Source organism: Triticum urartu, chromosome 7 (genome assembly GCF_003073215.2).
Source record: "Triticum urartu cultivar G1812 chromosome 7, Tu2.1, whole genome shotgun sequence".
Lineage (NCBI taxonomy): Eukaryota > Viridiplantae > Streptophyta > Magnoliopsida > Poales > Poaceae > Triticum > Triticum urartu.
In genome coordinates, this window is record NC_053028.1 from 127,009,310 (window position 1) to 127,081,398 (window position 72,089).

The window sequence follows — 72,089 nt, forward strand, 5'->3', positions numbered from 1 at the left end:
GGACCAGAGCGGAGGGGCGGGTTGACATAAGCGGCAAGAGCAGGAGGCGGCGGCGGCGGCGCTGGAAGAGGGCCGGTTGGGAGTAGGGACGCGGAGGGAAGCTTGGATGGCCTCGTCGAGCTGGAGTTGGAAGGCGAAGTCGTGGTCGGAGGCGAGGGCGACTTGCTGGCGGAGGCGTCGGGGGGCGAGGTCGCCGTCGCCGGCCATGATCGGAGCCGGCGGTCGGGCGGTGCCACAGCCCACAAAGACGAGGGTTTTGAGTGTGACCCCAAATATCGGGATGGAATGGGATGTTTTGTGCGTTTATGGGCACATTTTGGCCCATCTCGTCTGGGCTTTCCAATCATCCATCTCTCGGGCTTTCCTTTGTGACTTTAACCCTTATTATGGTCCAAATGAGTCACCAGTACGCATAAAGATTTCTACTTACTTGTCAAAAAGAAAAAGGAAAACCTAATACGCATAAAAATAATCCTACTTACTTGTCAAAAAAATCCTACTTGGTTCTGATTTAATGGTCGCCTTGTATTTTGGAACAAAATTTCATCAAAGATTTGATCAGGAAAGGTAAGTTATATATCATAAAATTATGTTGTTTGATTCGTATTCGAAAGAAGTTTTTAATGGAGCCATTCTTGTAGTCGTCACTGGGTGATCTATGAATTTAGATGTAATTTTTATTATTTCTGGTGTTCATTGTACTGTCATGATTGAAAATGAATAGATTGGAAGTTTTTCTCGCAAAAAAAAGTTATGTGGCATATATCTTTTATTTTGCCAGTCAAATTTATGATCAAAATTTAACATAAAATACGAGAGGGGCTAATAAACCCTAGTGGAGAAAGTATTTGCGAAGCGCAAATACGAAAGCATCTCGTACCCTGGGCTTTAATGGGTCCAGCCCACCAAGCCCGAGACAACGGCGTCCGACTGAAATGGAACCGGAGGCAACGCGGTTGACCTTGGAGGGGAGTCACAAATCGAGCCAGAGCTGGAGACGCCGAGGTCGACCGTGATGTCGCCATCCATAGAAAGACAAAAATGAGATGAAGACCGAGTTGACATGGCTGGATTGTGTCATCGTTGTCTGATGCCCGAAGGGAACACGCAGAAGATGACAATGTGGCGAATCGAAGAATGCGGGCGACCAGTGGGGGCTTCGGTTGGCTGCCTTATGGCGGCGTCTGGCCAACTGTTTGGCATGTCCAGCAGGGTTCTCGTGTGTCTGTTGGTTGGACACAATAAAATCAAAGTCACTTGCTTGGGGAGAAGTGTCACGATGACAGTCTATGGGCAACCCTGACGGTGTTTCTTTCTTCAATGATGTGTGTGGGTCTTGTGGGTAGCCAGACCAGCTAGTAATGCCATCGTTGGGCATGTTATGATGGTTTTCGCCCAATTTTGTGTAATTAGCTGGGCAATTCTTTTTTTCTTAGCTTTAGCCTTTTTAGAAAGGAGAAAAATCTTCAGCCTCTACATCACAATGATACATGCATACATACGTATTATTAAACGAAGTCTCCAACAAATATGAGGTATGGTACAAAATCACAAAAAGAGATACAAAAAAGATGAACAAGGTCACAACCGGCACAAATAAGACTAGATGCCTATACACATATCCTATCGTTGGACCGTCATCCAAATCGATTGTAGGTATCCCACGCTATCATCTATTAACGGTTGCTTCCATAAGCCATCTAGAATCGGTTGTAGGTATCCCACACTATCATCTATCAATGGCGCAAGCAACATGATGCAAAACAAGGCATAATATGCGGGATGTAAAATGCAATGCATATGCGCGTGCTTCGGAAGGGAAAGATTAAAACAGGCCTCAACTTGGCAAACCAAGAGCGCCGCTGGAAAGATGAGTTGATTTCGGTCGAAGTCGATATAAAGATCACCGGAATCGGATGCACGGTTTGCAAATGGCAAGCAAAACAACAATGGCACAATTCTGCGATTAACAACACGATGTCATCTAGAATGCAACAAGAAATTAAGCTACTGCACTCTAACATAGCGACAAAGCACATGGTAGTTATCCACTCAAGATGCTTGACAAAAGATGAACACTGAGCTACGGCTAATTCACACAATAGCAGGTTCAAACAAACATGCCAAAAATGCAAAAGATATCAGGTTCACAGACTTAGCAGAAAATAACAACATGCCAGGAATTAATATCAGGAAGCAATGTTGGGAGTAAGATAACAACATGCTACAGGAACATATCATGGCAAAGCAAGGCATGACATGAAACTACTCAAAGCATATAACAAAAGTCCCTTACTGACCATAAGCCAAAAGGGATCAGAAAATATGATGGCACCCATGTAAACATAGCAAGTTTCGTTAACAAATTCAGACTTAGCAGAAAACTGGACATGGCAAAAAACAGAGTTACGTAGGCATGTTTGCGAGCTCGATGCACTCACCACAAGGCATTGCATGACAAACTAAGCATGCACCCAGCAAGAAGACATGATCAAGAAGCTAACCATGACAAGAACCATCTCATAGCATGCAAGGATCAACTACAACAACCTTGGAAAAATTGAATAACATGTAAACAATCTGTCAGGAACATTTTATAGCAAAAGTAGAGCAAGATTGAGTCATGCTAGGGTACTCCATAATTGCAAACAAAGACATGGATGGATAGAACATAACAATATCTCAAAATATCCTTACTGAACATGCTCAAACGAGGCATGGATCACTCTGTAGCAACATGAATACATGGCATAAAAATAACATCAGGGAAATGACTTAGAAGGATTCTAAGTCCCTGAAATCAGCAACATCACGAGAGCTACTTTGCATGCTTGTGCTAGTTACCACAATAATCAAAAAATACATAGCATACACCCCTGTAAAGATGGCATGGCATAGCCCAAAACACATGTAGGGCTCAAATTCATAGGAGGCACACATTAAACATGGCAAAAATGACAAATGTCCATAATCTGTTAAGAAACAGAAACTAACATTTTTATAGCACTCTTGCAACAGCATTTTAGGTATCAAGATGGACTCAAACAAGCACGGTGCAATGGAATGAAATGAAGAGCACATCCAAGCGAACAATTTGATATATTACACGCCCAAAACGGAGCTACGGATGCAAAGTTATGATGCGATGAACATGCCGAAAAATATCAGGGACTTGGGAAGAAAACGGGGTCAACCCTAGAATTTTGGATCTGGATCTGGGGACACGGTTCCCGAGGTTGGCTGGGGTCTCGCCGGAGCCGAAGGAGTTGACCGGAGTTGTCGCGGACGGCGGCCGGAGTCGAGGGAAGAGGTCGCCGGAGCCGGCTCGCCGGAGAGGAGGCAGAGGACGGCGGGGCGGAGGAGCAGGCCGGCGGCAGCCGGGCGGCGCGGCGTCCGGAGAGGATCCAGCGAAGAGGCGGCGAGCGCCGGTGACTCGGGCGGCGGAGGGTGCTAGGCGCAAGGCGACGGGGTCCCGCGCGGGGCGGCGGCGCCCGATCCGGGCCGGGAGGACCTGCCGCGGGCCCTGCGGGCTTCGGCGGCGGCGGCGGCGAAGTGGGGCGCGGCCCGGGTGACGTGTCGAGCGGCGGTTGGCTGGCGCGGGCGCGGTGGACGTGTCCGGCAGCGCGGGGTGCAAGAAGGCTAGGGTTTGGACCCGAATTTTCGGAGGGGGAGGCCTATTTATACATAGAAGGAGCTAGGAGACTCCAAATGGAGTGCGGTTTTCGGCCACGCGATCGTGATCGAACAACCAAGAGGATGGAGGGGGTTTAGGTGGGTTTTTGGCCACTTTGGAGGGGTGTTGGGCTGCAACACACACGAGGCCTTTACGGTTCCTCGGTTAACCGTTGGAGTATCAAACGGACTCCAAATGGCACGAAACTTGACAGGCGGTCTACTGGTAGTATACCAAGGCCACTTGGCAAGTCTCGGTCCAATCCGAAAACGTTTAACACTCGCACACGAAAAGAGGCAAAAGGGGACACCAGAGGACGTAGGAGTGCTGGAATGCAAAACGGACAACGGGAAAAATGCTCGGATGCATGAGACGAGCACGTATGCAAATGCGATGCACATGATGACATGATATGAGATGCATGACATGGACAAAATGCAAAACGAAGACAAAACCCAACCACAAGGGAATATCATAACTTAGTGCCAAAAATGGCAAGAGTTGGAATACAAATATGGCAAGTTACATACGGGGCGTTACACGAATCCACTGACACAAACTGTTCATGCGTGAAATGTGAGTTGTTTACGTCATGAAGGGTTGACTGGGAGAACCGCAAGTTTTTCGGGGTCGAGCTATTCATCCGAGTCACTATGGGCGAATTTGTCCAATTGACATGTTTGAAGGAATCAACGTTGGACTTACTGGATCCTTAGCAATTCATGTGAGAACTGATCACTTGTGGGGATCCTTAAAGAGTCCATTTTATGAAATATCTGCTTAGGAAGCAAAAAAAAAGACAGGTGGTTTATCTATCATCAAATAGAGATGAATATTATATGATAGCAGTAGCAAATTCTTTGTCCTTGAATCAAGGTATTCAGGAAGAACAAGTTGTTCGAGCTAGATACCTTCAAGAATTCTTGGTTATTGCATGGGAACTGATTCATGCTAGAAGTATTTTTCTTTCCAATATTTTTCTATTGGGGGTTCTCTCATTCCTTTTACTGAGCACAATGACGCGGATCAAGCTTTAAAATATGTTTAAGACATTTAAAAAAGGAAAATTCTTACTTTTCAAGAAATGATCATGACATTCTTTAAAAAATATGCAATGCAAAAAATGTTTGTGTAAGTAAAAAAGATGTTTATACCATTCAAAAAATCTATGTGACATTTGAAAAATCTATTCACACATTTAAAAAATATGTCCATAACTTATTTTTAAAAAGATGTTAATATAATGTAAAAAATGTTCACATATTATAAAGAATATGTTTCATACCATTCAAAAAAAGTTCAATGTGTATTTGAAAATGATTACCATTTATTTAGAAAAATTAATACTTTTATTTGAAAAATGTCCATCGTGTATTTAAAATATTAAATGCGTTTCAGAAAAATGTTATATGTGTATACGACAAAATGAAAATGTGTAACGAAAATTGTACACATGTATTTGGAAAGCAAAAAAAGAAAAAGGAAAAAAGAAAACTTGTGAAAAAAATTGGTAAGAAATCAGTAGAAATAAAAGAATAAAAAACCATACGAAAAGTTATAAAACCGGCCCGAACCGGTTACAGAACCTTTCTATAGTCGCTTTGATGTGCCGGCCTACTAAGCCGAGGGCGGGCATTTCCTATTTGGCGCTGCAGGCGCCGGTTATAGCCTGTTTCCGCAAACCGGCGCCTGCAGCGGCGCTAGCTGGGCTCGGCCCAACTATCATTCTTTTCCCTGTTTTTTGAAACTCAAAAAAGGAAGGAAAACTGTGCACAGCCAGCAATCGAGCCAGCAATCTCTCAGTCAATAGCCAACTCCTCAAACCACTACGACATCACCCTGACTCGTGAATACAATCATCCTTTCCATCTTTTTATACACACAGGAAATGCCCTTTATGTTTCTGTGTTTTTTCCTTTCTTTTTTTGTTTCCTATTTTCTTTTTTATTAAATGCATGAAATGTTTACAAATAGTTGATATCTCTTTTCTAATTTGTGAACTTTTTTTTTGAATTCGTGAACTTTTTTTCATAATCGATGAACTTATTTTTAAATTCATGAACTGTTTTTCATAATCGATGAACTTTTTTCAAATTCAATGAACATTTTTCAAATTTGATGAACTTATTTTTAAATTCGTGAACTTTTTTTCATAATCGATGAACTTTTTTTCATAATCAACGAACTTTTTTCATGTTTTCAAATTCGCACCAAATTCGATGAACTTTTTTCACAATCAATGATTTTTTTAAAAAAATCGATGAACTTTCTCTCGAATCTGATGAACTTTTTTTATTGCTTGAACTTATTTTCAATTTGGATTAATTTTTTTAAAATTCAATGAACTTTTATTCAAATTTGTGAACTTGTTTCGAAATTTCATGATTTTTTTAAATTTGTACGAATCTTTTAATTTTTTTGAATTGTTTTAAAAATTCGCGGTTTCAAAAAGTGTCTTGAATTTGTTTGCAAAGTTTACGTTTCTTTTCATATAATTTATATAAGGTATATATAATAGTACTCTTAATGCTGTACTAGAAGAAGGTCAAATATTGCACTTCCTGATACTGTTTGTCAGGGGGAGCTCGGTCTAGTGGTTATTGCTGTGTCCTGCTTTTGCTAGCGAGAGGAGTTCCGCGCGGATTAGGAGCTCCCCGAGGGAACCCCTCAAAAAAAAAGGAACTCCCCGAGGGCGCACCAATCGCCGCCGGAGGCGAGACGTTTGCTTCCCTCTTGCTGCGGCGAGATATAGCCCTAATGCAAAAAAACCGCCTTCTGATTTCAACTCCTTCCCTGGTGTCATCCCATGTGCTTAATCCGTAACAAAATTCCATATGCCCCCCTAGTGATGTCAAAATCTATTATTTTTACATCTACATCATCTTATTGGAGATGGTCTTAATCCGTAAAAATATGGCCGTATGCGCATTATCACTACTAAATAAATGAGCTAGTGGTTGATCTTTCAACGAAAAAAAATGTCATATTACAAACTCAAACATTAAGCTTTCCGATCAGGAACAGAAATATGGCCAACACACTCTCCTAGTGCTTTTCCTGTACACGTTCTCATTCACCTCCTCTCGCAACACCCCAACACGGTATAGAAATCAACAAAGTTACTTTCGCCTGCGGATGTGGAGTTTCTACACCCGGGCTCAAATGCTCCTAGGTGGACAGTAAATTCGAAAAAATAGAAAACAAATCCAAAAGATTCTGAATCTTTTGTGTGGAAAAATTTAAGGAATATTTGGAGTGTATGCAAAAATTCATCACGAAATCACATTGATGGAAGGTGTGGTAAAAAATAAAATCGATGCTCTGAAAATTTTACTTTCAAACGCATTTTGGAGCTCTGATTTTGTTTTTTTCCATGACTTCCACCAATGGGATTTCGTGATAAAATTTGGCATGCACAGCAAAAATTTCCTAATGTAAGCCACAAAAAATCAGTTTTTTATTTATTTTACTGTTCACACAGGGAGCATTTGAGCTCGGATGAGCTACTTTCGCTTGCAGTGGCACTTCATCGAGCACCAAGCAAATCAATCGACGACATCTTATTCTTTTTTCTTTTTTGCGAAACGACATCTTATTCTTACCCGAGGAGGAGGCAGGGGAGAAGGCCCGGTCAGGTAGGCCACATAGAGTTTGCCAGGTACTTCTTCCGTCTTTGTTTCTCAAATAAATGTGTCTAGCATTTTCATTTGAATGACAAACTTTTTCAGACAGAGGGAGTACAAATTCTGAGTCCGAAATGCTGAGACTTGACTTCTCGTCATCAAATACCCAAAATACCCTGGCATGCAAATATCTCCCGCTGGGTGCAACCCGTGGCGCACGTTGGTTACCATTCCAGACGCCATGGTGTCCTGTCGCTGCGCCGTCCTGCCCCACCCTGCCGGAGTGGTCCCTCGTCGCCGGCAACACCTACCCGCACAGGCGTTCTGCGGGGCGGAGAGGAGGAGGCGGCGGCGGCTCGTGAGCTTCGAGGCGCCGCCTCGGTGCCACAAGATGTATGTTCCCGGTAATTCTGCACTACTTTGCCTTCATCTTCAATTCTTGAGCCCCCTGTTCCCCGAGGGAAAAGCAATTGGATTGATCCGCTCGGCCATTATATTTCTGTAGCAGCTAAAGCAGAGTAGCCAAGTGCAGTTGTGAAAGAGCCAAACTTCAACAATTACCAAGCAAATTTCTGTTCTTCCGTGTGCTAAAACCACGAAAATCTTATGGTTCGACATATGCAAATCGGTTTCAAATCTCAGTCAGGAGTTCGAAGCATGCTCAAATTAATTCATTCACTGTAACACTAACAATACTACTGTAAATAGCTTTTGCGAAATGATGTGGACTGAGCCAGTGACATGTTTCAGGCTTTGGAGAGGGCTCCCCAGAGAAAAAGGCGGCGATTAGTCTGCTGAACTTCTTCAATTACCTGGCCGTCAGGATTGTGCTGGCACAGCTTGAGGTTACCTACCTTCTAGTTCCTCGCATAATCTCCATTGAGAGTCTTAGATTTAGTAAAAGCAACACAATACTTCAGTAGTATAGTAAGTAGTACTTTTTTGTTTGCAACTTGATTTGGACTGAGACAACACTACCGTATTTGTTATACTCGATGCACAAATTATTACAGCACCACTGAGAGTAGGATTTTCGCAGACCATTGAGAGAAATAGACATACCCTAATAATACTGTTGGGTACCTGATTCTTTATTTATTTTATGTTTGAGGGACGTTTTGGTGCCATCTAATAGCTGTGCTTTTTTATCTTCCTGTGAACAATTTTACCGTCAGAGTTACAACCGAGAAGCCTATGTTGAGCTCAAGGAGTTCACCAGCCGCAACTCCGTGAACGACGCTGATAGTTTCTGCAAAAACCTGATCCGCGAGTCGCCAAGACACAAGGCATTAGGTAACTTTTCTTACCCCTTTTCCAGATTTAGGATGATATACGGGGTAACCTTTGCCTATCCGAGTACATGCTTATCGCTGAAGAATTGAGTGTCGTAGCAGGTTTATGATGCCTGTTTTGTTGATCAGAACTTAATCTAAGACAAGCATCAGTTCTGAACTAACTCATGCACTGCAGTGTGTGCGATATGCGGGAAGCGTCTTGCCTCGTTAGAGGGACGCGTTGCGTGTTTATATGGCAGGGGCGCACCTGCCTGAATAACAGCGCATATATGAAGTTGTTGGGATTACAAACTTGGAGAAGAAGGGATAAAGGAAGGAGAGTTCGGTTACAGAGGATATGTGAGGATATGTCAACCGAAACTACTTAAACATCTATCCCTATATCTATCTCTACAATGCGTGTTTAACACCCTTCCTTAATCACAACTTCATCAAGTTGAGATTATGCTTGAAGTCTTAAAAACTCCGTGTGGGCAAAGCCTTGGTAAACCCGTCAGCAACTTGATCTCTAGAGTGCACAAACCGAATGTCAAGTTGCTTGTTAGCAACCCTTTCTCTGACAAAGTGGAAATCTATCTCTATGTGTTTTGTCCTTGCATGAAACACGTGATTAGCAGATAGATAGGTAGCACCAAGATTATCACACCACAAACATGGGGCCTTGGTGTTTTTCACACCAAGTTCTTTAAGAATAGATTGAACCCATATAATTTCTGCTGTTGCATTTGCCAATGCTTTGTATTCTGCCTTTGTACTTGATCTAGACACAGTTGTCTGTTTTCTTGCACTCCATAATATTAGGTTAGGACCAAAAAATACTGCAAAGCCACCAATGGAGCGTCTATCATCCAGACTGCCTGCCCAATCAGAATCAGAGAAGGCACTAACCAAGGTAGATGGTGACTTGCTGAAATTAAGACCAATGCTCAAAGTATTTTTGACATATCGAACTATACGTTTAGCAGCAGTCCAATGAACAGTGGTGGGTGCATGAAGAAACTGACATACTTTGTTGACAGCAAAAGAAATATCAGGCCTTGTCAAAGTTAAGTACTGCAATGCACCGACTAGGCTCCTGTATTTAGTGTTGTCCTCTTTGCTTAGAGGTGTACCTTCTATAAGAGACAGTTTTTCAGAACTTGACAAAGGAGTGGGTGAGGGTTTACAACCTTGCAAGTCAGCCTTTTTTACCAAATCAGTGGCATATTTTTCCTGGAAGAGATGAAGTCCATCATCATGTTTCTTCACTTCAATCCCTAGGAAATAATGAAGATTTCCAAGATCCTTAAGAGCAAAATCTGTGCTCAAGTCCTTCAATAATGCAGTTATTACTTCATCAGATGAACTTGTAACAATAATGTCATCAACATAAATGAGAACAAATATGGATGTGTTCAATTTATTGTAAATGAACAGTGAAGTATCAAACTTGGAAGGAACAAAACCGAGTGTCTGCATTTTATGACAAAGGCGTGAATACCATGCCCTTGGTGCTTGCTTTAACCCATACAGTGCTTTGTCAAGTTTGCATACAAATGAGGGTGCTTGTTCATTTTCAAACCCAGGAGGTTGTTTCATGTATACTTCCTCTTCCAGAACACGATGCAAAAATGCGTTCTGTACGTCTAGCTACCTGAGACTCCAACCCCTAGACACGGCAATGGACAAAACAAGACGTATGGTTGCAGCTTTAACAACAGGACTAAAGGTGTCCTCATAATCTATTCCATACTGTTGCTTAAAACCCTTGGCAACAAGTCTTGCCTTGTATCGATCAATGGTTCCATCAGATTTCCTTTTTATTCTGAAGACCCATTTGCAATCAATAAGATTCTTACCTTGCTGTGGAGGGACTAGATGCCATGTGTTATTTTTCTCAAGTGCCAAATATTCTTCCTTCATTGCCTTTTTCCACTTTTCATCACCGAGTGCTTCCTCAAGCGTACTTGGCTCACCTGGTTCACCTGTGGAACAAACTAGGCCATATTTTGTTATATGTTTATAATCAACAGGCTTGATCACACCTTGTTGCAGCCGAGTTTGTTGTTGTGATGGTGCAGCCAGATCTGTGGCCACAGAAGATCCTGAGTCGGGAACAGGAGTTCTGGGCGCTGCAAGTTCCGAGGCAGATTCGCCTCGTGCTCGCCCCGGATCCTCTGTGACTTCGCCCCGTGACCCAGATGTTGTAGGCGCCACAGAAGATCCCGGCCTCCCGACCGGCTCGTCAGGAGCACATGATTGCGCAGGCCCGCGTGAATCAGCACTGGATTCAGCGCCCGTCAGCCGCGTCTCGACGTGCCGCTTGTAGCAGCGCAATTCGTCCGGAAAACGCCTGCCGCTTCGACCACCCGGGCGCTGCCAGGTGTCGAGCGCTGAGTGGAGAGGAGCGGGTGCGGGGTCGCCTCCAGTTGCGGACGGGCGCGTGGCACGCGCGGTGTCGCTGCCGGTCGCACGAGCGGGCGGACCCGCTGTCGGTTCTGACGCGTCAGCCCGCGCAGATTGCCTGCGCTGCTGCTCCTGCAGCGATCCCGAGGCGGATCCAGCGCACTCCGAGGCAGATTTGCTCCCCTCCTCGTGACACATGAAATATGGCACTTGTGGATTGATTTGTGCATCATTTTCTTCTCTGTTTTCACTTCCGTTTTCTCCTGCATCATCACAAAGCTCATGTGCATGGTTAGGAGGGTTAGTCATCATTGGATCATCACAATTATTTTCTCCCCCGTGATCAAGGCCGGATAGATGAGGTGGCAAAAGAAGTATTTCTTGACAGAGTCTAGCGCCGGCATTAGGATGAAGATCAGCAAAAGGAAATTTGGTTTCATCAAAGACCACATCTCTAGAGATATAGACACGGCCGGTGGAGATGTCAAGGCACTTGACACCTTTATGAAGTGGACTATAGCCAAGAAAAGCACATTGCTTTGAGCGGAACATGAGCTTACGATTATTGTAGGGACGAAGATTGGGCCAACACGCCAAACACACGAAGTGACTTGTAGTCAGGTTTGACATGAAGAAGCCTCTCTACTGGAGTCTCATTATTGATAACACGACTAGGAAGCATGTTGATGATGTGGACAGCCGTGAGGAAAGCCTCATCCCAAAACTTGAGGGGCATGGAGGCGCCGGCTAAGAGGGCTAGTCCTACCTCAACAATGTGTCGGTGTTTACGTTCTGTAGAGCCGTTTTGTTGGTGAGCGTGAGGGCATGATACATGGTGAGAAACATCAAGATTTTGGAAGAAAGAGTTCAACTTTTCGTACTCTCCCCCCCCAGTCTGATTGAACAGCAATAATCTTGCTGTCAAACTTGCGCTCAACGAGAGCTTGAAAGTTTTTAAAGACTTGAAAGACGTCGGATCGTTTCTTAAGAAGATAGATCCAGGAATATTTGCTGTAGTCATCTATAAAGCTCACATAGTAAGTGTGTCGACCAACAAAGCTAGGGGCAGGACCCCAAACATCAGAAAAAATTAATTGCAATGGTTTTGTAGACACACTAGTTGATAGAGGATAGGGTAACTGATGACTCTTAGCACGTTGACATGAATCACAAACTGTTTCAATATTGTGCTCACCAACAAACGGGAGCTTATTTTTCCTAAGCAATCTTTCAACTAAAGAAAAAGAGGCATGGCCTAATCGATCGTGCCATCGGGTTGACGAAAGCTTGGCAACACCGTAGGCTCGTTTATTGAATCTTCGACACTCCGGAAGCAATGGGTAGAGCCCTCGAACGCATCTACCTCGATAAAGCACTTTCTTCGTTGCCTGATCCTTGATCAAAAAGAAAAAAGGATGAAACTTGAGAAAGACATGATTATCAATGGCAATTCTATGAATGGAGAGAAGATTCATACTAGCACTAGGGACATGCAAAAAAAATTAGATGAAGGTTGCGATGGGGAGTTTTAATAACTGTATGACCAACGTGACGAATCCTCATACCTGCACCATTGGCAGTGTGGATCTGGTCCTTGCTGCGGTATTTCTCCCGCGTGGTCACCTTCTCGAGCTCGCTGGTGATGTGTTCAGTGGCCCCACTGTCAACGTACCAATTGGTGTCGACGCCGTAGGAGCCGTCCGCAGCTGCAGCAACTTTGTCCTCGTCTTGGGAGTCGTAGTCATCTTCATCGTAGCGGTACCAGCAGTCTTTGGCCGTGTGCCCAAGCTTGCCACATATCTGACAGCGAGGGGCATCCGGACAAGACCTGGTGGAGCTGCCGCCACGACGAGGTTTGGAGTTGGGGGAGCGGCCGCCGCGGGAGTTGGAGGAGCCACCACCGTTGATGGTGCCTCCAGGCCGCTCTTTGGTGCGGGGAGAGCCACGACCGCGACCATGACCGCGAGATGCGGCGTTGGCCGAGGACTTGAAGCCGCCGGAGGAGCCATGAAATTGGGCCATGCGCTGATCGAAGTTGCTCAGCATGGCATAGAGCTCATCGAGGGTGACAGGCGTGACGTGGGCGTCGAGGGCGGAGACGAGCGGCTGGTAGTCGGCGTCCAGCCCATGGAGGATGTACGAGATCAACTCGTCGTCCTGGATGGGTTTTCCGGCGGCGGCGAGCTCATCAGTGAGGCCGCGGAGGGAGGCGAAGTAGGAGGCAACGGACTGGTTGCCCTTCTGCGCGTTGATGAGCGCAGTTCGGATGTTGTTGACGCGGCTGAGGGATTGGGATGAGAACATGCCCGCCAGAGCCAACCAAAGTTCACGCGTCGTGGTAATCGCGGTGACCGCGACCAGGACCTCCCTGGACAGTGTACTCGGCAAATAGCCGAGCACCTGTTGGTCCTCCCTGACCCAAAGTGGGTGGAGAGGGTTGGGCTCAGAAGTCTCCTTGCCGTCTTTGTCCTTGGTGACGTGAAGTCTGGCCGGTTCCGGCGAGGTGCCGTCGACGTAGCCGAAGACACCGGCGCCCCGCAGGTGGGGTGTGACCTGCGTGCGCCAGAGCACGTAATTCGTGTGGTTGAGCTTCTCGGTGACCTGGCCGTTGAGGCTAGGTTGGGAGGCGCCGGATGAAGACATGGCTATGGCATTAGATGGAATCGGGATAGCTAGATGGAGAGAGGAAGGGCTCTGATTACCATGTGCGATATGCGGGAAGCGTCTTGCCTTGTTTTTTTTTGAGAAGGGGGGATTCCCTGGCCTCTGCATCAGAAAGATGCATACGGCCATGTCTTGCCTCGTTAGAGGGACGCGTTGCGTGTTTATATGGCAGGGGCGCACCTCCCTGAATATCAGCGCATACATGAAGTTGTTGGAATTACAAACTTGGAGAAGAAGGGATAAAGGAAGGAGAGTTCGGTTACAGAGGATATGTCAACCGAAACTACTTAAACATCTATCCCTATATCTATCTCTACAATGCGTGTTTAACACAGTGGTGAAGTGTTGGTGCTCTTTTAGTTTTCATTTGATTGTCGGCTTACCATTTCTCATGATGAACATTAGTCTTGGACAAATTTACTGACACCTCATTACCTTTGTTTCACCATGGTGACAGCTATGAGGATTTTGGAGGTAAGCACCTAGAAAAATTTAGAAATGGCAATCTTCTGAACTTTGGTCTGGCCCAGGGTTTGCTCATGCATCTGCGACCGCAGGTTCGATCGGCTTATATGAAGAATGATTTCGAGTGGGACAACCTGAAGAAGCTATCGTTCAAGGTTGGTTGTTTTCCACGCCGAAGTATTATCATCACCATCAAGAAGAGACCATTCATTGTTGTTTATTTCTTGCCTTCCATTGCGCATGGGCAGATGGTTGATGAGGCCAATATAAAGCTCATGAGGGATTATGTCCTGGAGACCAGCCACATAGAAGACGACGAGTGAAGATATCCCATGTACCCTCGGCACGTCTGCCGTGCAGGCCTCGATCGATCGACAGCTCTGCACACGCACAGGATTTGATTATGTTCTTTTATTACCAAGTGCGGTTCAAACTCCGTGTATTTGGGACTGGAAATTATCAGATAACGTGACGATGCGCGCTAAAGGATTATACCACGCTGAAACTGAATCCACGGCATCCTGAATCAAGTGCTATTCCCAGTGTTTCACAATGTTCTTCCTTTTTCACTAAGGAGGTTGGAACCCCCGGCCTCTATATCAATTGATGCACACAATCATCTTTATTAAAGTTGATGCAACGCAGCAAGGCCAATGTCATCACAAGTGGATCAAGTACTATGCCCCCTGTTTCACAATGTAATTCATTTTAGTCTTGTCCAAGGCAAACTATATTAAAATTGGTCAACTTTATAGAAAATTAATATCCATGTCTACAATACAAAAAATAAACACTATGAAAACATGTCCAATGAAGCTCCCGCAAAACAAAAACATGTTCAATGAAGAATTTAAATGATAGTACGTATCAATTGGATGTGCACATGATGGTATTTTTCCTATAAACTTGATCAAAATTTGAATATCTTTTGACTTGACACAAAATGGAGTACCTTATATTGCGAATTTCCGTGCGCAATCAAAATTGGACCGGGTTCCACTATCAAGCACGGCTGGAACAACGCAAAAGTAATGGGATCCCAGGTTTTAAACTGTTGCCTAACGGTAACATCATGATAACTAGAAGTTCAACAAGGCTAGAGAAAGTAAATCAGCGAACTTCTCGTTACGACGGCACAAAAGGACCAGGAATCCTGTGGTTGTATAAGAATGATCCTCCTCGTAAGACTAGCAAGCTCGCGTGCACCTTCTAGATAACCAACTTGTTTGTCCCTTTGATTATTTCGGCCGAGGAGATGATGTACGGACGACTACGAGCTAGCCAATCCCATGTCCCAAGTCTCATGACGAACTGCCATCTGACGTGGCTTTGTTGTTCATGGTCCTTGCTGCCCGTGGACTCTGGCCGGATAAGGTATTCTGTGTGCGTGGAATGAACAGTCAACAAAACCGAAAAGAGGAATCTCAGATACGAGAGAGGGAAAGGTGAAAGCAACGCTCACGGCCGATCGATATTTCTTCGATAAAATGGCAGTAGATCGATGTCATAGGCTATACAGCTCGTGTAAGGTCATGGCACCCGCTTGATTGGCACAGAAGAGAAGCATCAAGGCAGAGAAGAGGTCAAGCACGTGCGGTAATTACAAGTCAAAGGATCACCTCGGTTAATTATTACAATTACTCTGCCTTGATCTGCAAGGACCAACAAGAAAGTGGAATCTGGCTTGATCTAGACTCCACAGGATTGCTCTCCAAGCACCCCGCAGACAAGTTGGCTGGCCAGATCGATCGCTCCGGTTGGTCAGTGCATCATCCGATGTGGACGCAATTGGTTGCATATGGAACCAGCTAACGTTTCCTCGCACAACTTTTCTCTGTGTCGCCATTAAAGAACTGCTACATCACCATTTCAAAAAAAAAGAACTGCTACATCACATCCGAGTCTAGGTTACAATGGCAACATTGACCCGTTCTGTACTGCACTCTGCTTTTGTGGTCTGGTCGGATCGGACGGCTCCGGGACGCCCAATAACGACCGAATCTGTCTCACGCTCACTGCACTTTCGCGGAATCCAACGTCAAATGTTGAGCATGCCGCGAGTTAGGTTTCTGGATATTGTATGTTGTGCCAAAAAGATTACTTATGTGAGTGCATCTCCAACTCCTTGCACCAAAACTGATAAAATTCACCCATTGTATTCCTTGCATCAAAACGGAAGGAGTATATACTAGTAGACATTTGTGGACACATGAGGACATGTCCATGGACATCAAATTGAGAGGCGGCCATCCACCTATTGTATCAAATGACCGTCTCTTTTCGGGGGAAAAAACAAACAAACCAAATGTTCACGGTGTAGCCCTACTTTGAATCTTGATCAATACTCCCTCCGTCCGGGTTTATTTGACCCGCTTGAAAATCACAGGCCATTAGTTTTAATGTCTTGCCTTGGTCTTTGAGTTTTGTCTAACGGGCCCAATAAATCCGGACGGAGGGAGTAGCAATTCAATCATACATTTAAATCTTAATAAAATCGATGAATGTTCAACAAGTTTTTAAAATTCATCAATCCCAAATTCAACCATATTCCTTGAAAGTGACATTTATCTCAAGATTTCTCTCCTCGAACTTGACCTTCTTCATCACGCATGTTGTTCATCCAAATGGGTTGGTCCTTGAGCTTCATCAAACAATGCATCAATGTGAAGGCCTTGCCCTTTGTTATTTGGTACATCACAACAACGCATCTGGACTATACAATGGCGTGATAATCAGGCTGCAACATTGAGTGAATCAAAGAATTAGTCAACACGCAGAGCAACAAGAAGTAAATTACGATCTCCGTCATTGGCGTCACCGTATGCCATATTCTTGTCTTGTGCAATCCCATCACAATACTTCATAATGGCGTTTGAAATGGTGTATCATTGATGGAGTAGTGACTTCTCACTGCGATCATTAGGGTCAGGTCTATAGGTGTGCAGATTGTGCGGTCCGCATAGGGCCTATAAATTTAGGAGTCCCAATTTTTTATATAGGCCTATGCTTATGTATAACTAACTGTCCCTGGGCGCTGGGCCACACATGGCGCTGGGCCGCACATCCACGTGAGTCAAGGTGTCGAGCGCCCTCAGGCCACTGCTCAATTGGAAACATGATCGCCGGAAGGATCGCAAATGCCACTCGTGTCACTACAGCCTACAGGAATCCTGCCCCTAGCGCCGGCCGACGGGCGACACGGCGAGTCGATGATAGTTCCTCTCCTCTCGCCAAAACAAAATTGATCGCACCCAGACTCCAGAGTGTCGGCGACGGGAGGCACGGTGACAGTTCCTCTCGGCAAAACAGGTAGCCTGCTTTTGGCGAGTCCTTCTTTCTGATTAACTTTGGCTCCTACTCCTAATTCCTAATTAACTTTTGGCATGTCATTAGAGATGGGTTCTTGTCTCCTCGGTTAAAGATAACAGTATAATAGTTCAATCGGACATGACACGAGACTAGTTAAGTTTGACGGTTCGTCTAATTGCCAAATATTAACAGATATCTCCAATTGATGTTTGTCGCTGTATCACTTTAATTTTATTTTATTCATCTGTTGTATCTTATGTTTTAATAATAAAGATTTGAGTCATCACGAGAAAACAACAATCTAGTTTCCAGAAGCGCAAGAGAAAAGAAAAGGAACAAAGATTATTAAATTAAATCTTATAAAGGTGCTATGGCCTGGTTTATTAGAATTGCTTGTTCTAGCGAGACAGGCCCCATTTTCCAGTTTCGCACAGGGCCTTGGATTTTGCCGGCCCGGCCCTAGCGATCATGGATCACATCCAAATTGTAGGGACAAATAGTGTGTGCTCATGAAACTAAGAATGCACATGTTACAAAAATATCATGTCCTCCCTCATCGAGTACCCCGCCACCTTCGTGCTTGCTTCAAAATAAGGAGAAAGTCAAAAAGATTCCTAATGGCTTTTGGCAGAACACCCGTCGGGCATGATGTCCTACGTGCGGATGATACCTACGTGCGGATGGATCTGAGGGTGGTGCCTTGGTGGAGCAAGGGTGGTCCAACAATAACTGGGCGGCGAACGGAGTGATGTAAAGGCGGCGACGGTCTTGATGGGTGCGGCTACAGAGCAAGGGGAGGAACAAATTTAAAGTGGGGAAGAGGGCCCTGGTAGGGGGTTGGATGGGTCGGATGTGTTGTAGTCCGTCGTGCGGATATCACTCTCCCAATCCTTCCACAAGTTTGTTTCTGATTTCATGAAATTCGAACATCTAGATCGGTTCATGGACGATTTTATGCACAATGCTAAAAATGTTTGAACCACGTCTAGCAATGCTTTGATGCACAGAGTTGGAGATGCCCTGAGTTCATCTCACCATGCATGCTTGTCACTCTGTGGGAGAGACGAGAGTGATCTGGTTATTCAACTTGTCTTGCGTCGTATCGCGTGGGCTATTATCCCGCGCTACTATTAGAGTTTTCCCTAATAGTGAATGTTCGTCTAATTGCCAAATATGGACGTATAATCTCCAATTGACATCTGCTGCCGTATCACTTTAATTTTATTTTATTAACCTTTTGTATCTTGTGTTTTAATAATACAGATTTGAGTCGTCATGGGAAAACATCAATCTTGTCTCCAGAAGCGCAAGAGAGAGAAAAAAATAGAATTTAATTAAATCCTACAAAGGTGCTATGGACCTATTTATTAGAATTGCTCGTTAGTTCATCTTTTTTAGTGAGATAGGCCCGCACACGGGGCTTCGGATTTCGCCGGCCCGGCCTTGGCGATCATGGATCACATCCAAATTGTAGGGGCACTTAGTGCTTGTGCTCATGAAACCAAGAATGGACATGACAATAGATCCTTCCTCATCAAGTACCCCGCCACCTTCCCGCTTGCTTCAAAATAAGGGGAAAGTCAAAAAGATTCGCAATGGCTTTTGGGCGAACACTTGCGAGGCGTGGTGTCCACCATGAACGGCGTCAGCAAGGGGGCGGATGATGCATGGGTGCAGACGGATCCGAGGGTGCAACGACGACGAAGTATAGGGCGCCCTTAGTAGAGCAAGGGTGGTACGGCAAGAACTGGGCGGCAGGCGGAGTGGTATAAAGGCGGCAACGGTCTTGTTGGGTGCAGATACAGGGGAGGAACGGAGTGGGGAAAGGGCCCTGGTAGGCAGGGGCGGCGCTAGGGGTATTCTTAGGTCTTCATGTGAATACCCATGATTTTTATAAAACAGTGTTGATTTTGGCAAAAGAGTGACAATTTTTAAAAAACAGCAATGATTTTGGTAAAATGGATACATATGAATATCCGGTTGCAAATTTCTTGAGCCGCCACTGCTGGTAGGTGATTGGATGGGTCGGATGTGTCGAAGTCCTTTTATGCGCAATGCTCAAAATGTTTGAACCACGCCTAGCAAATGTTTTGATGCACACCGTTGGAAATGCCCTGAGTTCATCTCACCATGCTTTACACTCTGTGGGGCAGACGAGAGTGGTATGGTTAGCCAACTTGTTGTCTTGCGTCTCCTCTCTCCGTCGCCTCAGCCAGAGTCGCATTCTAGTCTCCGTGCCGGGCCGCGCCCTTGCTTCCTCGAACCTTCGCTCCGGTTGGACTTTGAAGCCCGGAGCCGCCATTCTTATACCCCCGGCCAACCCCTGTCCGTCCGTCCCCCAACCCCAGTAACTCCACCCATGTCTCCATCCAGACCAGTCAATCCATAGCTCCATACTCGTCGCACTTTGCACGCTTCGCCTCGAGGTCACCAGCCATGGACGAGGAGTTCTCGCCGCTCTCGCCGTCCCTCTTCCTCGACCTGCCGCCCACCCCGCCCCCCGCCGCCGACGTCGACCTCGACTTCATCTCGCGCATGCTCATGGAGGAGGACATCGACGACAAGTTCTTCTACCAGTACCCCGACCAGCCCGCCATCCTCGACGCCCAGCGCCCCTACCAGCAGATCATCTCCGACACCACCACCACCTCTTCCGGCTCGCCTAACGGCACCACCTCCTCCTGCTCGCCTAACGGCACCACCTTCTCCGATGGCAACGCCATGAGCAGCAGCAACGCCGCGACGTCCTCCTCCGAGGAGACCAACAACTTCTCCTGGCCCTACGACCCGCTCGAGCTCTCGCAGCTCCTCCGCTCCCCACCTTACCTCGACGACATGCTGTTCGGCGGCCTCGTCCCCGATTCCCCCGCCGACGAGGATACCAGGAACTCGTTCGTTGCTGACGCCCCAGCTGCGGGGTTCCAGCAGAGTCCGCCGCAATTCAAGGGCGCGGCCAACGGGGCCGGCGCGTTCTTCGGCCAGAACGGCGGCAGCCCGGGCACCCAGAGTTCGGCAGTCTTAAATGGCCCGGCGGAGGAGAAGGAGGCCGAGCGGAAGCCGGCGATGTTTTCCGCTGGCGACGGCGGCCAGGGCGGGCTGCTCTCGGCCTTCTTCAGCAACGGCGGCGACATGGACATGCTCAACTCGGCCTTCCTCAAGGGCATGGAGGAGGCCAACAAGTTCTTGCCGACCAACAACACCCTCCTCGAGGCCATCCCCGGCAAAGGAGCGCGGCTTCATCGTCAAGAAGGAGGAGGCGGCGAACGGGACACCGACGTCCGGCAATGGCCGCCGGGGCCGCAAGTACAGGTACGAGGAGGACGACCTGGACGCGGAGACCGCCAGGAGCAGCAAGCTGATGATGCCGGACAGCGAGGAGACCGGCGCGCGCGAGATGTTCGACGAAATAATGCTGGAGGGGTACGAGACGTGCATGCGAGGGATAGAGGAGCTGCGCCTCGCCATGGACAGCGAGGCCAAGAAGAAGAACGGGAAGGCGGCGCGCGCGAAGAAGAGCGAGGTGGTCGACCTGCGCACCATGCTCATCCACTGCGCGCAGGCCGTGGCCGCAGGCGACCGCCGGGGCGCGACCGAGCTGCTCAGGCAGATCAAGCAGCACTCCGGGCCGACGGGGGACGCCACGCAGAGGCTGGCGCACTGCTTCGCCGAGGGGCTGGAAGCGCGGCTCGCGGGCACGGGGAGCCAGGTGTACCAGTCGCTGGTGGCCAAGCGCACCTCGGTGGTGGAGTTCCTCAAGGCCTACAAGCTGTTCATGGCGGCCTGCTGCTTCAAGAAGGCCAACTTCGGGTTCGCCAACAAGACCATCCTGAACGCCATGGCCGGGAAGCGCCGCCTGCACATCGTGGACTTCGGGGTGCAGTACGGGCTTCAATGGCCGGGCCTGATGCGGTGGCTGGCGCAGAGAGACGGCGGGCCGCCGGAGGTGAGGATCACGGGCATCGACCTCCCGCAGCCCGGGTTCCGCCCGGCCCGCCAGGTCGAGGAGACCGGCCGCCGGCTCAGCAGCTGCGCCCGCGAGCTGGGCGTGCCGTTCAAGTTCCACGGCGTGGCGGCCAAGTGGGACACCGTGCGCGGCGAGGACCTGCGCATCGACCCGGACGAGGTGCTCGTGGTGCACTGCCAGTGCGGCCTCCGGAACCTGATGGACGACAGCGTCGCGGTGACCACGAGCAGCTCCAGCCCCAGGGACGTGGTGCTGCGGAACATCCGCGACATGAAGCCCGACGTGTTCGTGGAGTGCGTGGCGAACGGCGGCTACGGCGCGCCCTTCTTCGTGACGCGGTTCAGGGAGGCGCTCTTCTTCTACTCGGCGCACTTCGACATACTGGACGCGACCATCCCGCGGGACAACGACGAGCGACTGATGATCGAGCGGGACCTCATCGGGCGGGGCGCGCTGAACGTGATCGCCTGCGAGGGCGCGGACCGGGTGGAGCGGCCGGAGACGTACCGGCAGTGGCAGGCGCGGAACCGGCGGGCGGGGCTCCGGCAGCTGCCGCTGGACCCGGAGGTGGTCGGGATGGTGAGGGAGAAGGTGAGGGAGCACTACCACAAGGACTTCCTCATCGACGTGGATCACCAGTGGCTGCTGCAGGGGTGGAAAGGCAGAGTGCTCTACGCTCTCTCCACATGGGTTGCTGCCGACGATGATAGCTAGAAGTCTTTCATAAATCTATATGGTTCGGGTCACTGCCGTTTCAGGATGGCTTGGACTGGTGGTGGCACCTGTATGGTAGAAATAAGTAGAGATGCAACAAGAATACCGGAGTACTTACTATGTAAATTAGATGCTTATTAGAGATTAGTGTGAAAAAACGTCTTACATTATGAGACGGAGGGAGTTGTGCTAATGTACAAATGAAGAACCCTAGTTTTGTTGTCCTTGTGTATGGCTCCGTGCTGGCCGGTGACTTGGTTGGGTCTTCAGGCCAGCCACGGTTTCCGGGCTGCGGGCGGCGCGGTCTTGCGACCACACTGTAATACACGTCTTTACAGTACGGATTCAGTCAGCTACGGGATCGGAGTGGCTGATGAAAATCGCGCCGATTTTGGTCATGGTGGACGATGGCGGCGTCTTTGGCATCGTCGTTATAGTCTGCCTCACCACTCTCAGGCTGTTCTGGGGAAACCCTAGGTTTGGGTCTCTCGGATCGGGCGATGACGACGCCTTTGGTGTCGATCTCCCGGATCGGGCGATGATGACGCCTTTGGTTTCATTCTCCCTTTCCGGGGCATTGTTTTTGAGCAGGTGCTGACTGGAGGGGTCAAGAAATGGAGCGATATCATATCTACCGCATCGACAGCAGTGGGTCTTGACGGCATGGCACAACGAGATCTCGGCGATGGATGTGCACAGGATGGTTGTGATGTCTCGCGGCGTGGCACAACGAGATCTCGTCTGAAGGATGGCATGTCATCCTGGATAGATAATGCAAGAATAATCATTGAACTGTACCATTTTTTACCTAGTGACTTCTAACATCAGCTGGATGTAAACCCGCATTTTGTACATTATCACCACTAATTACAAATAAAAAAGACAAAGGAGTAGAGGTTTTCCCTATTGTAATTGGTCAAAAAAATGAGGGAACAATGGTTATCGGAAACAATATGTACATCTCAATTTATTATCAACCACAAATAGTTAATCGAAGAATTATGAAGCCTAACAAACAAATTCTACACAAATAAGAGAGTGATCCCACTACTTCTAATTATCTCAACATATGTGCTTTGGCATCCTCAAAATTGTTCTAGCCGTTAGATTACTAGCACATATGCCCGTGCGTTACAGCGAGAGAGAATGGTTTTTGTGAGAAGCAATGGGAGAGTAAATTGATGTGTCCACCAAAAAATGGCGAGGAGCTGCAGTCTTCTCCTGGGTCATATTTGTCCTCTGAGATCTTGATAATAGTGGGGTTGGTCGGCGTGGTGGTGACCACCCAACTCGTGTCTTTTTTTTCTCCGAGTCCATCTCTGTCTTGCAGTTGTGGCTGCCCGGCGACCTTCGGGCACGGTTGCTTCGATCACTCTCTCATACGATGGCGTAATTGGATGAATTACTAACGGTAGCGCATAAATCCCATTTCATTAGCATAATTAGCGCATAAGCAGGCATGAACGTCCCTTCTTTATCAGGGTTTATCTTGGCCAGCCCACTGGTCGGCACCGAAACAGCCTGTGTTTGCCAGGCACGAGTAAAAAAATAAAAAAAAAGATGCGTTGAAGAACAGTACTGACGACCTCAAATACCCGACCACGTGCTGCTAGCCATTTGAACAAACTCGTCTTGCTAATCCAGTGCCAACGCGAATATTTAAGAACATACTGCAGCGTAAGATTGAAAAAAATCCTTATTGATTCATTTTGAAATTATCAAAATAATAATAATAACTATGAGTTGCCGAATACTTTTGGAAATGTGAACACTTTTCAATTCTCGGACATTGTTTTAAATGCAAACAATCTTTACAAAATTCCGTAGATTTTTCAAAAAATACAAACAAAATTCTAGATGAGAACAATTTTTTGAAATTAACAAAAAATCTTTGAAAACAAAAGCATGAACATTTTTTGAATTTGTGAACAATTATAAAAACAGGAACATGTTTTGAACATTCAAAACAATTTTAGAAAATGTTTTCTAATGAGAAAATAGGAATTTGTTCGAATTTGGAAAAAATGCATTTTTAATTCTCGATATTTTATGGAAAATGAAAATATTTTTAAAAAATTGTAACATTTAAAAAAAATCAAAATTTCAAAATTCCGAACTGAACCAAACATTTTATAAAATTTGTGAAATATTTTTAAAAATATTTAATTTTAAAAAAGGAAACATAAACTTGAAAGGAAAAAATAGAAACAGGAAACAAAAAGAGAAAGGAATAGAAAAAGGAAATCGAAAAAAATGGGTCAGCCCAGTCTTGGGCGCCTGTGCGAAGCTCTGACTATTTCCAGGTGCGTGGGCAGAAAAATAAGTGGGTTGGAATCACTGGGCCACGGCGCGCGCGGCCCACATACGAAATCCTGGACAAAACTTTTTACCTTATGTAACAGATGGACACACAAAAAAAATTAGTACCACCTCGAATTATTTTTCTTCTTATCGACAGTGAACGACCACAAAATCAGAGAAACACATCTCCCTTTAATATTAGGTATATGTAGTATATAGATATAGACTAGGTTCATGCACCAGTATCCGTTTGCTCAACGCATAAGAATCCCTACCATACTATATGTCTTAGTGCACTCTAAGAGCATATAAAGCCGGGAATTAACAAATATTGCCGTCTAAAACGCCCGGATACGCGCTCGGTCAGTGAACGAGGCATACCTGTTTTGAGTTATTATTTGTCCGTCTAAGCAGTCATACCTTTCATTTTCTTCCTCATATGTCTAGTCACTTGCCCATGACTGATGAAGATGAAGAAAGGGAAAGAAAAAAATAAAGAAAGAAAGAGAAAAGGCGGTTCAGGGTGGACCACGTCCTACGTGGCGGACTGACTAGGCGAGTCTGCAAGCCCTCATATCCTCCTTACATCTACGAGCCCGGGCGGTGGTGGCGGTAGCGGTAGCGGCGGCGACGGCTATGACGACGGTGCAAACATTCCCGCCTTCGGCAGCGGTGCGACAGGTGAAGGAAATATGCCCTAGAGGCAATAATAATGTTATTATTTTATTTCCTTATATCATGATAAATGTTTATTATTCATGCTAGAATTGTATTATCCGGAAACATAATACTTGTGTGAATACATAGACAAACTAAACGTCACTAGTATGCCTCTACTTGACTAGCTCGTTAATCAAAGATGGTTATGTTTCCTAACCATAGACATGTGTTGTCATTTGATTAACGGGATCACATTATTAGGAGAATGATGTGATTGACATGACCCATTCCATTAGCTTAGTACCCGATCGTTTAGTATGTTGTTATTGCTTTCTTCATGACTTATACATGTTCCTATGACTATGAGATTATGCAACTCCCATTTGTCGGAGGAACACTTTGTGTGCTACCAAACGTCACAACGTAACTGGGTGAATATAAAGGAGCTCTACAGGTGTCTCCAAAGGTAAATGTTGGGTTGGCGTATTTCGAGATTATGATTTGTCACTCCGATTGTCGGAGAGGTATCTCTGGGCCCTCTCGGTAATGCACATCACATAAGCCTTGCAAGCATTGCAACTAATGAGTTAGTTGCGAGATGATGTATTACGAAACGAGTAAAGAGACTTGCCGGTAACGAGATTGAACTAGGTATTGAGATACCGACGATCGAATCTCGGGCAAGTAACATACCGATGACAAAGGGAACAACGTATGTTGTTATGCGGTCTGACCGATAAAGATCTTCGTAGAATATGTAGGAGCCAATATGAGCATCCAGGTTCCGCTATTGGTTATTGACCGGAGACATGTCTCGGTCATGTCTACATTGTTCTCGAACCCGTAGGGTCCGCACGCTTAAGGTTTCGATAACAGTTATATTATGAGTTTATGAGTTTTGATGTACCGAAGTTAGTTCGGAGTCTCGGATGTGATCACGGACATAACGAGGAGTCTCGAAATGGTCGAGACATAAAGATTGATATATTGGACGACTATATTCGGACGCCGGAAGTGTTCCGGGTGATTTCGGAGAAAACCGGAGTACCGGAGGGTTACCGGAACCCCCCCCGGGAGAAGTAATGGGCCATATGGGCCTTAGTGGAGAGAGAGAAGGGCAGCCAGGGTGGGCTGCGCGCCTCCTCCCCCCTGGTCCGAATTGGACTAGGAGAGGGGGGCGGCGCCCCCCTTTTCTTCTCCCTCCCCACTTTCTTCCCCCTCTTAGTAGGAGTCCTACTCCTACTAGGAGGAGGACTCCTCCTTGGCGCGCCTATAGGGCCGGCCGGCCTCCTCCCCTTGCTCCTTTATATATGGGGGCAGGGGCACCCCTAGACACACAAGTTGATCCACGTGATTGTTTTCTTAGCCGTGTGCGGTGCCCCCTTCCACCATAATCCTCGATAATATTGTAGCGGTGCTTAGGCGAAGCCCTGCGATGGTAGAACATCAAGATTGTCACCACGCCGTCGTGCTGACGGAACTCTTCCCTGACACTTTGCTGGATCGGAGTCCGGGGATCGTCGTCGAGCTGAACGTGTGCTAAAACTCGGAGGTGCCGTAGTTTTGGTGCTTGATCGGTCGGGCCGTGAAGACGTACGACTACATCAACCGCGTTGTGCTAACGCTTCCGCTGTCGGTCTACAAGGGTACGTAGATCACACTCTTCCCTCTCGTTGCTATGCATCACCATGATCTTGCGTGTGCGTAGGAAAATTTTGAAATTACTACGTTCCCCAACAGTGGTATCAGAGCCTAGGTTTTATGCGTTGATGTTTTATGCACGAGTAGAACACAAGTGAGTTGTGGGCGATATAAGTCATACTGCTTACCAGCATGTCATACTTTGGTTCGGCGGTATTGTTGGACGAAGCGGCCTGGACCGACATTACACGTACGCTTACGCGAGACCGGTTCTCCCGATGTGCTTTGCACAAAGGTGGCTAGCGGGTGTCAGTTTCTCCAACTTTAGTTGAACCGAGTGTGGCTACGCCCGGTCCTTGCAAAGGTTAAAACAGCACCAACTTGACAAACTATCGTTGTGGTTTTGATGCGTAGGTAAGATTGGTTCTTGCTTAAGCCCGTAGCAGCCACGTAAAACTTGCAAAAACAAAGTAGAGGACGTCTAACTTGTTTTTGCAGGGCATGTTGTGATGTGATATGGTCAAGACATGATGCTAAATTTTATTGTATGAGATGATCATGTTTTGTAACCAAGCTATCGGCAACTGGCAGGAGCCATATGGTTGTCGCTTTATTGTATGCAATGCAATTGCGCTGTAATGCTTTACTTTATCACTAAGCGGTAGCGATAGTCGTGGAAGCATAAGATTGACGAGACGACAACGATGCTACGATGGTGATCAAGGTGTCGCGCCGGTGACGATGGTGATCACGACGGTGCTTCGAAGATGGAGATCACAAGCACAAGATGATGATGGCCATATCATATCACTTATATTGATTCCATGTGATGTTTATCTTTTATGCATCTTATCTTGCTTTGATTGACGGTAGCATTTTAAGATGATCTCTCACTAATTATCAAGAAGTGTTCTCCCTGAGTATGCACCGTTGCGAAAGTTTTTTGTGCTGAGACACCACGTGATGATCGGGTGTGATAGGCTCTACGTTCAAATACAACGGGTGCAAAACAGTTGCACACGCGGAATACTCAGGTTATACTTGACGAGCCAAGCATATACATATATGGCCTCGGAACACGGAGACCAAAAGGTCGAGCGTGAATCATATAGTAGATATGATCAACATAGTGATGTTCACCAATGAAACTACTCCATCTCACGTGATGATCGGACATGGTTTAGTTGATTTGGATCACGTAATCACTTAGAGGATTAGAGGGATGTCTATCTAAGTGGGAGTTCTTAGTAATATGATTAATTGAACCTAAATTTATCATGAACTTAGTACCTGATAGTATCTTGATTGTTTATGTTTGACTGTAGATAGATGGCCCGTGCCATTGTTCCGTTCAATTTTAATGCGTTCCTTGAGAAAGCAAAGTTGAAAGATGATGGTAGCAATTACACGGACGGGGTCCGTAACTTGAGGATTATCCTCATTGCTGCACAGAAGAATTACGTCCTGGAAGCACCGCTGGGTGCCAGGCTTGCTGCTGGAGCAACACCAGATGTTATGAACGTCTGGCAGAGCAAAGCTGATGACTACTCAATAGTTCAGTGTGCCATGCTTTAGGGCTTAGAATCGGGACTTCAACGACGTTTTGAACGTCATGGAGCATATGAGATGTTCCAGGAGTTGAAGTTAATATTTCAAGCAAATGCCCAGATTGAGAGATAAGAAGTCTCCAATAAGTTCTATAGCTGTAAGATGGAGGAGAACAGTTCTGTCAGTGAGCATATACTCAAAATGTCTGGGTATAATAATCACTTGATTCAATTGGGAGTTAATCTTCCAGATGATTGCGTCATTGATAGAATTCTCCAATCACTGCCACCAAGCTACAAGAGCTTCGTGATGAACTATAATATGCAAGGGATGAATAAGACTATTCCCGAGCTCTTCGCAATGCTGAAAGCTGCGGAGGTAGAAATCAAGAAGGAGCATCAAGTGTTTATGGTTAACAAGACCACTAGTTTCAAGAAAAAGGGCAAAGGAAAGAAGAAGGGGAACTTCAAAAAGAACAGCAAGCAAGTTGCTACTCAAGAGAAGAAACCCAAACCTGGACCTAAGCTTGAAACTGAGTGCTTCTACTGCAAGCAGACTGGTCACTGGAAGCGGAACTGCCCCAAGTATTTGGCGGATAAGAAGGATGGCAAGGTGAACAAAGGTATATGTGATATACATGTTATTGATGTGTACCTTACTAATGCTCGCAGTAGCACCTGGGTATTTGATACTGGTTCTGTTGCTAACATTTGCAACTCGAAACAGGGACTACGGATTAAGCGAAGATTGGCTAAGGACGAGGTGACGATGCGCGTGGGAAATGGTTCCAAAGTCGATGTGATCGCGGTCGGCACGCTACCTCTACATCTACCTTCGGGATTAGTATTAGACCTAAATAATTGTTATTTGGTGCCAGCGTTAAGCATGAACATTATATCTGGATCTTGTTTGATGCGAGACATTTATTCATTTAAATCAGAGAATAATGGTTGTTCTATTTATATGAGTAATATCTTTTATGGTCATGCACCCTTAAAGAGTGGTCTATTCTTATTAAATCTCGATAGTAGTAACACACATATTCATAATGTTGAAGCCAAAAGATGCAAAGTTGATAATGATAGTGCAACTTATTTGTGGCACTGCCGTTTGGGTCATATCAGTGTAAAGCGCATGAAGAAACTCCATACTGATGGACTTTTGGAACCACTTGATTATGAATCACTTGGTACTTGCGAACCGTGCCTTATGGGTAAGATGACAAAAACACCGTTCTCCGGTACTATGGAGAGAGCAACAGATTTGTTGGAAATCATACATACAGATGTATGTGGTCCGATGAATGTTGAGGCTCGTGGCGGATATCGTTATTTTCTCACCTTCACAGATGACTTAAGCAGATATGGGTATATCTACTTAATGAAACATAAGTCTGAAACGTTTGAAAAGTTCAAAGAATTTCAGAGTGAAGTTGAAAATCATCGTAACAAGAAAATAAAATTCCTATGATCTGATCGTGGAGGAGAATATTTGAGTTACGAGTTTGGCGTACATTTGAAACAATGCGGAATAGTTTCGCAAATCACGCCACCCGGAACACCACAGCGTAATGGTGTGTCCGAACGTCGTAATCGTACTTTACTAGATATGGTGCGATCTATGATGTCTCTTACTGATTTACCGCTATCGTTTTGGGGATATGCTCTAGAGACGGCCGCATTCACGTTAAATAGGGCACCATCAAAATCCGTTGAGACGACGCCTTATGAACTGTGGTTTGGCAAGAAACCAAAGTTGTCGTTTCTGAAAGTTTGGGGCTGCGATGCTTATGTGAAAAAGCTTCAACCTGATAAGCTCGAACCCAAATCGGAGAAATGTGTCTTCATAGGATATCCAAAGAAAACTATTGGATACACCTTCTATCACAGATCCGAAGGCAAGACTTTTGTTGCTAAATTCGGAAACTTTCTAGAGAAGGAGTTTCTCTCGAAAGAAGTGAGTGGGAGGAAAGTAGAACTTGACGAGGTAACTGTACCTGCTCCCTTATTGGAAAGTAGTACATCACAGAAACCAGTTTCTGTGACACCTACACCAATTAGTGATGAAGCTAATGATAATGATCATGAAACTTCAGAACAAGATACCACTGAACCTCGTAGATCAACCAGAGTAAGATCCGCACCAGAGTGGTACGGTAATCCTGTTCTGGAAGTCATGCTACTAGATCATGATGAACCTACGAACTATGAAGAAGCGATGGTGAGCCCAGATTCCGCAAAATGGCTTGAAGCCATGAAATCTGAGATGGGATCCATGTATGAGAACAAAGTATGGACTTTGGTTGACTTGCCTAATGATCGGCAAGCAATTGAGAATAAATGGATCTTCAAGAAGAAGACTGACGCTGGCGGTAATATTACTGTCTACAAAGCTTGACTTGTCGCAAAAGGTTTTCGACAAGTTCAAGGGATTGACTACGATGAGACCTTCTCACCCGTAGCGATGCTTAAGTCTGTCCGAATCATGTTAGCAATTGCCGCATTTTATAATTACGAAATTTGGCAGATGGATGTCAAAACTGCATTCCTGAATGGATTTCTGGAAGAAGAGTTGTATATGATGCAACCGGAAGGTTTTGTCGATCCAAAAGGAGCTAACAAAGTATGCAAGCTCCAGCGATCCATTTATGGACTGGTGCAAGCTTCTCGGAGTTGGAATAAACGCTTTGATAGTGTGATCAAAGCATTTGGTTTTGTACAGACTTTTGGAGAAGTCTGTATTTACAAGAAAGTGAGTGGGAGCTCTGTAGCATTTCTGATATTATATGTAGATGACATATTACTAATCGGAAATGATATAGAATATCTGAATAGCATAAAGGGATACTTGAATAAGAGTTTTTCAATGAAAGACCTCGGTAAAGCTTCTTACATATTGGGCATTAAGATCTATAGAGATAGATCAAGACGCTTAATTGGACTTTCACAAAGCACATACCTTGACAAAATTTTGAAGAAGTTCAAAATGGATCAAGCAAAGAAAGGATTCTTGCCTGTGTTACAAGGTGTGAAATTGAGTAAGACTCAATGCCCGACCAATGCAGAAGATAGAGAGAAAATGAAAGATGTTCCCTATGCTTTAGCCATAGGCTCTATCATGTATGCAATGCTGTGTACCAGACCTGATGTGTGTCTTGCTATAAGTCTAGCAGGGAGGTACCAAAGTAATCCAGGAGTGGATCACTGGACAGCGGTCAAGAACATCCTGAAATACCTGAAAAGGACTAAGGATATGTTTCTCATATATGGAGGTGACAAAGAGCTCATCGTAAATGGTTACGTTGATGCAAGCTTTGACACTAATCCGGACGATTCTAAATCACAAACCGGATACGTGTTTACATTAAACGGTGGAGCTGTCAGTTGGTGCAGTTCTAAACAAAGTGTTGTGGCGGGATCTACATGTGAAGCAGAGTACATAGCTGCTTCGGAAGCAGCAAATGAAGGAGTCTGTATGAAGGAGTTCATATCCGATCTAGGTGTCATACCTAGTGCATCGGGTCCAATGAAAATCTTTTGTGAGAATACTGGTGCAATTGCCTTGGCAAAAGAATCCAGATTTACAAGAGAACCAAGCACATCAAGAGACGCTTCAATTCCATCCGGGATCTAGTCCAGGTGGGAGACATAGAGATTTGCAAGATACATACGGATCTGAATGTTGCAGACCCCTTGACTAAGCCTCTTCCACGAGCAAAACATGATCAGCACCAAAGCTCCATGGGTGTTAGAATCATTACTGTGTAATCTAGATTATTGACTCTAGTGCAAGTGGGAGACTGAAGGAAATATGCCCTAGAGGCAATAATAATGTTATTATTTTATTTCCTTATATCATGATAAATGTTTATTATTCATGCTAGAATTGTATTATCCGGAAACATAATACTTGTGTGAATACATAGACAAACTAAACGTCACTAGTATGCCTCTACTTGACTAGCTCGTTAATCAAAGATGGTTATGTTTCCTAACCATAGACATGTGTTGTCATTTGATTAACGGGATCACATTATTAGGAGAATGATGTGATTGACATGACCCATTACATTAGCTTAGCACCCGATCGTTTAGTATGTTGCTACTGCTTTCTTCATGACTTATGCATGTTCCTATGACTATGAGATTATGCAACTCCCGTTTCTGGAGGAACACTTTGTGTGCTACCAAACGTCACAACATAACTGGGTGATTATAAAGGAGCTCTACAGGTGTCTCCAAAGGTAAATGTTGGGTTGGCGTATTTCGAGATTAGGATTTATCACTCCGATTGTCGAAGAGGTATCTCTGGGCCCTCTCGGTAATGCACATCACATAAGCCTTGCAAGCATTGCAACTAATGAGTTAATTGCGAGATGATGTATTACGAAATGAGTAAAGAGACTTGCCGGTAACGAGATTGAACTAGGTATTGAGATACCGACGATCGAATCTCGGGCAAGTAACATACCGATGACAAAGGGAACAACGTATGTTGTTATGCGGTCTGAATGATAAAGATCTTCGTAGAATATGTAGGAGCCAATATGAGCATCCAGGTTCCGCTATTGGTTATTGACCGGAGACATGTCTCGGTCATGTCTACATTGTTCTCGAACCCGTAGGGTCCGCACGCTTAAGGTTTTGATGACAGTTATATTATGAGTTTATGAGTTTTGATGTACCGAAGTTAGTTCGGAGTCCCGGATGTGATCACGGACATAACGAGGAGTCTCAAAATGGTCAAGACATAAAGATTGATATATTGGACAACTATATTCGGACACCGGAAGTGTTCGGGTGATTTCGGAGAAAACCGGAGTACCGGAGGGTTACCGGAACCCCCCCGGGAGAAGTAATGGGCCATATGGGCCTTAGTGGAGAGAGAGAAGGGCAGCCAGGGTGGGCCGCGTGCCTCCTCCCCCCTGGTCTGAATTGGACTAGGAGAGGGGGGCGGCGCCCCCCTTTCCTTCTCCCTCCCCACTTCCTTCCCCCTCCTAGTAGGAGTCCTACTCCTACTAGGAGGAGGACTCCTCCTTGGCGCGCCTATAGGGCCGGCCGGCCTCCTCCCCTTGCTCCTTTATATACGGGGGCAGGGGGCACCCCTAGACACACAAGTTGATCCACGTGATCGTTTTCTTAGCCGTGTGCGGTGCCCCCTTCCACCATAATCCTCGATAATATTGTAGCGGTGCTTAGGCGAAGCCCTGCGACGGTAGAACATCAAGATCGTCACCACGCCGTCGTGATGACGGAACTCTTCCCCGACACTTTGCTGGATCGGAGTCCGGGGATCGTCATCAAGCTGAACGTGTGCTAAAACTCGGAGGTGCCGTAGTTTCAGTGCTTGATCTGTCGGGCCGTGAAGACGCACGACTACATCAACCGCGTTGTGCTAACACTTCCGCTGTCGGTCTACAAGGGTACGTATATCACACTCTCCCCTCTCGTTGCTATGCATCACCATGATCTTGCGTGTGCGTAGGAAAATTTTGAAATTACTACGTTCCCCAACAACAGGAGCAATCGAGGGCAGCGGCGACGCGGTTACTCGAGCTCTGAGTATTCCAGCGACGACAACAAGTTCATGGAGCCAGCACTGTCCATGGAGCGGCGGGTGCGGCTAGCACAGCTTTGGGTGGTGAACCCTAGCAATAGCCACGAGTTGACCCGCGGTGTCGGCGCCTGCTTCTATTTTATTTTTTAATTAGGGTTATTGTGTACTGATTAGGTAAATTGCATGCGATTTGTAGTTTATATGAAGACATATGGATTGTTAGGATCCATTTTGACAATAACGATCTGTTAGAGAGGAAGCTGAGCGGTTCAGATATGACATATCTGAATATGATTGCATTGATGGAAATCCAAGGCTTTAGTATTCATGATTCACTACTGTTTTACATGGAGACCTCAGGAGAGCAGGGCTTGGAATTGGTTGATAGTAATGTTAAACTAGAGTTCATCAAGAGGTAGAAAGAGGAGAGCTTGGTGCTATTTGCTATTTAGGGCTTGTCCACCAGCTGTCAGTGTAGTACAGAAGACTTTAGTACAGAAGCAAAATTTAGATCCAATTGTTTATTCTGAGCATGTTGTTTATGATCTGGCTGATCCTCCTGTTTATGTTGTCGACGAAACTATCTAAACCTAGCCTTTAGGGTTTATGGTGGCTCGAGGTCGACATAACCAAGCTAACATAGTCTTCTAATGCATGATATAACATAGCCATGCATCTAATATTCCAGTGCTAACATAAGCATCAAATAGTCTTCCAATGCTAACATAAGCATCTAGTATAAGGGTACCCCTAATATAAAACCTAGTGCATGAGAAATCATAACTTTTAGTCTACCAATGATGGCATGGAATATTGAGTCACTATAACATAATAATTTAAGCATCTACTATATCTAATCCATCTTTCAATGCATGATATATCATCATTTTAGTCTAGAAAACATAGCACACAATACTTACTAGAGTTCAACATATTATAGGGTACACAACCATTGTTCACAATACATAGTGGAGTTCAAATGCATAGTTCATCGTTTTCTCATAAAAGGATGAAAAGCATATCTACTACATACATACACAGCCATAGTTCACAATTAGTAGAACCATACACTACACAACCATAATTCAAAGTTACTAGGTCACGCAACCATCATTCTCAAAAGGTCAGCAATGCCCACTAATCTCATATTCATCTTCTTCAGTTCTATAAGATGGCCTGGATCCCCTTGATCTTCTCCTTGAGCTTCTCCTCTCCCTTCATGAGCTCAGCAATATGAAGCTCTAGCTGCCCCTTCTCTTCGCTATGCTTTTCCTTTCCCTTAAGCAGATCAGCAACCTGAAACTTCAACTTTAGCTTATCTTGGGTGAGCTTCTCCTCAGACTTTGTGAGCTCTGCATTCTTCAACTCCAAGTTCATCTTAGCTTCACTAAGAAATTGCTTGTCTGTCATATTGTTCAACTTCAAGTTATGGATGACTGTTGCTTGAGCTCTTGTCAGGTGTTGGGGAACGTAGTGATTTCAAAAAAATTCCTACGCACACACAAGATCATGGTGATGCATAGCAATGAGAGAGGAGAGTGTTGTCTACGTACCCTCGTAGACCAAAAGTGGAAGCATTAGCACAATGCGGTTGATGTAGTCGTACGTCTTCACGGCCCGACCGATCAAGCACTGAAACTACGGCACCTCCGAGTTCTAGCACATGTTCGGCTCGATGACGATCCCCGGACTCCGATCCAGCAGAATGTCGGGGAAGAGTTCCGTCAGCACGACGGCGTGGTGATGATCTTGATGTTCTACCGTCGCAGGGCTTCGCCTAAGCACCGCTACAATATTATCGAGGATTATGGTGGAAGGGACACCGCACACGGCTAAGAGATCAATGATCAATTGTTGTGTCTTTGGGGTGCCCCCTGCACCCGTATATAAAGGAGCAAGGGAGGAGGAGGCCGGCCCTAGGAGGGGGCGCGCCAAGTGTGGAGTCCTACTAGGACTCCCTAGTTCTAGTAGGATTCCACCTCCCATATGGAATAGGAAAAGAGGAAGGGAAAAGGAGAAGGAAGGAAGGGGCGCCCCCCTTCCCTAGTCCAATTCGGACCAGACCAAGGGGAGGGGTGCGGCCACCCTTGAGGCCCTTTTCCTTCTTTCCCGTATGGCCCAATAAGGCCCAATACGTATTCCCGTAACTCTCCGGTACTCCGAAAAATACCCGAATCACTCAGAACCTTTCCGATGTCCGAATATAGTCGTTCAATATATCGATCTTTACGTCTCGACCATTTCGAGACTCCTCGTCATGTCCCCGACCTCATCCGGGACTCCGAACTCCTTCGGTACATCAAAACTCATAAACTCATAATATAACTGTCATCGAAACCTTAAGCATGCGGACCCTACGGGTTCGAGAACAATGTAGACATGACCGAGACACGTCTCCGGTCAATAACCAATAGCGGAACCTGGATGCTCATATTGGCTCCCACATATTCTACGAAGATCTTTATCGGTCAGACCGCATAACAACATACGTTGTTCCCTTTGTCATCGATATGTTATTTGCCCGAGATTCGATCGTCGGTATCTCAATACCTACTTCAATCTCATTACCGGCAAGTCTCTTTACTCGTTCCGTAACACATCATCCTGCAACTAACTCATTAGTTGCAATGCTTGCAAGGCTTAAGTGATGTGCATTACCGGGAGGGCCCAGAGATACCTCTCCGACAATCGGAGTGACAAATCCTAATCTCGAAATACGCCAACCAACAAGTACCTTCGGAGACACCTGTAGAGCACCTTTATAATCACCCAGTTACGTTGTGACGTTTGGTGGCACACAAAGTGTTCCTCCGGTAAACGGGAGTTGCATAATCTCATAGTCATAGGAACATGTATAAGTCATGAAGAAAGCAATAGCAACAAACTAAACGATCAAGTGCTATGCTAACGGAATGGGTCAAGTCAATCACATCATTCTCCTAATGATGTGATCCCGTTAATCAAATAACAACTCATGTCTATGGTTAGGAAACATAACCATCTTTGATCAACGAGCTAGTCAAGTAGAGGCATACTAGTGACACTCTGTTTGTCTATGTATTCACACATGTATTATGTTTCCGGTTAATACAATTCTAGCATGAATAATAAACATTTATCATGATATAAGGAAATAAATAATAACTATTATTGCCTCTAGGGCATATTTCCTTCAGTCTCCCACTTGCACTAGAGTCAATAATCTAGTTCACATCGCCATGTGATTTAACATCAATAGTTCACATCACCATGTGATTAACACCCATAGTTCACATCGACATGTGACCAACACCCAGAGGGTTTACTAGAGTCAATAATCTAGTTCACATCGCTATGTGATTAACACCCAAAAGTACTGAGGTGTGATCATGTTTTGCTTGTGAGAGAAGTTTAGTCAACAGGTCTGCCACATTCAGATCCGTAAGTATTTTGCAAATTTCTATGTCAACAATGCTCTGCATGGAGCTACTCTAGCTAATTGCTCCCACTTTCAATATGTATCTAGATTGAGACTTAGAGTCATCTGGATCAGTGTCAAAACTTGCATCGACGTAACCCTTTACGACGAACCTTTTGTCACCTCCATAATCGAGAAACATATCCTTATTCCACTAAGGATAATTTTGACCAATGTCCAGTGATCTACTCCTAGATCACTATTGTACTCCTTTGCCGAACTCAGGGCAGGGTATACAATAGGTCTGGTACACAGCATGACATACTTTATAGAACCTATGGCTGAGGCATAGGGAATGACTTTCATTCTCTCTCTATCTTCTGCCGTGGTCGGGTTTTGAGTCTTACTCAACTTCACACCTTGTAACACAGGCAAGAACTCCTTTTTGACTGTTCCATTTTGAACTACTTCAAAATCTTTTCAAGGTATGTACTCATTAAAAAAACTTATCAAGCGTATTGATCTATCTCTATAGATCTTGATGATCAATATGTAAGCAGCTTCACCGAGGTCTTTCTTTGAAAAAATCCTTTCAAACATTCCTTTATGCTTTGCAGAATAATTCTACATTATCTCCGATCAACAATATGTCTTTCACATATACTTATCAGAAATGTTGTAGTGCTCCCACTCACTTTCTTGTAAATACAGGCTTCACCGCAAGTATGTATAAAATTATATGCTTTGATCAACTTATCAAAGAGTATATTCCAACTCCGAGATGCTTGCACCAGTCCATAGATGGATCACTGGAGCTCGCATATTTTGTTAGTACCTTTAGGATTGACAAAACCTTCTGGTTGCATCATATACAACTCTTCTTTAATAAATCCATTAAGGAATGCAGTTTTGTTTATCCATTTGCCAGATTTCATAAAATGCGGCAATTGCTAACATGATTCGGACAGACTTAAGCATAGATACGAATGAGAAACTCTCATCGTAGTCAACACCTTGAACTTGTCGAAAAACTTTTTTTGCGACAATTCTAGCTTTGTAGATAGTAACACTACTATCAGCGTCCGTCTTCCTCTTGAAGATCCATTTAATCTCAATGGCTCGCCGATCATTGGGCAAGTCAATCAAAGTCCATACTTTGTTCTCATACATGGATCTCATCTCAGATTTCATGGCCTCAAGCCATTTCGCGGAATCTGGGCTCATCACCGCTTCCTCATAGTTCGCAGGCTCGTCATGGTCAAGTAACATGACCTCCAGAACAGGATTACCGTACCACTCTGGTGCGGATCTCACTCTGGTTTACCTACGAGGTTCGGTAGTAACTTGATCTAAAGTTACATGATCATCATCATTAGCTTCCTCACTAATCGGTGTAGTAGTCACAGGAACAGATTTCTGTGATGAACTACTTCCCAATAAGGGAGCAGGTACAGTTACCTCATCAAGTTCTACTTTCCTCCCACTCACTTCTTTCGAGAGAAACTCCTTTTCTAGAAAGGATCCATTCAAAGCAACGAATATATTGCCTTCGGATCTGTGATAGAAGGTGTACCCAACATTTTCTTTTGGGTATCCTATGAAGACGCACTTCTCCGATTTGGGTTAGAGCTTATCAGGTTGAAACTTTTTCACATAAGCATCGCAACCTCAAACTTTAAGAAACGACAGCTTAGGTTTCTTGCCAAACCATAGTTCATACGGTGTCGTCTCAACGGATTTAGATGGTGCCCTATTTAACATGAATGCAGCTGTCTCTAATGCATAACCCCAAAACGATAGTGGTAGATCGGTAAGAGACATCATAGATCGCACCACATCTAATAAAGTACGGTTATGACGTTCGGACACACCATTATGCTGTGGTGTTCCAGGTGGCGTGAGTAGTGAAACTATTTCGCATTGTTTTTAACTGAAGGCCAAACTCGTAACTCGAATATTTTACTTCTGCGATCATATCGTAGAAACTTTTATTTTTGTTACGATGATTCTCCACTTCACTCTGAAATTCTTTGAACTTTTCAAATGTTTCAAACTTGTGTTTCATCAAGTAGATATACTCATATCTGCTCAAATCATCTGTGAAGATCAGAAAATAATGATACCTGCCACGAGCCTCAATATTCATCGGACCACATACATCAGTATGTATGATTTCCAACAAATCCGTTGCTCGCTCCATTGTTCCGGAGAACGGAGTCTTAGTCATCTTGCCCATGAGGCATGGTTCGCAAGCATCAACTGATTCATAATCAAGTGATTCCAAAAGCCCATCAGCATGGATTTTCTTCATGCGCTTTACACCAATATGACATAAACGGCAGTGCCACAAATAAATTGCACCATCATTATTAACTTTGCATCTTTTGGTTTCAATATTATGAATATGTGTATCACTACGATCGAGATCCAACGAATCATTTTCATTGGGTGTGTAACCATATAAGGTTTTATTCATGTAAACAAAACAACAATTTATTCTCTTACTTAAATGAATAACCATATTGCAATAAACATGATCAAATCATATTCATGCTCAACGCAAACACCAAATAACACTTATTTAGGTTCAACACTAATCCCAAAAGTATAGGGAGTGTGCGATGATGATCATATCAATCTTGGAACCACTTCCAACACACATCGTCACTTCACCCTTAACTAGTCTATGTTCATTCTGTAACTCCCGTTTCGAGTTACTACTCTTAGCAACTGAACCAGCATCAAATACCGAGGGGTTGCTACGAAAACTAGTAAAATACACATCAATAATATGTATATCAAATATACCTTTGTTCACTTTGCCATCCTTCTTATCCGCCAAATACTTGGGGCAGTTCCGCTTCTAGTGACCAGTCCCTTTGCAGTAGAAGCACTTAGTCTCAGGCTTCGGACCAGACTTGGGCTTCTTCACTTGAGCAGCAACTTGCTTGCCGTTCTTCTTGAAGTTCCCCTTCTTCCCTTTGCCCTTTTCTTGAAACTAGTGGTATTGTCTACCATCAACACTTGATATTTTTCTTGATTTCTACCTTCGTCGATTTCAGCATTACGAAGAGCTTGGGAATCGTTTCCGTTATCCCTTGCATATCATAGTTCATCACGAAGTTCTACTAACTTGGTGATGGTGACTAGAGAATTCTGTCAATCACTATTTTATCTGGAAGATTAACTCCCACTTGATTCAAGCAATTGTAGTACCCAGACAATCTGAGCACATGCTCACTGCTTGAGCTATTCTCCTCCATCTTTTAGCTATAGAACTTGTTGGAGACTTCATATCTCTCAACTCGGGTATTTGCTTGAAATATTAACTTCAACTCCTGGAACATCTCATATGGTCCATGACGTTCAAAACATCTTTGAAGTCCCGATTCTAAGCCGTTTAAGCATGGTGCACTAAACTATCAAGTAGTCATCATATTGAGCTAGCCAAATGTTCATAACATCTGCATCTGCTCCTGCAATAGGTTTGTCACCTAGAGGTGCATCAAAGACATAATTCTTCTGTGCAGCAATGAGGATAAACCTCAGATCACGGATCCAATCCACATCATTTCTACTAACATCTTTCAACTTAGTTTTCTCTAGGAACATATCAAAAATAAAACAGGGGAGCTAAACGCGAGCTATTGATCTACAACATAGATATGCTAATACTACCATGTTGGAAATATTCCCTAGAGGCAATAATAAATTGGTTATTATTATATTTCCTTGTTCATGATAATCGTTTATTATCCATGCTATAATTGTATTGATAGGAAACTCAGATACATGTGTGGATACATAGACAACACCATGTCCCTAGTAAGCCTCTAGTTGACTAGCTCGTTGATCAATAGATGGTTACGGTTTCCTAACCATGGACATTGGATGTCGTTGATAACGGGATCACATCATTAGGAGAATCATGTGATGGACAAGACCCAATCCTAAGCATAGCACTAGATCGTGTAGTTCATATGCTATAGCTTTTCTAATGTCAAGTATCATTTCCTTAGACCATGAGATTGTGCAACTCCCGGATACCGTAGGAATGCTTTGGGTGTATCAAACGTCACAACATAACTGGGTGACTATAAAGGTGCATTACAGGTATCTCTGAAAGTGTCTGTTGGGTTGGCACGAATTGAGACTGGGATTTTTCACTCCGTGTAAACGGAGAGGTATCTCTGGGCCCACTCGGTAGGACATCATCATATGCGCAATGTGACCAAGGAGTTGATCACGGGATGATGTGTTACGGAACGAGTAAAGAGACTTGCTGGTAACGAGATTGAACAAGGTATTGGATACCGACGATCGAATCTCGGGCAAGTAACATACCGCTAGACAAAGGGAATTGTATACGGGATTGATTAAGTCCTTGACATCGTGGTTCATCCGATGAGATCATCGTGGAACATGTGGGAGCCATCATGGGTATCCAGATCCCGCTGTTGGTTATTGACCGGAGAACGTCTCGGTCATGTCTGCATGTCTCCCGAACCCGTAGGGTCTACACACTTAAGGTTCGGTGACGCTAGGGTTATAGAGATATTAGTATGCGGTAACCCGAAAGTTGTTCGGAGTCCCGGATGAGATCCCGGACGTCACGAGGAGTTCCGGAATGGTCCGGGGGTAAAGAATTATATATAGGAAGTGCTATTTCGGCCATCGGGACAAGTTTCGGGGTCACCGGTATTGTACCGGGACCACCAGAAGGGTCCCGGGGGTCCACCGGGTGGGGCCACCTGCCCCGGGGGGGCCACATGGGCTGTAGGGGATGTGCCTTGGCCTATATGGGCCAAGGGCACCAGCCCCAAGAGGCCCATGCGCCAAGAGATGGGAAAAAGGGGAGAGTCCTAAAGGGGGAAGGCACCTCCGAGGTGCCTTGGGGAGGATGGACTCCTCCCCACCCTTGACCGCACCCTTCCTTGGAGGAAGGGGCAAGGGCTGCGCCTCCCCCTCTCCCTTGGCCCTATATATAGTGGGGAAAAAGGAGGAGCAAACCAATCTAAGGCCTGGCGCCTCCCTCTCCCTCCCGTGACACATCTTCCTCCTCCCGCAGCGCTTAGCGAAGCCCTGTTGGAATCCCGCTACTTCCACCACGCCGTCGTGCTGCTGGATCTCCATCAACCTCTCCCTCCTCCTTGCTGGATCAAGGCATGGGAGACGTCTCCGTTCCGTACGTGTGTTGAACGCGGAGGTGCCGTCCGTTCGGCGCTAGGATCATCGGTGATTTGAATCACGACGAGTACGACTCCATCAACCCCGTTCACTTGAACGCTTCCGCATAGCAATCTACAAGGGTATGTAGATGCACTCTCCTTCCCCTCGTTGCTGGTTTCTCCATAGATAGATCTTGGTGATACGTAGGAAACATTTTGAATTTATGCTACGTTCTCCAACATACCAGGACTAAGTTCATGATAAATTAAAGTTCAATTAATCATATTACTTAAGAACTCCCACTTAGATAGACATCCCTCTAATCCTCTAAGTGATCACGTGATCCAAATCAACTAAACCATGTCCGATCATCACGTGAGATTGAGTAGTTTCAATGGTGAACATCACTATGTTGATCATATCTACTATATGATTCACGCTCGACCTTTCGGTCTCCGTGTTCCGAGGCCATATCTGTTATATGCTAGGCTCGTCAAGTTTAACCTGAGTATTCCGCGTGTGCAACTGTTTTGCACCCGTTGTATTTGAACGTAGAGCCTATCACACCCGATCATCACGTGGTGTCTCAGCACGAAGAACTTTCGCAACGGTGCATACTCAGGGAGAACACTTATACTTTGATAATTTAGTGAGGGATCATTTTATAATGCTACCGTCAATAAAAGCAAGATAAGATGCATAAAAGATAAACATCACATGCAATCAATATAAGTGATATGATATGGCCATCATCATCTTGTACTTGTGATCTCCATCTCCGAAGTACCGTCATGATCACCATCGTCACCAGCGTGACACCTTGATCTTCATCGTAGCATCGTTGTCGTCTCGCCAATCTTATGCTTCCACGACTATTGCTACCGCTTAGTGATAAAGTAAAGCATTACAACGCGATTGCATTGCATACAATAAAGCGACAACCATATGGCTCCTGCCAGTTGCCGATAACTCGGTTACAAAACATGATCATCTCATACAATAAAATTTAGCATCATGTCTTGACAATATCACATCACAACATGCCCTGCAAAAACAAGTTAGACGTCCTCTACTTTGTTGTTGCAAGTTTTACGTGGCTGCTACGGGCTTAGCAAGAACCGTTCTTACCTACGCATCAAAACCGCAATGATAGTTTGTCAAGTTGGTGCTATTTTAACCTTCGCAAGGACCGGGCGTAGCCACACTCGGTTCAACTAAAACTGGAGAAACTGACATCCGCCAGCCACCTGTGTGCAAAGCACGTCGGTAGAACCAGTCTCACGTAAGCGTACGCGTAATGTCCGTCCGGGCCGCTTCATCCAACAATACCGCCGAACCAAAGTATGACATGCTGGTAAGCAGTATGACTTATATCGCTCACAACTCACTTGTGTTCTACTCGTGCATAACATCAACGCATAAAACCTGGCTCGGATGCCACTGTTGGGGAACATAGTAATTTCAAAAAAATTCCTACGCACACGCAAGATCATGGTGATGCATAGCAACGAAAGAGGAGAGTGTTGTCTACGTACCCTCGTAGACCGAAAGCGAAAGCGTTAGCACAACGCGGTTGATGTAGTCGTACGTCTTCACGGCCCGACCGATCAAGCACCGAAACTACGGCACCTCCGAGTTCTAGCACACATTCAACTCGATGACGATCCCCAGACTCCGATCCAGCAGAATGTCGAGGAAGAGTTCCGTCAGCACGACGGCGTGGTGACCATCTTGATGTTCTACCGTCGCAGGGCTTCGCCTAAGCACCGCTACAATATTATCGAGGATTATGGTGGAAGGGGCACCGCACACGGCTAAGAGATCAATGATCAATTGTTGTGTCTTTGGGGTGCCCCCTGCACCCGTATATAAAGGAGCAAGGAAGGAGGAGGCCGGCCCTAGGAGGGGGCGCGCCAAGTGTGGAGTCCTACTAGGACTCCCTAGTCCTGGTAGGATTGCACCTCCCATATGGAATAGGAAAAGAGGAAGGGAAAAGGAGAAGGAAGGAAGGGGGCGCCCCCCTTCCCTAGTCCAATTCGGACTAGACCAAGGGGAGGGGTGCGGCCACCCTTGAGGCCCTTTTCCTTCTTTCCCGTATGGCCCAATAAGGCCCAATACGTATTCTCGTAACTCTCCGGTACTCCGAAAAATACCCGAATCACTCGGAACCTTTCTGATGTCCGAATATAGTCGTCCAATATATCGATCTTTACGTCTCGACCATTTCGAGACTCCTCGTCATGTCCCCGATCTCATCCGGGACTCCGAACTCCTTCGCTACATCAAAACTCATAAACTCATAATATAACTGTCATCGAAACCTTAAGCGTGCGGACCCTACGGGTTCGAGAACAATGTAGACATGACCGAGACACGTCTCCGGTCAATAACCAATAGCGGAACCTGGATGCTCATATTGGCTCCCACATATTCTACGAAGATCTTTATCGGTCAGACCGCATAACAACATACGTTGTTCCCTTTGTCATCGATATGTTATTTTCTCGAGATTCGATCGTCGGTATCTCAATACCTAGTTCAATCTCGTTACCGGCAAGTCTCTTTACTCGTTCCGTAATACATCATCCTGCAACTAAGTCATTAGTTGCAATGCTTGCAAGGCTTAAGTGATGTGCATTACCGAGAGGGCCCAGAGATACCTCTCCGACAATCGGAGTGACAAATCCTAATCTCGAAATACGCCAACCCAACAAGTACCTTCGGAGACACCTGTAGAGCACCTTTATAATCACCCAGTTATGTTGTGACGTTTGGTGGCACACAAAGTGTTCCTCCGGTAAACGGGAGTTGCATAATCTCATAGTCATAGGAACATGTATAATTCATGAAGAAAGCAATAGCAACAAACTAAACGATCAAGTGCTATGCTAACGGAATGGGTCAAGTCAATCACATCATTCTCCTAATGATGTGATCCCGTTAATCAAATGACAACTCATGTCTATAGTTAGGAAACATAACCATCTTTGATCAACGAGCTTGTCAAGTAGAGGCATACTAGTGACACTCTGTTTGTCTATGTATTCACACATGTATTATGTTTCCGGTTAATACAATTGTAGCATGAATAATAAACATTTATCATGATATAAGGAAATAAATAATAACTTTATTATTGCCTCTAGGGCATATTTCCTTCAAGGTTCACCAGCAGGCCATACTTCTGATTAAGCTTCTGGGTCTCTGCATCTTTCTTTGCCATCTTTGCCTTCATATCAACCAACAGTTCATTTTGGCATTGATGCTGATATGTAATGTTAGACTGCAGATATCTGAAATCCACCACCCTCTCCTCCTGGAAGCTCATAAGCTCATGCACATCTTGGACTAACTTGTCATAGTTGGCCTCCAGCTTGTTCTTCTCTTCTGTCAGATGGTGAATAGTTAAAGCACTTTCAAGATTATCATTCACCCTAGCACTCTTGCTATCTTCAACCATTGCCCATAGCTTCAACAATGCATTCTGCATTGTTGGGGGGCGCTGGTGATCAACCCATTCAACAAACCCACAATTTTGCCCTTCATGCAAAAAGAGCAAAAAGAGAAAGAAAAAGGCAAGTGAGTTCATACCATAGGTAAATAAAGAAGAAGAGCAATAGCACTGCAAATTAACTGTTTTTCCTTTCTACAGCGGTAATAACAAATGCACCACTTATTCTAAACCATAATTTACTTTTAAGCATAGTTTGGGAACACTACCCTAGCTACACTGGTAATTGTACCTACCCACAAAATAACAGCATGTGCATCCCTAAATTACAACACCACTGAAAGAACATGCGGTGCCCCCATGTTTGGTTTTGGTAATTGATGACAACCTCTATGGACTAATGGTTTCCTTGAGTTATATTCGAAGGTTTTGTCCATAGGCTTTTCTTGGAGTACATGTGTTGGTTTCAAGGAGAGTTTGTGTCGACCAAGGTGCTATTCAAGGAATTATCCAAAGATTGGTCATTTGAGAGTTGAGCTTACTGCAAGCATGTCTTGAAGAAGAATATTGTGTGATCATTCATGTTTACCTTCAAGACATCATCCAAACGAAGAGAGTTGGAAAGATTCAAGGTTGATCAAGACTAAGTCAAGAGTGAATCAAGTTGATCAACTCACAAAGAGTAGAAGATGTACCGAGAGGGATCAAGTGATCCCATGGTATGGTAAGCATCGTCCATTGCACTTTGTGTACTAACCCATGGTCTATGTGAGAGTCTATGTGGGGTTAGGTACATGTCCATGGGCTTGCGTCAAGAGGATGATATCATACAACCCATGGGAAGGATGACATCAAGTGGTGATCGTCATCAAGATTGCCGTGTGCAATTTCAAGTGGAGAATCACGAAGAGATCAAGTGCTTGAAGCTTGCCATCCATTGTGGTGTCAATGGACTTGTGAAGATGTGCCGAAGAGTGGCTCACCCATAGTGGAGTATGGGGGAGCAATCATCTAGTCTTTATCGACCCAACGCGATCAAGAAAGGTGGTCCATCTTGAGGAGGACAAGATCGTCATCATCTAACTCAAGTGGATCATGTGCAAGGCAAAGGTTTGCCCTTGATAGGTTTTCTATTTTACCGGTCTCATGGTGGTAGTTGGGAGACCGGGTTATAGGATCGATAGCCGTACTATCAAGGGGGGCTCTCAAGTGAGTAGCTTGATCGTATCGTTCGTCGAGAGATCAAACTATTGCATCCTTGCATCATGTTTCTTGGTTCTTGTTTGGTTCTCTTTGTGAGTCTTAGAGCTTATGGTCATCTTGATGACAAGCTTGAGTTCATCGAAAACGGAGTTCGCATGCGTCTTCTATGATGTTTTCGGTGTTGTAGGTTTTACCGGTCTTATCCGAGGAAGGGTCCTCACCATTTTCTTATGGGCCTTTTCTCATTTTCTTCTCATTGATATTTCTTTGAAGATTGTGTTAGCCCTTGTCGCTAGCTTTCCAACAAACTTGGTTTCATCGAATTCGGAGTCCGTTTGCAAAAGTTGTGGCAGTTTTGGTGTTCTGAAAAGGCTGCAGCGGTACTACCGCGAATTGGAGCGGATGTAATTTTTTTACTATCGCTCCAGAGCAGTACTACCGCGGCTCCTACAGCAGTAGTACTGCTCCGGACCAAAAACTCGTCCCAAGTCTTGCGGTGGTAGGCCCGGATGTATTTTTTAGTACCGCTCGCAAGCAGTAGTACCGCTACCATTTGCGGTAGTACCGTGAGGTCGAGCGGTAGTACCGCTCCGGCGGTTCTTCTGGCCTTTTGCCTCCTCGCTGTTGTTTTTCAAAGGGGTACTTCCGCCCTAGCGGTAGTACCGCTCTTGGAGCGGTAGTACCGCTCTGTGCGGGCTGTGAGCATAACGGTTGGATTTTTCCCCACATATAAAAGGGGGTCTTCTTCCCCAATGAACCTAATCCTTTTAGCTCATGTTTTCCCCCATTGTTGACCTTTTTCGAGCTTGCTAACTCTCAATCCCTCCAATTATTCTTGCTAGTTCTTGAGGGAAAAGAGAGAGGAGATCTAGATCCACGTTTCCACCAATCACTTTCTCCTCTATGTGAGGGGAACCCCTTGGATCTAGATCTTGGAGTTCTTCGTGTTCTCTTCTTCGTTCTTCCTCTCATTTTCCTCCCTAGCATTTGTTGCTTCGGTGGGATTTGGGAGAGAAGGACTTGGGCACTCCGTGTGCCCTTGCCATTGCATTTGGTGCATCGGTTTGAGTTCTCCATGGTGATACGTGGAAGTTACAAGTTGAGAAGCTTATTACTCTTGGGTGCTTGGTACCCTTGAGCTTGTTCCTCTTGGGTGCTTGTGCTCCCTAGACGGTTGAGGTCACCTCGGAGCCATATTTCATTGTGGTGAAGTTTCGTGGTGTCGTTGGGGAGTTAACCCCAACCTTTGTGGTGTTCGGAGCTCAATCATTGTGGTGTAAAGCTCTGGGCAAGCGTCGGGGTCTCCAATTAGGTTGTGGAGATCGCCCCGAGCAATTTGACGGGTTCCGGTGACCGGCCCAAGAGTTGCCAAAGTGTACGGGTTCGGTAACCGCCCCCAAGGGTTGCCATTTGTACGGGTTCGGTGACCGCCCTCAAGGGTCCCTTAGTGGAATCACGGCATCTTGCATTGTGCGAGGGCGTGAGGAGATTACGGTGGCCCTAGTGGCTTCTTGGGGAGCATTGTGCCTCCACACCGCTCCAAACGGAGATTAGCATCCGCAAGGGTGTGAACTTCGGGATACATCGTCGTCTCCGTGTGCCTCGGTTATCTCTTACCCGAGCTCTTTACTTATGCACTTTATTTTGTGATAGCCATATTGTTTCTTATGCACTTTACTTTGAGCCTAGTTGTTGTAGGTTTTGTGCTTGACAAATTAACCACTAGGTTTATTCCGCATTTGTTCAAGCCTAAACCGTAATTATTTTAAAACGCCTATTCACCCCCCCCTCTAGGCGACATCCACGATCTTTCAACCACTCAGCTACAGATTTGAACTACATTTTGGTAATCAGCTACAAAACAAGAGCAAGCTCAAACTGCAAAATTTTTGAACTGCCAAAGCATATGCACTACATACTATCCATTCCCTAAATATTTGTAGCATATAGCTACATAATAGCAGGTGCATCCCAACATAAAAGTAGTAGTTCACTGAATATTTAACATGAGAACAAGAATAATGCCACTGCAAAATAACAGTAGCACTATCATTAAACTACATAAGCTACTGGAGTTGCAAAAGTGAATAATTAGCCCTAACAAAATGACAATAAAGACGCCACTGCCAACCTAAATATGCCCTAATAATCAGCCCTAACAACTATGCCCTTGTACTGATGTTCAATATGCCACTGTCAAACCAACAATAATATGACACTATCAACTTAAATATAATATCCCACTATCAGCCTACAATTCATACCAGCTCTGCACATGCTAAGAACCTTCTGCATGTGTCTGTTCCTTCAAAGGCGACAAGCCTCTCAGATGCCTTGTCGTGCTTCTCACATGGGGACATCAGATCCAGCTCAAGCCCCTGGTAATCGGGATCTTCAAGGCTAAAAGGGACCTGGAGAAGCTCGTACAAACAAAATGCCCAAATCAAAACCCAGTGAAATCAACCAAATCAAAAAGGCCCAATTCTGAAACCCTAACCCTAAACCTAGCTTAAGGAAACTCACCTGATTAAGCCCGTCGGTGGATGAGGTCGAGTGCATGTATGGCAGGCTGCACATGTCCTCACTGCTTTTGTCTTCGAAAACCATGGCGGCGGCGGTCCGGTCCGGCACTACTTGTTGCGGGTGGCGAGGAGCGAGGAGGGACGCATGAGCGAGGAGGAAGCGAGTAGGGCACGGGCCGGTCCGGTTCGAGCCGGACCGCACCTAGTGAGCGAGCGGGCGGGTGTCGATTCGCCAGCGTGGCAGCTGACATGAGGGCTCGGGCGGTCAGTTCCAGCGTCAATACATACAAATACGAAGTTTAGCCTGATTTGCAACGATTTGCCCGAAACTTGGTACTGACACATAAAAATTATTAATCTTGGTACCAATTCGCCACCGCCATCCCAAATGTGGTACTATCGTGTAATTTTCTCGCTGACACAAGGAGAGAAACTTAGGACGGAAACATGAATTTACTACTCCTTTCCCATAAACTCATTTTCCTTTCCTTCTTTCTTTCCCCGAAAGAGGCTGCTGGATATTTGTGTAAAGGGCTATATCCATTTAGCCCTAGAATCGCTACACATCTGAGAAATTAAGACCTCTAAAGATTAAAAAAAACTATGTGATTTGTTAAAAAAAATGACCTTGACTAAAAACATCTTGACAAAACGTCGTTGGGAGGGTAGCGAAAGGTGTTGTTTCTGTGATCCCGATGGATCGGTTCAACACCTATTCCTAGACTGCCCACTAGTCAGACTACTTTGGCACACAGCGCATGTGGCCTTCATTGTCGGTTCGGCAAATAACATAGACACTCTATTTGGGACTTGGCTAAATGAGGTAGAGCCTAAACTAGCAGTGCATATTCGAGTCGGAGTTACTTTGGGCAATGTGGAACTGTTGAAATGTTGTTATGTTTAATAGACAAAAAATTACAATTTTTTGTTGGTCGTATACAGAGCAACTTCATGGACCCGTAAATGGGGTAGAGCCTAAATTAGATGCTTAGAGATACAATAGCATTTCTTTAGGCATATATATTTATGGACATTGCTCCAGAGCTGCGCTAATGTATTGCAAATGAAGAACCTTGGTTTTGCTGTCCTTGAATATGGCTCCGTGCTGGCCGGTGACTTGGTTAGGTCTTCAGGCCGGCAACGGTTACTGGGTTGCGGGTGGCGCGTCGGCAGCTGGGCAAATCTTGGCTTGGTCTTCCGGCCATACTGGGATACGTCTTTACGGCGCGGCTTCGCATGGATTCAGTTAGCTGCAGGATCGGAGTGACAATACTGCCGATGAAAATGACGCCGACTTTGGTCATGGTGGACAATGACGACGTCTTTGGCATCGTCGTTGTAGTCTGCCTCACGTCGTTCGGGGTATAAAGTTGAAGTTGGAGTCACCAATCGAAATGGATCTTGGTAGGATTTATTTTTTCAAATTACGCGGACAATTTTTTACATTGCGTTAACATATTTTTTAAATGACACAAATGTATTCTTGAAACGTGGGAACATTTTCTAAATGTCATGAACTTCTTTTTAATGCTACCAATATTTTTAGAATGTCAGAATGTCATGAACATTTTTATATGTGCGATGCATTTATAAATTTAGTAAATTAATTACTGAAATATATTATAAACAAAAAGAAAAATCAACCAATGAATTTAGCGACGGGTCCTATTTAGTCGGCTCACTAGAGGTTGCGTTGAGGTGAGTGCATGTTCTGTCTCGAGACAAAGTGGAAATCAGGGGGCAATCAGCCATGGGCCGTGGAATTTAGTCCATATGTTTGGTCTATAGGCTTTCTACCGTAAGATTAACTTCATTTGCTAGAGCATAATTATTATTAAAAAAATCACATAAATGTGCGGCCTCAATGTTAGGCACCGCCGGTCAACCATTTATTATTTGCAGATGACAGCCTGCTGTTTTTCAAGACGAATGGTATGGGTGCTTTGGAGATGCACCAATTGTTGGATATATATTGTAATGCTATTGGTCAGCGAATCAATTATGATAAGTCTTCAATTTTCTTCAGTAAGGGAGTTCCAGATTCGGTAAGAGCTGAAATTAAAGGACTCCTAAATGTGCCTAATGAAACCCTCAATGAAAAATATTTGGGCATGCCATCTGATATTGGGACATCAAAGAATGGGGCCTTTAAATATTTGAAGGACAGACCGTGGATCAAGATACAGGGTTGGATAGAGAGAACAATGTAATCTGTTGGGAAGGAAGTTCTAATTAAAGCAGTAGCTTAGGCAGTACCAGTTTTTTCAATGTCTTGCTTTAAATTGCCTAGAGGGCTCTGCGAGCATCTCAGTATGTTAATTCGAAAGTTTTGGTGGGGCAGCAAGGATGGCCTAGTAAACCACATTGAGTCTCGTGGAAGGAAATGACAAAACCTAAAGGTATGGGTGGTTTGGGTTTTAAAGATTTTGAACTGTTCGATTTGGCTATGTTAGCGAGGCAAGCATGGCGCATGTTGCAAGAGCCAGATTCATTGAGTGTCCGCATGTTAAGGAGCATTTATCATCCAAACTCATCAATTCTGCATGCTACCCTTGGAAATCATCCTAGCCAGATATGGAGAGCCATCATTGAAGGAAGAGATGTCCTGAAACAGGGTTTGATCAGACGGATAGGCAATGGATCAACAACTAATATATGGGAAGATAACTGGATACCTCGTGATGAGATGTTGAGATCATACGGGGGTAGGGTTACAAACCCCCCCCCCCCCGGTGCTGGTGTCTGAGTTAATAGATGCTACCTCTGCTGCTGGAACATACAGAGGTTGCATGAGGTGTTTATGCCAATGGATATTCCGGCTATCATGGGCAAATCCCCTTGTGCACAAGGAATTTGGAGGACTATTGGAGTTGGCATTTTGACAGGAGTGGAGTCTTCACAGTTAGATCAGCATATAGAATGTTTGTGGCAACTAAAATGAGAAGGGAGGCATGGCTAGAGGGATCGAACGGATCCTCACGTACAAACGCGGAGGAGAAGTCTCGGAAGATGCTTTGGACAATACAAGTACTAGGCAAGATTCGAATGTTTTTGTGGAGGTTGTCTAAGCACTCAGTTCCAACGGAAGATGTAAGAGCTCATGGCCACATGATGAATTCTAAAGCTTGCGGACTATGTGGTGGACCAGATTCTTGGAGGCATTCATTTTTGGAGTGTACTATCGCTCGGTGTACGTGAGCGCTGGTGGATGATGACATCGCTCAGCACCTAACTGCAATGACGGAGCCACATGCTGTTGATCTTGATAACCCACAATCAAAGAATCAACGTTATGATAAGAAAGACTTTGTTGCTAGGAAACATGGTAAAGAAAGAGAGCCTTGGGTTCAGAAACCCATGCCTTTTCCTCCCAAACCATCCAAGAAAAAGGATGATGAGGATTTTGAGCGCTTTGCTGAAATGATTAGACCTATCTTTTTGCGTATGCGATTAACTGATATGCTCAAAGCCAATCCTTATGCTAAGTACATGAAAGATATTATTACAAATAAAAGAAAGATACCGGAAGCTAAAATTTCCATCATGCTTGCTAATTATACTTTTAAGGGTGGAATACCAAAGAAATTTGGAGATCCAGGAGTACCCACTATACCATGCTCCATTAAAAGAAACTATGTTAAAACTGTTTTATGTGATCTTGGAGCCGGTGTTAGTGTTATGCCTCTCTCTTTATATCATAGACTTGATTTGAATAAGTTGACACCTACTAAAATATCTTTGCAAATGGCTGATAAATCAACTGCTATATCTGTCGGTATTTGTGAGGATGTGCCTGTTGTAGTTGCAAGCGTTACTATTTTAACGGACTTTGTTATTCTTGATATTCCCGAGGACGATAGTATGTCTCTTATTCTTGGAAGACCCTTTTTGAATACTGCAGGGGCTGTTATTGATTGCACTAAAGGCAATGTCACTTTTCATGTTAATGGTAATGAGCATACGGTACACTTTTCGAGGAAACAACCTTAAGTTCATAGTATCAACTCTATTGGAAAATTTTCATCGATTATATTTGAAGCTTTTGAATTTCCTCTTCCTACTGTCAAGACAAAATATGATTTTCTTATTATTGGGTATGTGCATATCCCCGTTGAGGTAACATAGTGTTATTCGAAATTTCTCCGGTTCCATGTTATTCGAAATGAGTTCGTTAACAAGACTTGATCAACCTTATTAGTGGATTCCTTTTGATGATCATGAGATGGATGAAATTAGAAGGCACAACCTTCTGTACCCCACTTTTACTTTATCCGTGCAATATAAAAATACCCCGCAAATAAAAGTTCTCCAAATGCACTGAAATTTAAATATGATTTTTTTAGAATATTTGAGAATATTTGGCACAAAGAACACAGCAGGGGGGTCAACCACCTGCCCACAAGGGTGGAGGGCGCGCCCTACCCCCTGGGCACGCCCCCTGCCTCGTGGGCCCACGGTGGTCCTCCTCCACTTATCCTTTCACCCATGCACTCCTTCCTCCCCCAAACACAAATATCCAGCTTAAGCACGCGTTCTAGCTCATTTTGCTGCCATTTTCGATCTCCTTGCTCAAAGCACCTCTCACAAAACTGCTTGGGGAGATTGTTTCTTGGTATGTGACTCCTCCATTGGTTCAATTAGTTTTTGTTCTAGTGTTTTATTCATTGCAAATTTTTGTTACTTAGGTGACCCTGTTCTTGAGCTTGCATGTCAAATTTATATGGTTCCAAGTAGTTTTGATGCATGATATAGGCCCTAGGCACTTGTAGGAGTAGTTGCTATCAATATTATTGAGTTTGGTTTACCTTTATTTTGAAGTTACTAAAAAAATTCAGAATTTTTCAGAGGAAGAAATATGCTTAGGAAAATGTTTTAAGGTGGTTCTTCAAGGAAGCAAGGATCCAGACTTGCAATGCGTGATGCTGATGACGAGCCACCAAGAGACGTTCCAGTGCGTTCTTGTGAATGGCCTTCTGAGAACTTTATGGATCGAGCAGGAATTAAGGAAGAATTCAACGCATATTTGCGTAACGCTGATCTTGTGAGCTTCAAGGAAGAAAAAGTGCTTCCTCGTGTTTATCTATATTATAGAAGTATGGTGGCACATGATTTTGTTAAGAATAGGGAAGGAGAGCTTAAATATCAATTGTTCTTTAACAAACATCATCCTGAGACTATTACCCTGTCTGCTCCTTCTTTGTTTGATTTATCTGTAGGCACGTACCCTGTTCCGTTGAAGGCTATTCACGCCTACCGGAACCCTGCACCAGTCGTGGAGCCAGAGCCGGAACCACAAGTTGATCCTCCACGACAGTCTAATTATCAGTGGGATCCGGAGATGATTGTCAGCCAGTGGCAAGCGGAGTCTTCCTCTTCTTCCTCTCAGTACGACCCCAATACTATTATGGATATCCGTCAGGCCAGCCGTGGCCATAGACCAACTTAGGCCAAAAGCCTAAGCTTGGGGGAGTACGTATTTCCCACCGACATTACATTTATGTTCACACACTCATTGCTAGATGTCGGTGCTCATACTTTTTCATTGTATCATCCATGCTAGTTTATTTTTCTTTTCATGCTTTCTTCTTGTGTGTTTAATAAACCTTAAGAAAAACCAAAAAAATTAGTTGTAACTTTTAGTTAGTTTAATTTCCATGCTTGTAGTAGTAATTAAAAAGAAAACCCAAAAGATTTCCTGTTCTTCTTTTGTTTGTTGGGAGCTTTCCCGTGTAAATAGTTTTATTTCTTTTCTTTTCTTTGGGGCCGATAGGAGAAGACCATAATTAAATTGTTGAAGTGGCTCTTATATGCATAAATGTTGATATGACGAAAGAGCCCATATTGCCTTGTCTTCTCCTGTTTATTGAATGCTTGCAGATTTCAGCTTAGTCCAATGCATGTGCACTATTATTATTATTCACATCGTTCGGTCGTGCAAGTGAAAGGCAATAATGATGATTATATGATGGACTGACTGAGATGAGAAAAGCCGGTATGAACTCGACCTCTTTTGTTTTTGTAAATATGATTAGTTCATCGTTCCTGATTCAGCCTATTATGAATAAACATATTTGCAATGACAATTAGAGATCATAGTTTCTTGTGCCATGCTTGATTAGCTATGAGTTATAATGGTTTACCTTGCATGCCAACATGCTATTGAAATGGTTATGATGTGGTATGATAGGGTGGTATCCTCCTCCGAATGATTTAAGTGACTTGACTTGGCACATGTTCATGCATGTAGTTGAAACAAAATCAACATAGCCTTCACGATATTTATGTTCATGGTGGATTATATCCTACTCATGCTTGCATTTGGTGTTGATTAATTTTAATGCATGTTCATGACTGTTGTCGCTCTCTAGCTGGTCGCTTCCCAGTCTTTTGCTAGCCTTCACCTGTACTAAGCGGGAATACTGCTTGTGCATCCAATCCCTTAAACCCCAAAAGTTATTCCACATGAGTCCACCATACCCACCTATATACGGTATCTACCTGCCGTTCCAAGTAAATTTGTATGTGCCAAACTCTAAACCTTCAAATAAATATCCTGTTTTGTATGCTCGAATAGCTCATGTATCAACTAGGGTTGTCTGTATCTTCCATGTTAGGCGGGTTATTCTCAAGAGGAGTGGACTCCGCTCCTCACTCACGAGATAAATGGCTGGTCACCGGGATGCCCAGTCCCATACTTTATGCAAACTAAATCAAAATAATTGCAAACAAAACTCCCCCTGGGACTCTTGTTAGTTGGAGGCACTCGTTTCGAGCAAGCCATGGATTGATGCTTGTTGGTGGAAGGGGGAGTATAAACTTTACCATTCTGTTTGGGAACCGCCTATACTGTGTGTAGCATGGAAGATATCGCCATCTCTTGGTTGTTATGTTGACAATGAAAGTATACCGCTCAAAATATTATTCACCTCTATTTCAAAACCAAGCTCTGGCACCTCTACAAATCCCCGCTTCCCTCTGCGAAGGGCCTATCTATTTACTTTTGTGTTGAGTCATCATCCTCTTATTAAAAGGCACCAGTTGGAGAGCACCATTGTCATTTGCATTCATTACTGTTAGTTTACATTGAGTATGACTTGCTTGGATCTATTTTACCATGAATTACAATGTCTAGTCAGTCCTTGGTCTTTAAAGGTGCTCTGCATTTATGTTTTGCGATCTTAGAAAGGGCTAGCGAGATACCACCTTGTTATATCATATTATGATTATTTTGAGAAAGTGTTGTCATCCGAGATTTATTATTATGGCTCGCTAGTTGATTATGCTATTGATATGAGTAAACTTGAGACCTATGCATTATTGTGAATGTGGTTAGTTATAATCTTTGCTGAAAACTTGAATGTTGGCTTTACATATTTACAACAATAAGAGCAAACAGAGTTTGTAAAAGTTTTTCTTTATCACTTTCAGTTTGTCAATTGAATTGCTTGAGGACAAGCAAAGGTTTAAGCTTGGGGGAGTTGATATGGCTCCAACGTATCTACTTTTCCAAACACTTTTACCCTTGTTTTGGACTCTAACTTGCATGATTTAAATGGAACTAACCTGGACTGACATTGTTTTCAGCAGAATTATCATGGTGTTATTTATGTGCAGGAGCAAACGTTCTCGGAATGACCTGAAACTTCACGGAGCCACTTTTCAGAAAATAAGAAAAATACCTACAAAAGATGAAGGCCAGGGGGCCCACCGTCTCTCCACGAGGGTGGGGGCGCGCCTGCCCCCTAGGGCATGCCCCCTACCTCGTGGGCCCCCTGTTGACTCTCCGACGCCAACTCCAACTCCATATATTGAGTTTCGGGGAGAGAAAAATCAGAGAGAAAAAATCATCACGTTTTACGATACGGAGCTGCCGCCAAGCCCTAAAACCTCTTGGGAGGGCTGATCTGGAGTTCGTTCGGGGCTCCGGAGAGGGGAATCCGTCGCCATCGTCATCATCAACCATCCTCCATCACCAATTTCATGATGCTTACCGCCGTGCGTGAGTAATTCCATCGTAGGCTTGCTGGACGGTGATGGGTTGGATGGGATCTATCATGTAATCGAGTTAGTTTTGTTAGGGTTTGATCCCTAGTATCCACTATGTTCTGAGATTGATGTTGCTATGACTTTGCTATGCTTAATGCTTGTCACTAGGGCCCGAGTGCCATGATTAGATCTGAACCTATTATGTTTTCATCAATATATGAGTGTTCTTGATCCTATCTTGCAAGTCTATAGTCACCTATTATGTGTTATGATCCATTAACCCCGAAGTGACAATAATCGGGATACTTACCGGTGATGACCGTAGTTTGAGGAGTTCATATATTCACTATGTGTTAATGCTTTATTCCGGTTCTCTATTAAAAGGAGGCCTTAATATCCCTTAGTTTCCGTAAGGACCCCGCTGCCACGGGAGGGTAGGACAAAAGATGTCATGCAAGTTCTTTTCCATAAGCATGTATGACTATATTCGAAATACATGCCTACATTATATCAATGAACTGGAGCTAGTTCTGTGTCACCCTAGGTTATGATTGTTACATGATGAACCGCATCCGGCATAATTCTCTATCACCGATCCATTGCCTATGAGCTTTGTATATATTGTTCTTCGCTTATTTACTTCCCCGTTGCTATTGCTATCATCACTACAAAATACCAAAAACATTGCTTTTACTACCGTTACCTTTTGTTACCGTTATCACTACTATCATACTACTTTGCTACTAAATACTTTGTTGCAGATATTAAGTTTCCAGGTGTGGTTGAATTGACAACTCAGCTGCTAATACTTGAGAGTATTCTTTGGCTCCCCTTGTGTCGAATCAATAAATTTAGGTTGAATACTTTACCCTCAAAAACTGTTGCGATCCCCTATACTTGTGAGTTATCATGGTCCTCAAGAAGGAAAGCTATTCATGAAGAAATTTTGCAAAGTCCTCAAGCAACCCAGATGTTCATTGACAGATATATTAGAGATCTGGAGATTCTAAAGAAGTCATGTGTGCCGCTATATACAGGCTCTACAGTGGTGCCAAGGGGCATTAGAAGACAGAAGGCACCACCGGCAGGATACGCCAAAATTCATGTTGACGTTGGGCTGTCCGCAAGAGGAGGCGCCGTGGCTGCAGTTTGCCGAGATGACCAGGACAACTATATGGGTAGCTCAGCATTGGTTGTGCTGGGACTCAAAGATCTAGCGGCTTTGGAGGCTATTGCATGTAGAGAGGGAATGGTGTTGGCTGAAATTTGCTCGTTCAAAATTTTATCTTGGCATGCGACGCTAAGCAGGTATGCATGATATCCACAATTCTAACCGTGGGAGATATGGCACTATTGTTTCAGAGATACTTCAGAGAACTACCATGTTTACTTGTAATTTTGTTTTTGAAAGTCGAGATTCGAATAGCGAAGCTCATAGTATAGCCAAGTTTGCTTGTTCTTTAGGTCAGGGGCGTCATTTGTGGCTTGGTCAACCCCATGATCTGAGATGTATTTCACTATCTTTGGCTTATGAATGAATAAAACTTGGTTCCCCTAAAAAAACTATGTGCATAAATTATCAATATGCAGACTTGACTGCTCTAAACATTGCTAGATGTACATGAAGTTAAAATAAAATAATTGTTCATGAATTTGGATTCATCAATTCAAAGCGTACATGAAGTTAAAATAAAATAATTATTCATGAATTTAAATATTGTTAAACAATTTCAAAGTGTACACGAAGTTAAAATAAAAAATAGAAAAAGAAAAGACGAACAGGAAAAAAGAAACAACAAAAAGAAAACCCAGACTGGAAGCATCTATAGGCTTCCCAAAATCGGAAGGCCCGAGCGATTGCGCTTCCTGGCCGGCAGGTGCTTCAAGCGCCCGTTAAAGGTGTTTTCACCATTCGGCGCACACCCACCATCCGAGTTGGCCGGCCCATTAACATTTTTTCTTCTTTTCCTGCTAAGCACAAAAAAGGTGCAGGGGACAGGGTTGGAACTTGAGACCTCTCGATTCCCGTAAAACAGCAGCAACCACTATGCCATCTTATTTTTGTTCTGCCGCTTGCGGGAGATAGTTTAATCGGCTCATTAAGCAACATCGACCGCGAAGGTGTTTCTCCAGATATGGGTATGTTGGTTGATCCCCTCCTTTTACCGCTGAGCTAGAGTACTGACGGTAATCGATGGTGGACAAAGGTTGGGCATGGTGGAAGGGACTCCAAGAATAAAATTTGGTTTTGGGGGGGGGGGGGGGGGGGGGGGGGGGGGGGGTCCTTTTTGCAAAGGTTCAAGGCACCTATAGTTCTGGTTGTTTCGTTTGATTTCCACATTGTAAGAATTGCAATCCTTTGTTTTAAAAGGTACTCCCTCCGTTCGAAATTATTTGTCTCGGAAATGGATGTATCTAGAAATTCTAGATACATCCATTTCCGAGACAAGTAATTCCGAACGGAGGGAGTACGTGTGGTTATTGCTAAAAAAACACTATGGCATCTTCACATTTGTGCCTTTTAGCTTATTTTCTCTCATTTTATTCTTTCTCCAGTGTAAAATGGAGAGGTCATGTTGTTCTCTTTTTTTCCTTGTTCTTGTTTTTTCTAGTTCCATTTCATTTCTTTTTTATTTACGTTTAATTTTTTAGTTTACAAACCATGACATTTTTTTCAAAAAATGATGAAATTTTATAAATTTGATGGAGTTTAAAAATATTGTGAACATTCTTTCCAAATTGTATGATTTTTTTCCAAATTGATGAACTTATTCCATTTTCTGTAAAAAAATATTCAAAATCGATCAAGTTTATGAACATGTGTTCAAAATCGATCAATTTTCTCAAAATCTTTGAATTTTTTTCAGATTTGGTAAACTTTTTAAAAATCAATGAACTTTTTAAAAATTTGAGAAACTTTTTTTCAAATTCAATTTTTCTAATTAGATGAACTTTTTCAAATTGATGAACTCTTTTACAATCATGAACTTTTGTTTCAAATTTGATGAATTTTTTTAAAATTAGTTAAAATTTTGTCCAAATTGGAAGAATATTTTTTCCTAAGAAAAATAAAATTTTCCAAAAGAAAAAAAATCTAATAATTCAAAAATCTAAGTGGCACTGCGGGTGTGACCCTTCATACCGGCATTTTTTTGCAGGTTTTTCACGCAAAACAGTTTACTATGTTGTGTGTACATGGGCTGGCCCACTAGGCATTGGAGTAGGCGCCGATTGGTTTCCGCGGCTCCGAAATGCAGGATAGGAGGTACCCATATAAACCATTTGAAAAGTGAAATCGTATTTTTCTTAATCATAGTTCTGCAATAAAAAAGTTCACCAGCTTGGTAAAAAGTTTGAAAAAGTTCATCAATTTTAAAAAAAGTTCATCAAAATCTCTATCTCTACTACTATTAAAAGTGCAAACATAAATTTACCTAAAGACACACAACAAACTGTACATAGATAACCAGGACCTTCGGATCAAGTCAACTTAATCAGATCCTACTGTCTATATTAGATCAATAATCTGTTACCTAGATCTTTGGCTCAGATCAAATGTTCGTTCTGGTCTGCCAATTGTCTAGCGCTCCGCATCCCTGTTTCCCACGGCCCCGCCCGCAACACCGTGATCTGCCCAAATCGCGCTAACGAGCTGGTTATCCGGCTAAATCCTCTGCTCCAGTCCTTTCCATCTACCCAAATCATGCTCCCCCAGCCCCCTTCGTGCAGCTCCACCGTCTCGACGCGAGCCAACGGAGAGAGCTTTGGATGCGAACTGAATTTCATCTCTCTCGGTTTTTTTTTCTACAGATAGCACGGAGGAACGAACACTGGAAACATTCAGCTGGCAGCGAGAAGTAGCAGACTAATTTTTGTGTCGGCTAGATCATGATTGGCTCCCCATATGTGGTTTCTGATCATATTGGCTCTGTGAAAATTGGGTTTTCTCTGTAATCTCTATATGAGATTATTCTATGATCGTTGGAGCAGGGGAATAGCATGGTGTGCAGCTATATATGCTCTTGTGAGAAATCTCTGATGCTACAGATGTTTATATATAATAGCAGTAACATTGAAGTATCAGGTACGACAAGTAAATTTGTTTCAAGAACCAATTCCAGTGCAACATTTTTGTTTTGGTTTTATGGGCTTTCTCCTGCAATCAGCACTGAATGCTGTATGCTGATGCCATATTTACTGGTTTTGCTTTGAGTTGGTCTTCTCAAGGATACCATGCTCAATTGACATGTTGGTTGGAATAGTGCAAATTGGTATGTCTTGCTTTCTGTGACCAACTACTTGAACGTTGAAACGTCATACAGTACATTCATGTAAACAACATGTATTTCTTTTGATTTCACATGTGCAGAGAGAACTTGCCATACGTTGTTGTCCCATCGGCAATAGTATAGAATTCAGTAATTATCTTGCTATCTTTGCCCACTAGCATTTTTTAGACTAATAATGGCAGTACAGATTTCACTTAGAGATTGCAGAGTTCTATATGACCAAATCGTTTCTTCGAAACCTGCTTGACACCAAGGCTCTCAAGAAAAGGGGTTGTGTGTTTTAAACTCAGCAAGGCGATGAACATGGAAGTATAGCTTCATCTTCTATTTGACAATATTATGTTATAGTACATATTTTTCTTGTTCTTTTGTTTAAAAATTCGTATTTTTGGGCAACAACACAAGGACTAGATGATAATGTATTACTTATGACACTTGGATTCAAGCCATACAGTAGAGTGAATTCCATCTTCGTGGTTAGAATACACAACGGATTCGAATTGTGAATCTTAACAGGACTAATTTGAGATCAGCAGAACGGGCCCGAAGAAATGCTGATATTGAGCTAGGTTTGCAAGGCCATATGTCAAGCTCTGCGTAGGCTGGTTTCAATAGCTTATTTAAACAGGTGCCTCCTTTTCGTTTTTATGTGTTTTTGAGTCTCTTTCGTATAAACATAGCCTGTAGATGTCCTGTGGTGTGATTTTATTTTTTCGAGCTGAGATGGGTGTTATCATAGAATTCAGGTTAGGGAGATCAAGAAATTGTTTCATATGTTAACAAAACTACTGAAGGATATGCAGGTGAGCAACTATTATATGAGTTTAGATGACTGAATATCAGTAGTACATCAATATCTACTGCTTTATATACTTTCTCACATACGGTCACATTCATATATGATAACCATATCTCAATCGAGTGTTGTTTCTTTTTTCATTCAGAGTGTACATTACTTCCAGTGTAGCAAGAAAGGAAAATAAGATACTCTCTAAATAATGTTATCTTGTATCTGGCTTCCAGTGCCTCGTTGATGCCCGTACGCACACACGCACGCTCTTCTTTTATCCATTGCTGCCGTAAATCATTTGTTGTTCAGGCTATTTGGCATTGGCAAGCTGATGCGGAGCATCCCACGTTCATCCCATGTACACTCCGACTACTCTCCAAACCCTAAGTGGACATATGACGAGAACTTGAACATATGTCATTGGACACAAGGTGAACTCACTCCTCTCCGAATCACACTTTCTACATGTGAGATATGACTACTACCTCCAACGTGTGTTCTATGCATGATCAGGTACTTGGAGAAAAGCCACGAAGTCACCACATCCAACGAAACAGCTAGCGAGGACACCAAGTACAAGGACCAAAAGAAGAAGCTGCGCGAAGCTACAGCCAGCAGACGACCGGCCCAGCCCGGACGTTCGGCCCCTGAGGACCCGAGCCGAATCTACGGACGACCGGAGCCACCGGACGTCCGACGACTCCCAGCGCCCGGACGACCGCCAGACACCGGACGTCCGACACTCTCCAGCGCCCGGACGACCGACGCTGACCGGACGTCCGACACCACCTGTCCAGAGCCAAAACGCCGGACGTCCGACATGAACCGGACGACCGGACCCTCGCGAGCCACTGGACGTCCGGTACCTGTCGGACGTCCGACGCCTGTGCGCCCGCCCGTGTGTTGGGCCGAAGCCACTTACCCTTTCATTCGCCTAGACTATATATACTCCTCCACCTCCTCCTAGTTAGGGTTAGCGTTGTGATAGCTCATTTGAGAGATAGAGCTACGCTCATCCATATCGGATCTACTCCTTGAGAGAGACCGTGGCCCCTCTTCGGAGAAGATCCACCTTTGGATTCAAGACCCCTTTCTAAGGGAAGATCCCCTTGTGGATTCAAGACCTCCTCACGGAGAAGAACTGGCTACCTCTTGTATCGTCCGTTGTTGACTTTGGATCTTGTATCCCCCTTTGTGTTCAAGGATCTAGCGCATGTGTGATCATTCTTGTTGGTTTGAGTGTTCTCTTGTGTTCCCCTCGTGATTTTTTCCTCGTGTTCTTCGTGTTCATCGCGGGATTCGCTCCTTTCGTGAAAGATCGGGCTATAGGGTTTCTACCCTACATCATCTTGGTATCAGAGCCACGTTGATCACGATTTCGGAGCCTCCCCCACCGTTTTCTAGCATTCTTTTGCTTGATTTCGTCCTAAATTCAAAAATCCCCACAAAAAATAGCTCCAAATTTTTTTGCGACTTGTTTGTTTGATAATGTTTTGTTGATTTTGATTCATGGATTTGCTTGGTTTCAAGTGGATCTAGCATCTCCCAAGTTTCCCCACTTTCCATCCATGAAATATCATCAATTTTGACCTCTAAATCCCCAAATTCCGCCCAAAATCGCGTCCCGAAACTCGCATCTCGCGTTGACCTAGACCCACCGGACGACCGTCACTTTACCGGACGTCCGGAGACCCAGGAAGCACCGGACGTCCGACCTTACCGGACGACCAGAACCCCAAACCCGAGCTGAAATTAGCGGATTTCCGACCCGACCGGACGTCCGGCGACCGGACATCCGTCCATTTCCGGACGTCTGCTACCGGTAAAAAACTGACTTCGCTCAAAATTTGTTTTGTCTATAACTAATTCATTCAAACTCTGATTTTGACGTTCGTTAGCTCGTTGAAAAGCTCTTGACATCCTCCTTCCCACAAAAATACCACCAACATCTTTTGACTCCATCAAATTTTGTGAATTTTGGCATCTTTGCCTAGGGCCTCCACCACATCATCCGCTACACCACCACCGACTTCCGCAACCTAACCAATTTTGTTCCCCATCACATTAGTGGTTGCTTGAGGAGTGATTTGAGTCTCCTAAGGTGTCTAGGCTACTTAGGGACGGTTGCTTCTTCATCAACCATCACCACCACTTCCGCATAGGCTTGACCACTATACACTTCCGCCACCTCAACTTAACCCAATTTTTGTGTTGTGAGTTGTGTCTCCTAAGGTGTTTCGGCTACTTAGGGACCGTGCTTTCAACTTCGACACCGTGTATAGTCCACCACCATAACCTCCACTTCCGCATTGCCTAGTGCAACACCACCACTTCCCGCTACCACCATTTGACTTTTTCCCTTGAGATTTTGAGTTCGCGGTTTTTCCGTTTCCTAAGGTGTTTCGGCTACTTAGGGACGAGTCTCCATCATCATGGTATCTCCATCAAGATCACCGCCACTCATCATCGCCACGGACGGTAACCTCCGTATCATCTTGGTATCGTGGTATCCTTCCATTGTATATTCCCTTGCAATTGCATTGTTAACCCCTAGCCCATTTTGCGTCACTTGCCTATCAACACTAGCCATTTGAGTATTGCCGGCAACTTTACTTGTGCACATTAGTGATCATCGGTCTACACCATATATTACATACATACCATACCATATCGGTATCATCTTGCTATCATATCATCTCGTGTGCCTCAAGTTTGTTCCCGCATATACACAATAGCTATCTTGGTTTGTGCATTTCGCAAAGTGGCCATATAAAAAAAAGAGAACAAGCTTTTAAGCAAAAGAGAAAGAGCAAAGAAGCTTGTAAGTAATAGCCATAGCATCCACCACATTGCATAAGATTGTCATATCCGATCATCTTGGATCAAACACCGGGAACCATACATACATAGCATACTTGGGATAGAAAGTTTATCCATTTTGCATATCATAGGTTGTGCACAAGTGTCGTATACGCCTATAGAGCAATCGTGCTAGCGTCTCTCTTGAGTTGTGCAACACGAGCGTTTTCCGTGGATTCCATATTTTGTGCTCATCCTTGGTTGCATGACCCCATTTATCTATCCGTGGGTGTGTTTCCGTGTGCCACATATTGCTTTTGGTCTACTTGTTTCACTTGCGAATTTGTGAATCTCTTTCAACATTATTGACTCTTGCTAACATTTTGCATTAAATTTTTGTGCCACTATCCTCACCGAGCTCCACCATAAGCCTTACTTGTGTAGGTGTGAGAAACCGACAAGAATTGGTACCAATTGTGCTATTTCCTTGTCCACATTGGAGTGATCATTGATCCACTTTCAACTTCGGTCAAGGTACATTTAGTATTCGTTCTTCTCTTTCTCCATTCATATTGGCTCGAATCTTGTGATGGATAGGCAAGGCATTTCATCTCCGGTCTTCGACAACGACAACGGCGTGAACAACTACATCACCAAAGCGTCAATCTTCGATCTACAACGACAAATGCAAGGCGCACAATCAAGATTGCGAGAGCGCATCAAGAACATCTCCATCGACATTCGTCACTCCGAAGCAAGGAAAAGGGACTACATCGACAAGAAGCTTTCCGCATATAAAGAGGAGCAAGATGCAAGGATAAAGAGGAGATTAGAGCCTTGATCAAGTCTTCTTCCCCTTCGTCATCCTCAAGGCGGCGACATTCAAGCCACAAGTCTTCGGAGCACCCAAGCGATGCAAGCGCAAGTCGTCCACATCCACATCTCCATGGCGACCACCATCACGTTCGTGATCCACATCGTTATGAAGGGCAAGTCACCTCCAAGCATCATGTGCACGACGACGACGAACGACATCTACTACGAGCTCAAGCACGACAGCGACATCATCATCATGAAGATGCTCCACAAGCGCAAGTGCACAAGTCCCAACAAGCACTACCTCACGCCAAGTCGAAGCTTCATGAGCACAAAACAAGACCGCGAGACGACCACCACAAAGACGGCGCTACGGCTACATCAACCACTTCGGCATATTCGCCAAGTGTTCTCAAGGCATCTTCGCCTTTGGACGTACGGCATCTTCGCCTACTTCCCACGTGTACGCCTACATCGACTTCATCAAGTTCAAGGCGACTACCTATGAGCGAGGGCGACACTTCCATCTTCGGAAGCCCCCCAAGTAAGATGGCCGAGCATGGGAAATTCCCTTCGGTCATGGAGACGAGCTACGACGTGCCACATCATATGGGCCTCCAACAACAATACGGTGAAAAGAAGGTTGAGCATGGGACTATCCCTTCAACCAAGGCGGCGATAGGAGTTGAGCATGGAGACGTTTGCACCAATATCTCTCCGACACCCACATATAAAGAGATGACCCAATTCCCATGTGAGGAGAGCCACCCCACCATGAGTGATATGAGTGACTCCACCATATGTGACATTGAGAGCATTTCCTATGAGAGGATGAGTGTGACCACCACTAGCCCCACACTTGAGAGCATGCCACACATCCTATGTGAGGTTGAGCGCCATTTGAGTGACTCCACCAACCATATGAGTGAGAGCATCCGAGAGGGAGTGAGTGAGCCACAACACTTAGTGAGTGAGGTAGTTGACACGGCATGTGAGGCCACTTTGATTTCTAACGACTTAACCTCTATTCCTAGTGTGTTTTCTTCTTTGGTGCTAGGTCTCCTACATGACGACATGCCTATCCTCAACGAGTCCATGCCTCCAATGGAGACAACGATGGACATGATGGATGATGATGCACCCCCACATGGTTCCATCAAGATGAAGATGACCACGACTCGGTCTTCGACACCTCACCTACAACACATGAGCGATGCTCCAAAGGTAACATAGGTGATGGTGCTTCTCTTGTCCCACTAGTGGACTATTTTACGAATGATTGCTTGCATGATGTTGACACACCTATACCCATGCTTCATGCTAGTGCGACTTCTTCATGTCATGACTCACCTATTTATGATAAATATGATGACGAGCATGTTGATTTGCCTAGTTGTGATGCTATGCTCCATAGGATATCATGTGAAAATTCTATTGGTCACATCATGTTTGACAATCCATTAACCTTATCATATGCTATGAGTGAGATATCCCATATTGCATCATTTCAATCTCAACATAGTGACTATGCATGCCCCGTTACAATAAATCCCATTTGCACTTATGGCATAGATGACGAGATGATGGTCATTGGCTTTTGTTTTTCATGTGATGAAATTGCCATGCTTCCTTTACATAATTTACGCAATTCATCTCATATGCCATGCCATGAAAATTATTGTGTATCGCATGATTACATCCCGTGTGTGCACCATATGCATACCATTCCTCACAATGCTCTAGATATTTTTCATAATGAATTACATAAATTGAGTCCCCATTATGCTATACATAACAACAAACCTATCATGATGGATGACATGTTTCTATATCACGCATCTCATTTATTTGAGCATTGGCTATTTTGTGCTAACCAACACAAGCACGTGCGCATCATGATGGATGATGTGTACATCTACCATGCACACACAATTTTCCCTTTGTCTTTATTTTGTGTAGGTACTCACGTATACTCGTCAACCTCTCAATCCCAAGAGTTGACGACACGAGCTCTTGAGAGCAAAGATGACTTGGGATCCCGTGAACTATCCTTTCCACCACTCCCTTCGCGCAATGACTACGCGCATCTCTTTCACTTGGCTCGTACACGGCTATGGGCTATATACCGCTTCTCGCTTCTTGCTCATTTTACCGTGTTCACTTTGCATGCTATGCTTACTTCTATGCCTTTGCCATGCAATTGTGACCCTTGCTTGCATCTACCCATGATTCACAATTATGTTACTCCTATGTGTATTTGCATGCTTGGTGGAGATCCTTGTTGCTATTGCCATGTTTATCATGTGCCCCATGTTATTGATGCTATTTTGCTCATATCTTGCTTTCATGCTTGTGCTATGTCATGTGAATTATTCATGCACACTATTTGCACCCATGACATGCTTGCCATGATTTCTTCTAGTATGTTGCATCTTCGCACTACTAGCTTGCTTGAATTGATCACCATGATTGCTTGCTTTGTCGCATCACTCATGTTCCATTCTTACTTGCTTTCTTGGGTTGATGACGTATATGTTCATGCCTCTCACATGATATATTTTGTTCATTGTAGCTTGCCTCCAATTGTTGCATCTATACTTATTGATCGTGGAGACTTGGACACCTTACTTGTGATGCATGCTTGCTTGATTACGCCTATTGTATTTGGTTGTTTTCGCGTCATATGCCTCCATACTATGAAATGCTCCCTTGTCCTTTCTTATGACGAGCATGATGCATACACTTGTTGGGTATTTTACCACACGATTGATAGGTTTTGCACTTCCGCTAACCTCATTTGTTTTTCCGAGTGTTTGTCATGTTCTTTCATTTTGAAGGATTCACAAGACGGTGCCGTTATGCGACCACTTGGTCATGCGAAGGCATACACGATGTCCAACACCAACTTTTGCGACAATCTCCTAAAGGTGAACTCCTTCCCTTTGAGCCATCCTCAAAAACGCATATTAGATGGGCCATTCTTTCATTGTTGTCTCCTTCTTCTTGTCTACATGTTGCACCTATTGGATGGAGGACCGACATTGAAGATTGGCTCTATGGACCTTCGCATTGAGGAGCGCTCGGACTTATTGAATACACCTTCGAACCTCCACTCATGCCACGACATCGAGCATTGGTACACCAACACCTCCATATTTGTTGATTGTGCTCACACTTGTCATGCTCATTGGACATCTTACATACATGACAAATTTGCATCTCATGCATGGATTGACTCCCATTACGATTGCCTTGTTGCATCTTGTATTCCCATGTCATCCATGATATATGAGCTTGTGCATTTCCTTAGCAAATTTGTTGTGATCTTTCTTGATGGCATATTCATACATCATGATCATATTGCCCATCATCAATTGTATGATCACATACTCATCTTGAGTATCCATTTCCATATTCATGCTATTGATAAACCGTCTCACTATGACATCATTTTGCACCGTGGTTGCATTCATCATATTCTTGCTTTTGCTACCATGAATGTTGTGCATACATTTCCATATCTTTTGGATAAGCTTCATGCACCTTGTCATGATCAATCTTATTGCACGGACTCATTCTTACATGATGGACACTTTGTGTGCTCTAACCATTGTATTTCCGAGTGTCGTTTGTGTTTGCTCTTTTTGCATGTATACCACTCCGGCGACACCATGGAGTACTTGGATTGCGCAACGTCTTTCACTCCGTCCAACTACAAGTCCGTCCACGACTACCGTTTCCATGGTGATGAGGATCATGATCCGAGGTCGGATCTTTCCCAAGGGGGGGGAGATGATGCGGAGCATCCCACGTTCATCCCCATGTACACTCCGACTACTCTCCAAACCCCAAGTGGACATATGACGAGACCTCGAACATACGTCATTGGACACAAGGTGAACTCGCTCCTCTTCGAACCATCACTTTCTACATGTGAGATATGGCTACTACCTCCAACGTGTGTTCTATGCATGATCAAGTACTTGGAGGAAAGCCACGAAGTCACCACATCCAACGGAACAGCTAGCGAGGACACCAAGTACAAGGACCAAGAGAAGAAGCTGCGCGAAGCTACAGCCACCGGACGACCGGCCCAGCCCGGACGTCCGGCCCCTGAGGACCCGAGCCAAATCTACGGACGACCGGAGCCACCGGACGTCCGACGACTCCCAGCGCCTGGACGACCGCCAGACACCGAACGTCCGACACTCTCCAGCGCCCGGACGACCGACGCCGACCGGACGTCCGACACCACCTGTCCAGAGCCAAAACGCCGGACGTCCGACATGAACCGGACGACCGGACCCTCGCGAGCCACCGGACGTCCGGCGCCTGTGCGCCCGCCCGTGTGTTGGGCCAAAGCCACTTACCCTTTCATTCGCCTAGACTATATACTCCTCCACCTCCTCCTAGTTAGGGTTAGCATTGTGATAGCTCATTTGAGAGATAGAGCTACGCTCATCCATATCGGATCTACTCCTTGAGAGAGACCGCGACCCCTCTTCGGAAAAGATCCACCTTTGGATTCAAGACCCCTTTCTAAGGGAAGATCCCCTTGTGGATTCAAGACCTCCTCACGGAGAAGAACTGGCTACCTCTTGTATCGTTCGTTGTTGACTTTGGATCTTGTATCTTCCTTTGTGTTCATGGATCTAGCGCATGTGTGATCATTCTTGTTGGTTTAAGTGTTCTCTTGTGTTCCCCTCGTGATTTTTCCCTCGTTTCCCTCCTCCTGTTCTTCGTGTTCATCACGGGTTTCGCTCCTTTCGTGAAAGATCGGGCTATAGGGTTCCTACCCTACATCACAAGCATTGCCCCTTGTACACAAGTGCACTCTTTATTTTTCTGTATCTAGATTGTCCAGAAGGACAAAATGATTGGCTAATGCAAACATAAGTTTGTCGTAACTTGGTGGCTACATAAGCTCTCACGAACTTTTGGAGCCTTGTTATTCACAGTCAATGTTATTCATGGTATTTTTCAATGATGTGTTGCTTCAAATTTGGTTCGGGTAATCCCCAATTTACGTGACCAAGAGCATCCTGCCTCATTGTTTTTTATTTCTGGAGTTTATTGTCATCAACCAGTTCTGAATTCTTCTAGCCTTCCTTCCATTTTTGGGTAAACCACCAACATAGGATCACTCTGCACCAAGCAGATGATAGTTATAGCTGAGGAGGATACACCAAGAAAGGCAACTTAGCCGAAATAAGCGCCATAATTTTCTCTTACACACTGTTGTAAAAGATTTTGTACACCATAGTGAAAACTTGACATTAGGATGCATGTTTCTGGTGTAGCTGGTGCAAAAGGTAACATAAAAGGTGACTTGATTGTGAACTTTCTTCAAACATGCATGGTATATGTTTTCGGCCCCTAATAGTTGTTTTTTGCATATCATGATTATAGTTTCTAGAAGGCTGCTAGAAAAAACAATTATCATTTGCAATTTTTTAAGGAAAAGCCCACTCGAGGGAAATTTCTTTCTTGTGATCGGTTGCTTACTTGCAAATATTGTTATGTCACTGATAAAAACATGAAGGAACATGCAAGAAACATCACAATGATTTATATATATGTGATGTATTTATTGCCTCATAAGTCATAACTAGATGAATGAGAAAACAATTTTCTACTGCATTATCGTGCGTTGCACGTGCAAACTTACTAGTCTGGAAAAAAAGTTTCACAAAGTTTTAAAAAGTTCATCGATTCGGAAAATAGTTCATTGATTCAGAAAAAAGTTCATCAAATTTTAAAAAATTCATAAATTCTTTAAAAATTCACAAATTCGAAAGAAAAGTTCAACGATTTTGAAAAGAAGTTAGTCAAATCTGAAAAACGTTCACAAATTTAATAAAAAGTTCAT

At 44.4% G+C, this 72,089-nt stretch overlaps 2 protein-coding genes and 2 pseudogenes across 3 annotated transcripts in view; 2 read left to right on the plus strand and 2 right to left on the minus strand.

Annotated features, from left to right (window-relative positions):
* LOC125524635 (E3 ubiquitin-protein ligase RSL1-like) overlaps positions 1-282 on the minus strand; it is a 6,581-nt gene extending 6,299 nt beyond the window's left edge. Inside the window, exon 1 of the mRNA XM_048689671.1 lies at positions 1-282. This exon is cut by the window's left edge and continues 459 nt beyond it. Within this exon, the coding sequence (XP_048545628.1) occupies positions 1-207 (207 nt within the window). The 5' untranslated portion in view covers positions 208-282.
* A 7,154-nt stretch (positions 283-7,436) lies between these two features.
* LOC125522566 (chaperonin-like RBCX protein 1, chloroplastic) lies at positions 7,437-14,658 on the plus strand. 2 transcript variants are annotated; one of them, XM_048687618.1, is made up of 6 exons: positions 7,437-7,700; positions 8,047-8,141; positions 8,472-8,589; positions 14,098-14,114; positions 14,198-14,260; positions 14,354-14,658. In XM_048687618.1, the coding sequence occupies exons 1-6, from the start codon at positions 7,478-7,480 to the stop codon at positions 14,426-14,428; spliced, it is 591 nt and encodes a 196-aa protein (XP_048543575.1). In that variant the 5' UTR covers positions 7,437-7,477; the 3' UTR covers positions 14,429-14,658. The 2 variants fall into 2 exon arrangements, with proteins under 2 accessions (XP_048543575.1, XP_048543576.1); XM_048687619.1 differs by lacking the exon at positions 14,098-14,114 and having other exon boundaries at positions 14,171-14,260.
* On the minus strand, positions 13,004-13,142 carry LOC125526140 (annotated as a pseudogene).
* Positions 14,659-19,400: 4,742 nt separating the features above from the next.
* Positions 19,401-22,303, plus strand: LOC125522565 (annotated as a pseudogene).
* The last annotated feature ends 49,786 nt before the right edge of the window (positions 22,304-72,089 follow it).

Excerpts from the sequence above, each read along its gene's own strand:
- LOC125522566 (XM_048687618.1), top strand. The coding sequence starts at position 7,478 with ATGCAAATATCTCCCGCTGGGTGCAACCCGTGGCGCACGTTGGTTACC. Across the intron at positions 7,701-8,046 it reads CCACAAGATGTATGTTCCCG|GCTTTGGAGAGGGCTCCCCA; the intron begins GTAATTCTGCAC and ends GACATGTTTCAG. Across the intron at positions 8,142-8,471 it reads TTGTGCTGGCACAGCTTGAG|AGTTACAACCGAGAAGCCTA; the intron begins GTTACCTACCTT and ends TTTTACCGTCAG.